The sequence below is a fragment of the Mirounga leonina genome, unplaced genomic scaffold, assembly GCF_011800145.1.
Source record: "Mirounga leonina isolate KUSES-001 unplaced genomic scaffold, KU_Mleo_1.0 Mir_177, whole genome shotgun sequence".
NCBI lineage: Eukaryota > Metazoa > Chordata > Mammalia > Carnivora > Phocidae > Mirounga > Mirounga leonina.
The window spans coordinates 217,591-285,995 of NW_023270459.1; the positions used below are offsets into that span (position 1 = coordinate 217,591).

Here is a 68,405-nt window from a genome sequence, read left to right on the forward strand (position 1 = left end):
TAAAAAAGATTTTATTTACTTATTTGAGAGAGAGAAGAGCGAGTGAGAGCATGAGCAGTGGGGAGGGAGGGGCAGAGGGAGAGGGAGAAGCAGACTCTCTGCTGAGCAGGGAGCCCAATGCGGGGCTGGATCCCAGGACCCTGAGATCCTGACCTGAGCTGAAGGCAGACGCTCAACCAGCTGAGCCACCCAGGTGTGCCACTCCTACTTAATCTTCCTACTTAATCTTCTCAACAACCTATGCGTTTCATTATTCCCAATTTATAGATGAGCGGTGAGATGATTTTGTCAAGTTCCTGACAAAACTGAATTAGTTAGGATAAGTAACACCAGTTTCTGTAACAAACTCCCAAAGTCCACTGGCTTAACTCAATAGAAGTCTACTCTTCACTTATGTAAAGTCTAGTTGGGTGTATGTAGTTGGTGGGTGGGCTTTCCAGTGATCATTCAGAAACTCAGGCTCCTTCCATCTTCCGGGTCACAGAGTCCTTGTCACTCAGCCAGCAACCGCGGGCAGACAGAAAGAGCACCGCACGTGGGAAGTTCTTGGAGAGCAGCTTTGCAACCTGCAGAGAACACGACTTCCGCTCACATCCCATTGGCCAGAATGTATCACATGGCCACGCCTCCCTACAAGGGCTGCTGGGAAATGTTGTCCTGGCGTGTGCCCGGGGAGGGGAGGGAAGCTAGGTATTGGTGTTTGTAGGTGGCCTCTGCCTCAACCACGCAGATGGTGAACCTCAGAGGGGTGCGCAGTGTGTTGACCAGGTCGGCCAGAAGAAGCAGGACGGGAGCCCACGTCCTTCCCTTCGTTGGAAGGAGTGGACGGATAGCTGCAGTAATTTGGTGGACAACACAGCAAATATTAGCAGGCTCCAGGAATGAGGGTGGAATTCCACCGGAGATTAAAGGCTTGGTGCCCAGGATGTATTTGCCCTGAGAGATGGGTCCAGATGAGGTCTGCGCTCAGGAATGTCTACTGAGAAGACGCCCCGGCTTTGGCCCCTTTCTCTATACCTTTGCCCGGTGAACTTGATGTTAATTCTTTGAGCTGAAGATCCCGCCTCCTTCCAGAAATGACACATCATAGACTCAGCTAGGGGTGATATTACAAGTGTCTGACACCTGTACAATAAAATTAGGCACCTGATAGATGGCAGGAGTAGAGTGGGGAGGCTGAGCCCAGTGTTAACCCTTTAGGTGTTGGATTCTGGGGCGGTCTGGAGCCATATGGGAGCCATATGGGGAAATCCTTGGGGTAGTGGCTATTTACCAACCAGCCTGGGAAGTACTTAGATATTTTACCAACATTGCAGGCATGTCAGCCATGTCCCCAAGATCCTAAAATGTTGAAGTTCCATAATTTAAGGACTCCATAGCTCCACGTGTCAATGAAGCAATACCCAGGAAAAGCATGGAGTTAAATTTTAGACAGCCTTGCCTTCAACTCTGCCCTTCCAGTTCCTTCACCTCTTGGAGTTCCTGTATCATGTATCAAGCCATACATAATAATGCTTGTCATGTATGAGCACAGGATTAGCACAAAGTAAATGATCACTGCATGGGAGTGGTTGCTCGGTTATTTGTGAGACAAAATGATGTTATGGTTAAAAGCTTGAGCTCTGAGGTCAGGCCCTGTTTAAGTTGTAGCCACCCAGGCGCCCCCCACCCAATTTTTTTTTTTTAAGATTTTATTTATTTATATGACAGAGAGAGACAGCAAGAACAGGAACACAAGCAGGGGGAGTGGGAGAGGGAGAAGCAGGCTTCCCGCTGAGCAGGGAGCCCGATGTGGGACTCGATCCCAGGACCCTGGGATCATGACCTGAGCTGAAGGCAGACGCTTAACGACTGAGCCACCCAGGCGCCCCCCTCAAAATTTTTTTTAAAGATTTTATTTATTTATTTGAGAGAGAGAGAGAGCATGAGTGGGGGACAGGGGCAGAGAGAGAGGGAGAAGCAGACTCCTCACCAAGCAGGGAGCCTGATGTGGGGCTTGATCCCGGGGACCCTGAGATCATGACCTGAGCCGAAGGCAGACGCTTAACCGACTGAGCCACCCAGGCCCTCCTGTTGCTAAAAAATTAATGGACAGATGTCTATGTCCTGAACATCTGATGCCACTGCCGTCTAAGGACCCTGGGGAGGTACAGCCGCTCCTTGGTAAATGCAAAGCTCCACGGGTGTTTGCTGGGCCATGCACACCAACATGCTAAGACTCCAGAGGTCTAAGGGCTCTTCCCAAAGACTCTGTGGATATCACACTAGTGGAGGCAGACCCTCCCTCCTGGAGAGGTCTCTTGGAACACCCTGGACAGGAAAGTAGCCACTTACCAAGAGGGCTCACGGTGACATCATCCAAAACTTGCCAGTAACAGCACATATGATTTAGGCAACAGGAGAAAAACAAGAAGTGGAAACTGAGATCAAAAACTATACCTTACCTGAAATTCAAATCTTTCTTAAAGATTTTATGCAGCAGGAAGGAGAGAGGGGAGCTAATTCGCTATTTTGAGTTTTCTTGTTTGTTAGAAACAGGCTTTGAATTGTTACTCACAGCTGCCAAAATGTGTCAACTGGCTGGTATTTCTAAAGACCCTAAAAATCCATAGCTTTATTTTTTTCTTTTTTTAAAATTCAAATTCAATTTAGTTAACATATAATGTATTATTAGTTTCAGGGGTAGAATTTAGTGATTCTTCAGTTGCATGTAACACCCAGTGCTCATTACCTCAAGTGCCCTCCTTAATGCCCATCACCTGGTTACCCATCCCCCCACCCACCTCCCCTCCAGCAACCCTCAGTCTGTTCCCTGGAGTTAAGAGTCTCTTATGGTTTGCCTCCCTCTCTGTTTTCATCTTATTTTATTTTTCCTTCCCTTCCCCTATGTTCATCTATTTTTTTTCTTAAACCCCACATATGAGTGAAATCATATGGTATTTGTCTTTCTCTGACTTATTTCACTCAGCATAATACCCTCTAGTTCCATCCTCATCATCGCAAATGGCAAGATTTCATTCTTTTTGATGGCTGAGTAATATTCCATTGTGTGTGCGCGTGTGTGTGTGTTATACCCACACCACATCTTCTTTATCCGTTCATCTGTCGATGGATGTCTGGGCTCCATAGTTTGGTTATTGTTGATAATGTTGCTATAAACACTGGGGTGCATGTAGCCCTTCGAATCACTATTTTTGTATCCTTTGAATAAATACCTAGTGGTGCAATTTCTGGGTCATAGGGTACTTCTATTTTTAAAAGCCATAACTTTCTTACAGATCCGTCCAGGCTGTGTGCTCATTTCCTCTGAGATACCACAGATGCTGAGTCCCCTTGGCTTTCCCCTGAATGGGGCAGAACTAAGAAATGGCATCCCTGCCACTTGGAAAAGCTGACAGGGTCATGGAGGCCTCTAGTGAGAAGGAAAGGGGAAAGGGAAGGCAAAGGCTCCCAGAACCACTGATATTGGTACCAGGGCCCTCCCTCTCTTCCCTTGGGCATTCACTGCCTGGCACCATGCCTATCCTGCCATGACAGTGATCACTGCTAAGGCTCACAGTGAATGGAAAACATTAAGGTGAGGCCCAACTCCTGGGTGCAACAAAGGGCATGGTCTAATGGGTCTCTCATTCCCATGACCATGGTGATTCCAGTGACCCCCTCCTCATTTCCAACCCTGAAGGGGCCCCACTTGACACTGAGTCCAGAGAATTATTTTTACCAGGGCTCCCCTAATTACAGGGCTGCGCTACTACATTTTGGGGGGACTACCAAAACCCTAATCTCCTAGGAAGAAACGTGCATTCCTTTTCTAGTTCCCTTGAAGATGTACCTCTTACCAAGTCTTTGAAATGTAAATACCATCAGGAAGTGCCTAAAATTCTGCCCACAATGTGCCTGAGACTGAAGGAAATAAAAAAAGAGGAAAAGAGGTCTTTTAAAATGCAAAAGAGGTCTTTTAAAATGCAAACTGCTATAAACACTTTTTTGCACAGGGGCGCCTGAGTGGCTGTCGGTTAAGCATCTGCCTTCGGCTCAGGTCATGATCTTGGGGTCCTGGGATCCTGCCCTGCATCAGGCTTTCTGCTCAGCAGGGAGTCTGCTTCTCTTTCTCCCTCTGCCTCTCCCCAGCCCCCCACCTGTGCTCGCTCTCTCTCAGATAAATAAATAAAATCTTTTTAAAAAGCTCTCTTGCCCAAAATTTAGTCCACAGCCTCCTTAAGATTGCTCATCAAAGACAAACACAAATCTTAAAAGTCTTCTGCACAAATACTAGTAAAAAGTTTTAGCCATTGAAAAGGATAGCCTTAATTTCTTGTTTGCCAGATACAATGTGGATTCAAATATAATTAACAAACTAGTGAGTTTTATATTGTACCAGATTTATGGCTGAAATTTTGTAACAAAAGCAAGCTGTGATCTCTGTGTCTGCATGTATATGTATGAATTTATGTTGTGTATATGTTTTTTTCTCTACCTCCGATGGTATTGCCAATATTATTATTATTATTATTATTATTATTATTATTATTATTTTGGACAGGGAGAGAAAGAGAGAGGGGTGGGGAGGAGCAGAGGTGAGGGAAAGAGAGACTCCAAATCGGGCTCCATGCCCAGCACAGAGCCTGATGCAAGTCTCAGGCTCAACCTTGGGATCATATCTGAGAGGAAATCAAGAGTTGGATGCTTAACCAACTGAGCCACCCAGGCTCCCCGCCAATATTAATTTGTAAAAGAGTGGTATTTAATTGGCTTAAAAATAAGCACTTATGAATTAAGTATTCCTAAAATTCAGAAATATAGAAATAATCCAAATGTTTTTAAAGTTCGTGTGCTCGGGGATAATCTTCAGTGAATAAAAGCTAGATTAAGTTTGTTGGTTTAACTAAATAGGCATGTACTTTTGCTCTGCCTGGGTTTACTATTCATATAAGTCTGTCTTATATGCTTATTGTGGGGAGTTGGCTTGAAGATTCTCTCCCTCTGTCCCTCCTCCCACTCCCACTCATGCTCACACACTCTCTCTCTAAAATAAATCTTTTTTTTTTTTTTAAGATTTTGTTTATTTATTTGACAGAGAGAGACACAGTGAGAGCAGGAACACAAGCAGGGGGAGTGGGAGAAGGAGAAGCAGGCTTCCTGCAGAGCAGGGAGCCCGATGCGGGGCTCGATCCCAGGACCCCAGGATCATTACCTGAGCCGAAAGCAGATGTTTAACAACTGAGCCACCCAGGCGCCCCTCTCTAAAATAAATCTTTAAAAAAAATAGTTCCCCCCCCCCAAAAAAATAGTTCCCCAGGGGCACATGGCTGGCTCAGTCTGTAGAGTGTGCAACTCTTAATTTCATAGTTGTGGGCTCGAGCCCCACATTGAATATAGAGATTACTTTAAAAAAATCTTAAAAAATAGTTTCCCAAATCTCTTGTATAACTTGAAACTTTGTGAAGTTTTGCTAAGTTAAATTAAGTGGTGAGACATTCATTGAATATCTAGATCACTGGGGCGCCTGGGTGGCTCAGTCGTTAAGCATCTGCCTTCGGCTCAGGTCATGATCCCAGGGTCCTGGGATCGAACCCCGCATTGGGCTCCCTGCTTGGTGGGAAGCCTGCTTCTCCCTCTCCCACTCCCCCTGCTTGTGTTCCCTCTCTCGCTGTCTCTCTCTCTGTGTCAAACAAATAAATAAAATCTTAAAAAAAAAAAATTTAAAACTACTAGAAGTAATAAGGGAAACATTTCTGTATGCAAGGAAAGTAAGATCCTTTTTTGAGTAAGAAAGGTAAGGGGGTGTGGAAATGCATTTTTGTTAAGGGAAATGAAAATAATTTTGTCCTAAAGTAAAGCTGCTTGTTTCAGAATGAGAAAAAGAAAAATAAAGGACAAAATGGTATAGAAAGTTGGGGAGAGAGAGAGAGAAAGAGAGAATTTTACCTTGTGTGGTCAAGTTGGCCAAAATCGAATTGTTACTATAAGGTGTTTAAGAAAAAAAAGCTTTAATATCAATAGTATATGTATGTAATTTTCTTTCATCTGCTGAAAGGACTAAGCTTTCCTGAAGTATTTGTCAGCTCCAGATAAAACATTGTGAAAGGTTTTCTTTACTTTTTTTTTTTATTATTATGTTATGTTAATCACCAAACAATACATCATTAGTTTTTGATGTAGTGTTCCATGATTCATTGTTTGAGTATAACACCCAGTGCTCGGGGCGCCTGGGTGGCTCAGTCGTTAAGCGTCTGCCTTCGGCTCAGGTCATGATCCCAGGGTCCTGGGATCGAGCCCTACATCGGGCTCCCTGCTCAGCGGGGAGTCTGCTTCTCCCTCTCCCCCTGCTTGTGTTCCCTCTTTCGCTGTGTCTCTCTCTGTCAAATAAATAAATAAAAATCTTAAAAATATATATATTACACCCAGTGCTCCATGCAGAACGTGCCCTCTTTAATACCCATTACTGGGCTACCCCATCCCTCCACCCCCTCCCCTCTAGAACTCTCAGTTTGGTTTTCTTTACATTTTAAGTAATCTACCTAGAAAGCAAAAAGTTTGTGTCCTATCAAAATAATTTCCTGCGGGGGCACCCACTGGCTCAGTTGGAGAAGTATGTGACTCTTGATTTCAGGGTTGTGAGTTCAAGCCCCACACTGGGTCTAAAGATTACTTAAGTAAATAAAAAACTTAAAAATAATTTCCTGTTCTTCGTGTTGTCTTAATCGGGTCTTTGATTACCTAAGAAAGCCAAGTCTTCTCAATATTAAAAGAGGTAAGTTGGAGCACCTGGGTGGCTCAGTCGTTGGGCATCTGCCTTCGGCTCAGGTCATGATCCCAGGGTCCTGGGATCAAGCCCCGCATCGGGCTCTCTGTTCAAAAGGGAGCCTGCTTCTCCCTCTCCCACTCTGCCGGCTTGTGTTCCCTCTCTCACTGTCTCTCTCTGTCAAATAAAAAAAAAAAAAAGAGGTAAGTTTTGCTCACAACAATGTATTTGCTTTTAAAATATTTTGTCACTTTGGGGGCGCTGGGGTGATGCAGTTGGTTAGGTGTCTGACTTTTTTTTTTTTAAGATCTGTGGGGGTTGAGGGTCTTGGAGCATTCTTGGAGGGGACTTAAGAGATCTGGGTCCCAAATCCTTCACTCTACTCCTTAGTTTCCTGCGTGACCAGGTACAATTTTCTCTGCATCTCTGGATCTCAGGTTTTCCATCAGTAAAATTGATGTACTGATAACAGAGCTTTTGGGCTAGATCTTGAACTATAAATGGGCTTCGTCTCATTTGTCAACTTTGTTCATTTGATAATGGGAGTCTGAGAAGGATTCTGAGTTTTTTTGCACAAGAGTGCTGGGATTGATTGGTGATGCCTGCTGTGGGCAAAGACTAAGGAAGTGGGAGTATGCTAAGGAGTGTCCTGTGTCTCTCATCCCTGGTCTAGACAGATGGCCTCTTTTGGCTCCTCGCTGATTCTGACATTCTTTGTTTTTGTATGTAGGAGAAGGGGACCCACACACAGAATTCAGCAATATATGTTATATATTACATATTATATATACACAGCTCTAGCTCTTGAAATATCATTTAGATTCATTACCACTCTGAAATTATGGTGCTGTGGACCTGCGACTAGATCTTGTTATCTGATGTGTTTATGAGGAAGAACATACTACATCACATATTTGGTTTATTTTTAAATAACCAAGTAAATTTCGGGGCAGCTGGATGGCTCAGTTCGTTAAGCATCTGCCTTTGGCTCATGTCATGATCTCAGGGTCCTGGGATCGAGCCCCATCTCTGGCTCCTTGCCCAGCGAGGAGTCTGCTTTTCCCCCTGTCGCTCCACCCGCCCCCTGGTCGTGCTCTCTCTCTCTCAAATAAATAAACAAAATCTTTAAGAAAATCAATAAAATCTGATAACTTTCAATAAAATTCACTTTTGTGGGAATCCTACGAATTAATTTTTTTTTTAAGATTTTTTTTTTTTATTTGACAGAGAGAATGAGAGAGAGAGCACATGAGAGGGGGGAGGGTCAGAGGGAGAAGCAGGCTTTCCGCAGAGCTGGGAGCCCGATGTGGGACTCGATCCTGGGACTCCAGGATCATGACCTGAGCCGAAGGCAGTCGCTTAACCGACTGAGCCACCCAGGCGCCCACGAATTAATTTTTTTAATTGTGGTAAAATACACATAAGATTTACTATTTTAACTATTTGAAATTATATAGTTCAGTGGCATTAAGTACATGCACAATATTGTACAACCACACCACGAGCTAGTTCCAGAACTTTTTTCATCACCCAAAAGGAAAACATTAGCATTAGGCAGTCACTCCCCATTCCTCTTCCTTCAGTAGCAGGCAAAGACAGATTTGCTTTCTGTGTCTATGGATTTGCCTATTCTGCACATTTCATATTAACGGAATCATAGGCAATATGTGACCTTTTATGTCTGGCTTATCTCATGAATTCGATTTTACTCAGTTAAAAACATTATCCTAAGGGGCGCCTGGCTGGCTCAGCAGTTAAGTGTCTGCCTTTGACTTAGGTCACAATCCCAGGGTCCTGGGATCGAACCCCCCGCATCGGGCTCCCTGTTCGGCAGGAAGCCTGCTTCTCCCTCTCCCCCTCCCCCTGCTGTGTTCCCTCTCTCGCTGTGTCTCTCTTTGTCAAATAAATAAATAAATAGATAGATAGATGATAGATAGATAGATAGATAGATAGATAGATAGATAGATAAACCCATTATCCTAAGACCCCCCATGGCACCATAGTGCATTGAAATGTGTAAATGGGCAAAAGAGGATTTGTAGCAAACTTCTTGTCGAATGAATTGGCTTTTAGCAGAAAAACAAATGTTCAGTGAGCACATACTATGTGCCAGGATCTAAGTGCTTTATACATATAACTGCCTGAAATCTCACAGCATCCCTGGGGGGTGGGGAATGAGCATCATTATACCATTTCACAGGTGAGGAAAGAGGCACAGAGAGGCTAAGTAACCCTCCAGCTGTCATATAGAAAGTGCTGGGGCTGGGACTTGAACCCAGGTTAATCACTGGGCCATGATGCATTGGCCTTTCTCTCAGCCTTTCAGCCTGGCTCCTAACTCTCATTGCCCCAGGTCCCACCTCACTCTCTTTGCCCCTCACTAACTTCCCTTGACCCTCACTAGTCCCTCAGCCCCTCACTAGTCCCTCAGCCCCTCACTAGCTTCCCTTGACCCTCACTAGTCCCTCAGCTCCTCACTAGTCCCTCAACCCCTGCCTAATCCCTCAGCCCATCACTAGTCTCTCAGCACCCATGTCTTTCCTGTTCTGCCTCTCAGTGAGACTTCAGGTCTCCATGAGTCTGTCTGTCTTCGGGTCCTCAGTCTCTGTGCTCCCGTGTCTCTCTGGCCATCTCGTCATCTCTCCGCCTGCCCCTTGGCCCCATCTTTCCCTTCACAGCCTCAGGTATCAGGGTTCCATCCTTTGCCTCCTGCCCAGATAGTGAGACTTGCTGCCCTCCAAGGAGAGGCTCACACTACCTTCCTCTCAGCACCCGCAGCCGCTGACCGACCACAATGAGCACTGGAGTGGAAACAGCCAGGAAAGACAACTGAGGGCACGATGCCCGAATATCACCCTGTCACTCTGAATTACTCTGTATTCATTTCTGTCTCCTTGTCGTCTGTCTCCACCACTAGCATGTTAGCTCTGTGAGAGCCAGGTATTTACCTGTCTTGTCTCTGCTGCCTCCCCGGTGCCTAGAGTAGGGCCTGGCACACACTGATGAATGTTTGTTGAATGAATGAGTAATTGTCGTGTGTCTCGCTGTCTCACCTTCGATTTCTCACTCTCTTGCCATCTTGGTCAATCATGAGTCCCTCCTTCTGGGTCTGCCTGAGCCTCTACTCCCTTTAGCCTTGGCCTCTGGGCCTCTGGGTCTCTCCTGTGGCCACTGTGCATTCACCGAGCACTTACTATGTGCCAGGCCATATGTATTGGGTCTCATCTCCATCTTCATAGTGACCCCATGGGCTAGGTACCCACACTCCAGGAGGCAACCTGAGACTCTCGAGAAGCAGACACTTGCCCAGGTGTCTTTGGCATGACAAGTACAGGTCGAAGCTGAGGTTTGAGACTGAGTCTGTCTGATTAGTGCTTTCTTCTGACACGTGAGCGCTTCCTAGAGTGTGTCCCCTCAGAGCCTAGCCCTAGATCTGGAGGTGGGGGTGGGTCTTCAAAAAAAAAAGGAGGGAAAGAAAGAAAAAAATGAAGTCAGATGTGCTGAGCAGCTGCTGGCAACCCTCCTCCCCTTTTGCTGGGTCATTAGTGCAAATTAGCATTCTAAAGGCCCTGAGAAGTCCTGCAAGAAAGGAACCAGTTTGTCTTTGTTCAATCCAGTCTCTCCCTTGATTATTTTTCCAAAGAATCCCTTTTCCCCAGAATTTACTGTCCTCTTCTGCCTCTCACCCTCTCTTTTTCCTTCTGCCTCTCACCACCTGCTATCTCTCTCTGTGTCTCTGTGTCTCTGTGTCTCTCTCAGAAAGGCAGTAGAATGAAGTAGTTGAATAGCATGTTCTGCAACGAGACGGGATTTGACACCTGATTCATACTTGTAGAGTGCTGTGCTACCTTGGGCATGGTCTTAACCTCTCTGGGTTTCACTCTCCCCATCTATAAAATGGGGATAACAGCAATACCTAACTGAGAGGGTGAGGATTAAGTGAGTTACTCTGTGTGAAGCCCTTCATGCCTTGCCATCAGTGACTCCTGGGGCTGGAATGAGGCCCCAAGCTCAGTGCTAAATCACACAGCACAGCAGGAGTGAAGACCTCTGGTCAGGAAAGTCCACAGTGGCACCTTTCCAAGGTTAGGAAAGTACGGGTTCCACCCCTGAATTCAAGGTGTCAGGATTGTCAGTCCTCTCCTCCTGGGTTAGAGCCATATGGGGTGAAGCTTTGACTTTCAGACTCAGATAAAGCATTGACCTTGCCTCACTCCCATGCATGTGGGGTGACTCAGAAGTACAAAAGTGTATGGGCTTGATAACTAAGCTTCAAAATACATTAAGCAAAAACAAATAAAACTGCAAGGGGACATAGACAAATCCCAGTTATACTCAGATTTGGTTACCTCTCTTTTAATAACTTACAGAACAAGTGGGTGGAAACTCAACCAGGATACGGTAGCAGTGAACAACACTATCAACCAATTTGACCTGAGTAACATTTATAGCACTCCTATAAATATATAGTACCCTACAATGGCAGAGTACTTCCATGTTTGGCTGTTGTAGATAATGCTGCAATAAAAGGGGTGTGTGTGTGTGTGTGTGTGTGTGTGTGTGTGTGGTGTGTTCAGGTATCTTTTGGAGTTAGTGTTTTCATTTTCTTCAGATAAATACCCAGAAGTGCAATTGTTGGATCTTATGGTAGTTCTTTTTTTTTTTGACAGAGAGGGAAAGACAGCGAGACAGGGAACACAAGCAGGGGGAGTGGGAGAGGGAGAAGCAGGCTTCCTGCTGAGCAGGGAGCCGGATGTGGGGCTCGATCCCAGGACCCCAGGATCATGACCCGAGCGGAAGGCAGACACTTAATGACTGAGCCACCCAGGCGCCCCGGTAGTTCTTTTTTTTGCTTTTTGCACCATTAGTATTGCCCCCGAGGGGAGGGATGCACCGTTAAACCAGGTGGATGTGTGGAGTGGACAGAGCAAGCTCCTGCTTGGGTTAGTTGGATAGTTCTATTTGTTAGTTGGGTAGTTCTATTTTAATTTTTGGAGGAAACTCCATACTGTTTTCCACACTGGCTGCACCAACTTACATTCTCGCCAATGGTACACAAGAATTCCTTTTTCTCCACACCTTCACCAACACTTGTTGTTTCTTGTCTTTTTTTTTTTTTAAGTAATTTCTATACCCAATGTGGGGCTCAAACTCACAACCCCAAGATCAAGAGTCACATGCTCCACCAACTGAGCCAGCCAAGCACTCCTGTTTCTTGTCTTTGTAATAACATCCATCCTAGCAGCTGTGAGGTGATATGTCACTGTAGTTTTGATCGGCATTTCCCTGATAATGAGTGATGATGAGTGGTGAATTCATGTACTTGGCCGCCTTATAATTGGCCAAGTGATTACAGCATTGGCCTACTCCTCATTTGATGGTCTTTAATTTAATCCCATCTACAAAATCCCTTCTACCATATTAGGTAGCATTCACAGGTTATGGGGGTTAGGATAAGGACATATTTGGGAGGCCACTATTCAGCTTACCCCAAACTTTAAAATAATGATACAGAGTGGAAAGAAGACAGGCAAAAAATAGTGCATACTACATGACTCCCTTCACATAAAATTGAGAAAAGTACAAGCTAATCTCTAGTGACAAAAAACAGATCAGTGGGGTGCCTGGGTGGCTCAGTTGGTTAAGCGACTGCCTTCGGCTCAGGTCATGATCCTGGAGTCCCGGGATCGAGTCCCGCATCGGGCTCCCTGCTCGGCAGGGAGTCTACTTCTCCCTCTGACTCTTATGCTCTCTGTCTCTCATTCTCTCTCTCAAATAAATAAATAAAATCTTAAAAAAAAAAACAAAAACAGATCAGTGGTTGCTCCCCGCCCCCCCATTTCCTTTTGAAGGAGAGAGACAGAGAGAAGTGGAAAGCCAGGCCCAGAGCACGACTGGTGGATGTGGCCACATTCATTCACACACTGGGCAAAATACGGGACTGAGCTTGCCAGAGGTCCGGTGCTATGATGGAGACAGACAGGAGCCCAGGGGACATCAGCCAACATGGACCCAGTCTCTGGGCTCGTGGAGCTCAGAGTGTAAAGGCAGAAACAGAGACACCGAGACAGAGAGAGATAGCAAGAGAGAGACAGTCACAAAGAGAGGGTCAGAGAAACATCCTATGGAGCTGGAGGCAGAAAGAGAAGCACCCGGCCCTGCTCAGAGCAATCAGAGAGCCAGTGGGCCTGAACACTGTACCTGCGTGGCCTCAGTCTCTCTCTCTCTGCACCTCTGAGTCTCACCAGTTCTGTGTCTCTCCCCCCCACCCCCACCGTCCTGTTGCCCCATCACTCCCATCTGTGGCGGTTGCCAAGGGAGGGTGAAGGATGGAGGGTTGGAGGTAGACACGGAGCACCTGAACGCCCCACGGACAGGGACTGGGGGATGCACAAACACGCGGGCACACACCGGCTCATGCACAGGGACACACACCACCACCACCACCCAAATGCAAACACACCCTTGTGTATGAAGCCACATAAATACATATAAGCCCATACACATGCAAAAATATATACACAATGTCATGCAGACTCATACACAGAAACACATCTGCACATTCATGCAATGCAAACACCAATTCACATATAAAATCTTACACACACACACGCTAGCTTATGCACACAAGTGGACAATGCACGCTTACCTGTGCCCGCAAGACAAATACAACGTAAGTGCCTCACACATTCCTGTGGACTTTGGAATCGTTACCACATTGTCTTGGCCAACACGTAGGGTTGCCCAAACAGAAAGTATGGGTCTGTCAGTACCACTCTTTCTTTCAAGTTCACACTCCTGGCCTTGATGAGAGGAGAGGTGGGGTGGGGATGAAGTTACATAACGTGGTCGGAAGGCAGGTTCGGGATAAAAGTCACAGCTCAAGGCTGCAGTTGGGAGGAAGGCAGCCAGACCAAGTCATGGAGCTCAGCGTCCTTCTCCTCCTTGCTCTCCTCACGGGACTCTTGCTTCTGCTGGCCAGGTGCCACCCAAAGGCCTATGGCTGCCTGCCGCCAGGCCCCCATCCTCTGCCTTTCTTGGGGAACCTTCTTCAGATGGACAGAAGTGGCTTACTCAAATCCTTCCTCAGGGTGAGATGCAGATTGGATGGGGTCTGAGGGGGGCTCCCTGCCTCTGTACTTGGAGATCACTCCCCAGAAGGCGTGGGCGTGGGGTGAGGAAGGGGCATGGAGGTGCAGCATGCTGGATGGTGCTCAGAGAATCAGGTGTCCCTGCTCGGTTGAGGTGTGTGGGCACTGTCTCTGGAGCAGGCAAGTGGGTTTGAAGAGGTGTCTGGGTGTGAGCCATGGTGTAGAATTTCATTCTTCAGCCACCCCTCGGGTGCCTGCCGGGTGCTGGAAGAACAAAAAAAAGGGGCGGTGCCACCAATCAAATAGGCCTCTCCTGCCCAAAAAAGAGGCCCAGGTCGCTGCTGGTGTCGGGAGGAAGAGGGGTGAGGAGGATGGGAGGCCAGACACAGAGTGCTTAGCAATAATGACCATGAATGAGCTGTAATAACTAACGCCGGGGTATTTACCAGGTCCCGGATCACTGCTTTCCAGCATGATTTCTTGCTTGATGATCCATTTATTTATTAATAATGTTGTCCACACCCACGAACTGACTTCCCAACAGAGGAACTGGATGACCAACAGGAACTTCCAGTTGCCCCATTCTCCTCTGTCTACCCCTCGCCCCATGGCGACCATGCTCCTGAATCTTGGCCTTGCCATCCTTTTGCTTTTATTTTTATTATTTTTTTTAAAAAAGCTTTTATTTATTTATTTGACAGAGAGAAACACAGCGAGAGAGGGGACATAAGCAGGGGGAGTGGGAGAGGGAGAAGCAGGCTTCCCGCGGAGCAGGGAGCCCGACACAGGGCTCCATCCCAGGGCCCTGGGATCATGACCTGAGCCAAAGGCAGACACTAACGACTGAGCCACCCAGGCGCCCCTTAACTTTTTTATGATTTTAAGTCAACTGTTATTGAGGTGTAGCATCACCCCTAAAAGTGCACAAACCCTAAGTGTTCAGCTCAGTGAATTCTCTCAAAGGAGCATACTCATGTAATTGACATACAGATAAGTAACAACACGTTCTGTCCCCAGAAGCCCACTTCCAGTCACCACCCTCCCACTATCCTGGCTTCATATAAATAGAATTATGACCGGGGACGCCTGGGTGGCTCAGTCTTTTGGGGTTCAGACTCTTGATGATCTCAAGGTTGTAAGATAGAACCCGCCACCCCCCCCCCCAGGTCAGGCTCCACTCTGGGCGTGGAGCTTGCTTAAGATCATCTCTCTCCCTCTCCCTCTCCCTCTGCCCCACCCTTCCTCCCCGACTCCCTCCTGCTTGCACTTCATGCTCTCTCTCTAAAGTAAATAAATAAATAGAATTATGACCTATGGACACTTTTGTGTCTGATTGCTTTCACTCAACACTATGCCTGTTGAGTTTCATTCATGTTGCTGGCTACAGAGCCCGTTCTTTTTAATTGCTACATAGTATTCCACGGCATGAATATATCACTATATATTTATCCTCCATCTGTGTTGCTGAGCTTCCAGGAATCTTCTTGTTTGTATTTTGGTGAATCTATGTGCACATTTTTGCTGGGCGTGCATCTGGTGGTGGGGCTGCTGGGTCACTGAGTATACATGTGTTTAGTTTCAGGTTTTTTTTTTTTAAAGATTTTATTTATTTATTCGACCGAGAGAGACACAGCGAGAGAGGGAACACAGGCAGGGGGAGTGGGAGAGGGAGAAGCAGGCTTCCCGCAGAGCAAGGAGCCCGATGCGGGGCTTGATCCCAGGACCCTGGGACCATGACCTGAGCGGAAGGCAGACACCTAACGACTGAGCCACCCAGGTGCCCCCAGCACCGAGCAGTTTTGCAAGTGGCCGCACTGATGTTATGATTCCTCAGATTTCATGATCATCCCAGAAGCCATTGTTTTCCCTTCATGTCTACCCAGTGGGTGGTTCAGGGTAGTTCTGTGGGGAAATAAAGTCAGGAGGCAGACAGCAGGTTGATGTCGGGTCACAAGGAGGATGACCTTTCGGTTTCAATGCTGGGGAGATCTGGCTAGACTCAGGGGTATGGGCAGGAGTAAGAGATATGTAACCATCTATACTGCTTAGGGCACCACTCATGCAGAGCCTGGCTGGGTCATGGGTTAATCCTTTAGTTGTTGGGTCCTGGGAAGGGGAAAGGCAGCCTGGGGTGGAGGGTCTTGGGGGCAGCAAGATCAATCTATACATAAGTGTCTTTATGGCTAAACAACTGGGATGGCCGCATCGGTGCATATGGACTAATAGCAACCCTCGGTGTGGATGTGCTTCACAGTTCCGAGAGAAATATGGGGATGTCTTCACGGTGTACCTGGGGCCAAGGCCTGTGGTCATGCTATGTGGGATAAAGGCCATACGGGAGGCCCTGGTGGACCAGGCTGAGACCTTCTCCGGCCAGGGGAAAATTGCTATACTAGAGGCAGTCTTCCAGGGATATGGTAAAGGCCTCAAAGGCACCTGGAGGGGAATGATGGACAAGGGGAACTGGGGAGGATGGATCCGGGAAGAGAAGATAAGGGGGTGCTGAGGGACCCAGAGTTCCCTTCCAATCTCCTCAGCAAACCATGCCTTCCCTACACCCCCAGGTGTGGTCTTTGCCAATGGGGAATGCCGGAAGACCCTTCGCCGATTCTCTCTGGCCACCATGAGGGACTTCGGGATGGGGAAGTGGAGTATGGAGGAGCGGATCCAGGAGGAGGCTCAGTGTCTGGTGGAGGAGCTACGGAAAACCCAGGGTGAGTCCTGGGGAAGGCAGGGTGCATGGGGCACCCGTGGGCAGAGAAAGAGAGGTAGAGATAGAGAATGATCCCGAGAGATCATCAGGCAGAGGAACAGACAGAGATGAGTAGGAGAGGAACACGGGGAGGCAGAAGAGATGTGGGGTGTATAGTGTCGAGAATAACTCAAAGGCATAAACTTAGATATTAGCACACTATTTACTTGGATTCAGGGAAACCAACTCATGGATTAATTGTATCTATCAAAGGCGAAAATAGGACTTATAAAAAGAAGGCAAAGAGAAAGCGGACATAAAGATGTCCGGGTCCTTCTATAAGAGATATTTTGAGACATAAATGTAGAGGCTGGGAGGGAGAGGCAGAGGCAGAGACATAGGGAGAAATAAAGGAATAGGGACAGAGGACTAAGAAGACAGACCGGAAGAAACAGAGTGACTCAGATGGAGAGACAGGGAAGGAGAAAGAGGCAGAGATGGAGGGACCAAGACAGAGAGAGACTGGAAGAGCCTGGGACAGGCAGAAAGAAACCAAGGCAGAGAAAATGAGACAGGCAGACAGACAGGTTCAGGGAAGGGTCTGCTGAGGGAACAAGACCAGATGGACAGGTGAGACCCGCAGAGAGAGGCTGATGACATGTTGCTCCTGGGCACACAGTCAGGGAGACCAGAATGTATATAGATGTCGACTAGCAAGTACAGAACAATTCTCTGGACACCAGAGAGCCCTAGAGGCGGAGAGAAGAGATGAAGGGGCAGTGACAGACAAGGGATAGGGAGAGCAGAGCTTTTTAATTTGCACATGTGATTGACTGATCATCCGCTCTGCACCCCTCTGCCCCTGGGACTTAACTCCCTGCTCCCAGGGTCAGAGCTGAGACCTGAGAGGGACTATCTGCACAGCCCCTGGGTCTGAATCATGATCCCAGGGATGAGGAGCTGGGGAACACTGGTCAAGTTACTCCACCTCTCTGCCCATCTGTAAGATGGAAATAAGAACAGAATGGCACTTTCCTCCAGGGTTGTGGTGGGAATTTAAGAAAATAATATACGAAGGGCTTAGAATAGGGCCTGGCACATCATCTGGGCTGGTGCATGTTAGCTGTTCCTGTCCCCTTTCCTTTACTGTCACTGGGCGAGGGAAGGCAGATATGCAGAGATGGGGTGGTAGACAAATGCTCCCAAGGCATCTGTTTGAGTCTGTGTCCCACGACTTGTGCCTCCTCCTCCTAGGAGCCCTCCAGGACCCCACCTTATTCTTCCACTCCATGACCACTAACATCATCTGTTCCATTGTCTTTGGAAAACGCTTTGGCTACAGAGACCCTGAATTCCTGTGGCTGTTGGACCTGTTCTACCAGTCCTTCACGCTCATCAGCTCCTTCTCCAGCCAGGTCAGGGAGAGGGTGCAGGAGGGTGGGCATGAGGTGGACATCTAGGGTAGGGGAGAGGGGCAATCTGCTTTGGGAGCCCAGCAATGCAGCTTCAGGCTGGAAGGTGGGGCAGAGACAACCGAGAGGGACAGGGACACTGAACCAGGGACACTGAGCGCTGGGGGGCGGAAGGGAGGGACGGGAGACAGGGACTGGAGAGCCTAGTATGACGAGGCAAAGATGAAGAGACGGGGGACAGAATATGGATCAGACTGTCAGGCTCTCTCCTCTTCTGTCCCTGATTTCTCCAAACCTTCACCTCTGTCTTTAGCAAAGCCCCTTGCTTGAAACAATTCAAAGGACACATGAAAATAAGGAATGACATTTCTTTGTTTTTGCCATTTCTCCTTCCTCTTTCTGTTATTTTTTTAAATGTCTCCCAGATAATAAAGTAATATGCTCCACTTTAAAAACAAAATAGTATCGTTTCTCTTTCTCAAAGAACCTGGAAATACCCCAATTGTATATTAAGTTTAAAAAATTAAACTGCAGGGCGCCTGGGTGGCTCAGTTGGTTGAGCGACTGCCTTCGGCTTAGGTCATGATTCTGGAGTCCCTGGATCGAGTCCCGCGTCGTCGGGCTCCCTGCTTGGCAGGGAGCCTGCTTCTCCCTCTGACCCTCCCCCCTCTCATGTGCTCTCTGTCTCTCTCATTCTCTCTGTCTCAGATAAATAAATAAAATCTTAAAAAAAAAAAATTAAACTGCAGGGCGCCTGGGTGGCTCAGTCGGTTAAGCGACTGCCTTCGGCTCAGGTCATGATCCCGGGGTCCTGGGATCGAGTCCCGCGTCGGGCTCCCCGCTCTGCAGGGAGCCTGCTTCTCCCTCTCCCACTCCCCTTGCTTGTGTTCCCTCTCTCACTGTGTCTCTCTGTCAAATAAATAATAAAAATAAAATCTTTAAAAAAAAAATTAAACTGCAGGACCACCTGGGTAGCTCAGTTGGTTAAGTCTCCAACTCTTGATTTCGGCTCAGGTCCTGATCTCAGGGATGTGAGATGGAACCCCACCTCAGGCTCCGCTCAGAGCATGGAGCCTACTTAAGATTCTCTTTCTCCCTCGCCTTCTGCTCCTCCCCCACTTCTCTCTCCCTGTCTTAAAAAAAAAAAGAAAGAAAGAAAGAAAGAAAGAAAAGAAAAGAAATTAAACTTAAGAGCGCTATGCCTGTCTATGGTTCTTAACCAGGAATGGATGTCAGATGCGTGCGTAGGACTGTCACAAATACAAATTCCCATGACCACCTACTGGAGAATCTGCTCCAAAAATCTGGAATGGGGCCCAGGGTGAGTATTTGAGAGAAGTGCAAAAGGTGATTTCACTTTTCTCCTCCCATAGAAAACCACAGAGAGAAAACTCTGGAAGGAGATTCACCAGAGTTAACAATGGTTATCCCTAGAAGGAGGGATTAAAAGAATTTTACATTGTACTCTCTCTGTTCCCACATTTTTTGGGAACAAAACAATTATTTTTTTACAGGAACTTAGGTATTACATTAATCTTCAGATGATCCAGTAGAAATATGTTTCAAAATAAATATAGTCCTAGGTAGTCAGTAGGTTCATCTTGTGTAAACATCATGTTCTCACTGTTGGGCACAGCAAGGGAGATGTGGCAGGTGGAAAGAGTCAGAGAGGTCTGAGCTACACAGATCAACTGGCTGAAGTAGACAAGAGAAGTGCCCAGAGGGTGCCTGGCTGTCTCAGTCAGTGGAGCCTGGGACTCCTGATCTCAGGGTTGTGAGTTCGGGCCCCACGTTGGGTGAAGAGATTACTTAAAAAAAAAAAGAAGAAGAAGAAGAAGAAGGTCAGGGTGATTAAAGACACAGAGGTAAGGAGAGGCGCAAAGGAGAGAGACGGAGAGGTGGGGCGGGGCAAGGACCAAAACAAGATGTGAGGATGAGGGAGAAAGATGTAGAAGGAGAAAAATGGGAGAATAACAGATCAAAGGAGACTTAGGATCAGTGAGGGGGAGACAGAGACAGAGGGCAACAGAGACAGAGAGAGACACAGGGAGAAGAGAGCCTCTCCCCGACCCCAAGTGTTAGGGCCCAGGAGGGCTCCCCTCCCTGGGACCCACAACTCAGCCCCAGGACGACCTCACAGCCCCTTCTCTCCCGCAGGTGTTCGAGCTTTTCCACAACTTCTTGAAGTACTTCCCTGGTACACACAGGCAAGTCTACAAAAACCTGCAGGAAATCACCCACTTCATTGACCGCGTTGTGGAGAAGCACCGTGAAACCCTGGACCCCAGCTCCCCCCAGGACTTCATTGACGCCTACCTGATCCGCATGGACAAAGTGGGGTTTGGAGAAGGGAAATGGGAGGGACGGGAAGGGAAGAAAAGATGGGGGAGTGAGAAGAAGGGAGGGGCGAGGGGAAAGAAATGGGGAAGAAGGAGGGAAGGACGCAGGATATGGAGGGAGATTGGGGAAAGGGACGGGAGATGCAAAAGGGAAATGACGGGAAGAGGACGAAGGAGAAAGTCGGGAAGAGAGAGGAAGAGAGAGAAACAGGGAACGCAGGACGCGTGGACCGAAGGACAGCAACAGGTGACAAGACTCACAGAAGCCTAAAGAGGCTGGGAGCCAGGGGCAGACAAACACAGCAGAGAGATGGGAAATGCACTGGAGCCGAGACAGAGTGCAGAGAGACGGAGAGGGATTCCTAGGTGGGCGCACAGAGGGCACAGAAATGTCAACTGGACTAGACGGTGTGAGAAACCCAGAAGCTGGGGAGGGCGCCCCGAGGGAGGGACGAGGGACGAGCGTGCAGCAAAGCCCCCTGCTTCCCCATGGATTCAGGAGAAGGCCGACCCCCGCAGCGAGTTCCACCAGCGGAACCTCATCTACACGGTGCTGTCGCTCATCTTTGCCGGCACGGAGACCACCAGCATCACGCTCCGCTATGGATTCCTGCTCCTGCTCAAATACCCCCACATCACAGGTGGGGGGCCGGGGACAGCCCATGGAGAGGGGGATCTTCTGATCGCTTTGGGGGCTGCAGGGGGGTGGTGTTGGCGTCCTTCCCGAATGAGAGAGGCGGTGTTCATCTCTTACACCAGGACCACTGCAGGTATTGAATGAGCCCCTAACTAAGCCAGTCCTGTGGGTGGATGGATGACCAATCTGTGAGTGTGTTCTCCCACTGTTTCCTCCCATCACTTAAAGGCAGACTCATCTATCCACTCACCCATCCATCCTTTTACTTACTAATTAACCTGTACACTCAGATTCTTTCATCAATGATTAATCCAACGACATAGACTTCCATTCTTTATTTGGATTCATTGATTCATCTGTTGATCTTTTGAAACAGTGATTAATCAGATGAAGTATTTGTCATTGATTCATTGGCTCATTCATTCATGCATGTATTCATCTGTCCTATGAACTAGATTTCATTCCTTAATTCTTCCATCGTTCTTTCTTTAAAAAAAAAAAAGATTTTATTTTATTTATTTGAGAGAAAGAGAGAGTGCACCAGAGCAGGGTGACGGGCAGAGGGAGAAGCAAACTCCCTGTTGAGCAGAGAACCTGATGTGGGACTTGATCCCCAGATTCCCCGGATCATGACCAGGGCCAAAGACAGATGCTTAACCCACTGAGCCACCCAGGTGCCCCTTCCATCATTCTTTCATTCCATCCTTCATCCATCTATTATTCATTTATTAATTCACTCGGTTATTCATCACTGATTTATTGTTTTATCATTCAATCCATCCATCCATTCCTTTATTTACCTATTCCTTCATTAATTTAATTACTTACTTATTCCTCTATAGATCTAGCCAGCCATCCATTTATGTGATTTGTTGGTTAATCAGGTTCATTTGTCTATGGGCCATTTATTAATCAATGATTAATGATTCATTAATTCACATGTTGAGAAATAAATACATACATGCATTCATTAGTGCTCTTCCATTCATCAATCTTTCCATTCATAAGTTGATTGATTTATGTATTCATTTATTTATCCAGTTTTTCACGGGTTAATCTGTTGATCTATTTCATTGTTATATTCCTGAAGACCTAGCACAGTGTGGTCTGTAAGAGACACACAATAATTATTAGTTCATTTTCGGGCGCCTGGGTGGCTCAGTTGGTTAAGCGACTGCCTTCGGCTCAGGTCATGATCCTGGAGTCCCTGGATCAAGTCCCGCATCGGGCTCCCTGCTCGGCAGGGAGTCTGCTTCTCCCTCTGGCCCTCCCCCCTCTCATGTGCTCTCTCTCATTCTCTCTCTCTCAAATAAATAAATAAATAAAATCTTTAAAAAAATTATTGGTTCATTTTCAACTCTTTTTTTTTAAAGATTTTATTTATTTATTTGAGAGAGAGAATGAGAGACAGCCCTCAGCCTCTGTGCTTGTGACTTTAAAACATCGTCCATATTTCTCTGATCACATCCACCAAAACCAGTGAAATCAAAATAAAGTTCCGCTCTTTCTGGACCCAATGGCTATCTGTGCTACCATGCTCTTTTTTTTTTTTCTTTTTTTGAACTAAAATTCACATAACATAAAATTAACCACTAACCATCTTAAAGTATACAATTCAATGGCATTTAGTACAATCACAGTATCATGCAACCATTGTCTCTGTCCAGGGTCCAATCATTTTCATCACCCCAAAAGGAAGTTCTGTACTTTTGAGGCCTGAATAATATTCTGCTGTATGGAAACACCACATTTGGTTTATCCCTCCATCAGGTAATTGGCATGTGGGTTGTTGGCACCTTTTGGCTCTTGTCAACAGTGCCACTGTGGATATTTGCATGCAGGGTGGCCCTGTGTTTGTTTTACTCTCCATCAGGAATGGAAGGAAGGTGTTCTTTAGTTTCTGCCTTCAGACCTGAGGCTCTGGAAGGACAGGGCCAGACCTTCCCACCCAAAGGCTCTTCACAGGCGGTATTGAAGATTCAATGAGATAGTACTGACAGAGTGGCTAGAACAGTGTTTGGCACCAAGTGAATACCACTTAAGTGTCTGACAAGTAAATACATTCTCCAGGAGGTGAAGTCACTGGCCTGAAGGCAGAGCCTGACAACACCAGAGCCCAGTGACTCCCAAGGCTGAGCTCTTGACACTGAGGTGCTGTGGAGAAGGGTGGCCTGTCCCATCAACCCCGTGCTTTGGTTTTCCTCCTGTCTCATGCTGAGGGGCCATTCAAGGCATGTCTAGAGTGAGGCTATTTCAGAGAGAAGGGTGGGAGAGGTAGCTGGTTCCTATGCCTGAGAGGATGGATGTGGGGATGGGGGTCCCAGTCAGCCAAGGTAACCCCCCTTCCCTGTTCCATCCTCTCTGCCTCAACCCCAGGCAGGTGCTTCATCCCAGTGCTCAGGAGAAGGGAGGCTGGGGTCTGGGGTGGGTGAGGGTTTACTGCATCTCAGATTATGGTCTTTGGACAGTCTGAGCTACACCTTCACTGCTGAGGGATAGGTCATGGTCGAGGTCACATGTGGACCTAACCAGTGTTCCTTCCCTTCCCTACTGGGGCCATGGGCAGTAAGATTCAGGTTCAACCGAAGCAGGTGGCCAGAAGGAAAGCTGTGGAAGCTATACTCTAACTTTAGAAGGAAAACAGGGCATTGGTCTTTCTTTCAAGGGCTCTGGTCGGTGGCTGAACTGTGTGGGACTGAGGTTGCTCAAGAGCAGTTGATGGAACAGTCCAGGGATCCTCCAGTAGGGATGAGATTGGGTTCCTGGCACTAGTCTCATGGGGAATCAGTGAGTGGAGGGTGGAGCAGAGAGAGCCAGGTAGAAACTACTTGTTTTAGGACCTTGCCTTAGAAGCCTGGCACTGTTACTTCCTATGCATTCCATAGGCCAAGGCAGCTACAAATTCCACCCAGATTCCAGAGGAGGGGAAAGAGATGACATTGGATAATCAACAAATCACGTACTTAACAAAGCAGGTGACCATCAACAAACATGCACCTATTTACAAATTACTATTTAGTGTTTGCAGGACTTTACATTGTGTAAGAAACTTTGCCTCTTGTCAGTAATTTATTATGGAGCACGTAGCAACTTATTTATCTATCCAAAATATAAAGTGTTTTGCAGTTTAAGAGCACTTTATAGTTACAAAGGAATTTGATGTGGACAGATAATTTTGCATTTAAAAATATTGTTTACCTTCAGCAAAACCCTTTGAGGTTTGCAGAGGATTCTGTAGTATACAGAATTCCTTGTCGTTTACAGAACATTTTGTAGTTTTTAAGTAGCTTGACATTTACAAAGCACTTTACCATTTGCAAAGATTCTAGATGGCACATGGGATAGAGTATTTGTAAACATTGCATGTGGTTTGTACAGCATTTTGTAACACAAAAATTTTTCTGTTTACAAAAGATCTTAGCAGAGTGGCAGAGTGCATTGTAATAAAGTGATTTTTTCCATTTTACAAAGTGCATATTTATTAATTCCTTTGTAACATTCACAGAGAAGTTGTCATTCACAAAGGGCTTTATTTCTACCTATAGAACAAGTCAAAATAGAACAGCACTTGATGAAGGCTTAAACGTTTCCAAAGCACTTGGGGGGCAGTTTACAAGCCCTCCAGCCTTCATCTGATGTTAGGATGCTAAGATGGGATTAGGCAGCAAACCAGGGAGATGTCCCTGCCCTACTGGAACTGACATCAAGTGGGGGAGAAAATAAATAAACAAAATCATGGCAGACAGTGATAAGCGCTATGAAGAGAGCTCAGAACTGGTGAAGATAGGAAACAAATAGGAAGAGGTGGGGAGCTAATTTAGAGAAAAGGTTTTCAGTCAGAGAACACTGCAAAAGACATCCCCCACCAACTGGCCATCTACAGAATGCTCTCCTGTTTACAAAGCACTTTTGAAGTTATCATCACACTTGACTCTTCAGATAGCTTTGGGAGATGGAAGATGTTATCTAGACCAACCCTACTTCTTAGACATTAGGATCTAAAGAGGGAGGTGGTTATCCAATATCTCAAAGGAGATCAGTAGTGTGGGCAAAACTTGGAATACAGGATTCCAGACTCCTCATGACTTCCCCCACTCCATCACATGCATGTTTACAAAAATCAGCTGGAATTAAAAATCAAAGGAATGTCCATATAGGACTTTTATTCATACAACACTTGATGATCTCACTAAATAGTGGGTATCTGAGACCTGACTTTTGATCCTATTGGTTAGAGTATGGAATGGACATGACTCAACCATTTGGGACCAATTTTTCCAGACTCACCAGTCCTTCTAAGGCTTTCTTGGAAGGCTGCTCCTTGTCAGTGAGGTTCCCCAAGACTTACTTCATCCAGGAGAAGCACAGGAAGAGGTTTACAAGGTGATTGGCCTGCTGACCCACAAGCACTTGACCACCTAGAAAAAAATGTCTGAACTAAAGCTGTTCCTTGTGAGATCCAGAGACCCTGTAACCTCCCCCTTGTTGAAGTGCTTTGCCATCCCAATAAGTCTTAGTTTTAGCAATAATTCACCTGCAAGATAAGACTAGCTCAGGCCAGGAAAACTTGGAATGAGGGTCTTTATCCTGAGAGACTCTTTTGTTCACTGAAGTGCAGAGTGTTTTCTCCCAGGTTTTTTTTGGGAAGGAGACTGTAACTCTCCTAAGATCACTCAACCCCAGGATATACTCTACCCTGAGCCTAGTCTTTTAAGGTTTCACTGTTGTGAGAAGTTAAATATTTTCTTTCTTAGCCTAGATGAGGAGGAGACATTAGAGGAGGATCTGGTCTTTATTCCCATCTCTTGAGGTAAGCAGATCACATCCATTCTCCACACGTGGGGACTTGGTGTTGGGACTGACTTCTCCTCCTGGACCAGGGAGAGGCACCCTTGTTCCCTATTTATTCAGTCTCCCTAAGGGAAACAAATGGACAAATCTTAAATATAAGAAAATGAGATAAAATATGATTTTAAAACTATATATCTAGTAGTTGTTCCTGGTTCTTGAGACTTTGTTATGCTAATGAGGTGACTCCTGGTGGGCCCTGAGATAGGATGGTGGCTGGTCAACCAGAATGACCAACTACATAATTAGAGAATTGGAACTTTAAGCTAGTCTGACCTCTGGGAAGGAGAAGGGGGCTGGAGACTGAGTTCAATCATGTGGCCAGTGATTTAATCAATCACTCCTGTATAACGAAACCCAGATAAAAACTGGTTTATCCTTACCTGGTTGATGTGCTGGGAAGATGCCCATATTCCACAAGGAGAGGGTGCAGAATTTCTGCATCCCTTTCCCTTATGTGTGCCTTCTTCATTTGGCTGCTCTTGAGTTGTATCCTTTGTAGTAAAACTGTAGTCCTAAGTATAGTGCTTTCCTGAGTTCTGTGAGTTGTTCTAGTGAATTAGTGAATTAATGAGAGGGTTGTAGGAAGCCGTGAATTTGTAGCCAGTTAGGCAGAAGCGTGGGTGGCCTCAGGATACCCGAAACTTGAAGGTAGCATCTGAAGTGGGGGCAGTCTTGTGGGATGGAGCCCTTAAATCTATGAAATGTGATGCTGACCCAAGGCAGTTAGTGTCAGAATGGAGCTGGATTGTATAACACCTTGTTGGTGTCAGAGAATGGATGACAAGACAGACACAGAAGCAAAGGGAGGAAAAGAATCAGGGAAAGAGGAAGGAGAGGAGGAGAGGCAACGGAAAGGAAGGGCAACACTAGAAGGAGGGGGAATAGTGGGTAATAGTGTGACAAAGATACACAGGAAGATGGTAAATGAATGAATGAACTGAACGAGTGAATGAATGAAATGACCTTTTTTTTTTTTTAAAGATTTTATTTATTCATTTGAGAGAGAATGAGATAGAGAGAGCATGAGAGGGGGGAGGGTCAGAGGGAGAAGCAGACTCCTTGCTGAGCAGGGAGCCCGATGCGGGACTCGATCCAGGGACTCCAGGATCATGACCTGAGCCGAAGGCAGTCGCTTAACCAACTGAGCCACCCAGGCGCCCATGAAATGACCTTTTATGTGCCAGGCAATGTAGCAAGTGTGTTCCTATGGTTTGATAATGTATATTATATATGCCAGGAAATCTGTTTGTTAAGACCTGAATCCAACTGAAAGTCTGGAGTCCTTCAGTCCTTCTGGGGCCCAAGCTGATGGGGAAGCAGCTACTTGAGCTGCTGCAGATGATAACAGCATAAGAAGCTACCCAACCTGGGGCGCCTGGGTGGCTCAGTTGGTTAAGTGTGTGCCTTCCGCCCGGGTCATGATCCCGGAGTCCTGGGATGGAGTCCTGCGTCGGGCTCCCTGCTCAGCGGGGATTCTGCTTCTCCCTCTGCCCCTCACCCCACTTGTGCTCTCTTTGTCAAATAAATAAATAAAATCTTAAAAAAGAAGAAGCTACCCAACCTGGGCCCACAGATTTAAAGCATCTGCTTGCATTCCATTGGTTAAAGCAAGTCACGTGATCAAGACCAACATCAGCGGGGCAGGGCTATACATTCTTCCCCAAGTGAAAGGCATTGCAAAGGTACTTGGCAAAGGATGTGGGTGTATAGTGTTATACCAGAAGAGTGAAAATTTGGGAACAATTTAGTCTCTTTCAGAGAGTAGGGCTCTTTCCTTACCCAGCCACCATATAGCCAGAGGGCAGGCACTTAATCTAATCTATATTCATCAAGTGCTCATTCCTTGGGCTTTGAGCCGATGACTGACAAGAAAAGATAGAATGTTTGGAGGTCAGCCATCAGCAGTTATGGGTTCTATGACTCATTTACAGCCTTCCAAGACCTCTTTCTTGGCTCACCCGTACTAAGAGCTTCTACCACTTCTTGCCTCTAGAGCGACTCTTCTCCAAGGGCCCACACTTTCTACCAGTTCTGCCTGTACATTACTTAGAGTATCCATTCTTCCTAAATCATCCAGTTGTGTGTTTGTTTTTTTTTTAAATCCACACATTCAAACATTCATTTCAGCTGTCAGCAACAGGAGTTCTGACACAGTCCATCCTTGTAGACCCCTTCCCCCCAGGTCTTTCTTGTTACAACAGTTTTAGGAACCCTGGAGGATTCAGTACTTAGGAGAGAGTCTAGAAGATACTTGGAAAAGTGTTCCAGAAGGGAATCCATCACAGTCTCAATATCTACCTCTGAGAAAAGATTGGTTCCTTCTGCATCAGTTTCCATGATTTACATCATGTGACCCTGTTCCTGAGGCCAAAGTTTCCACATCTGCACCAAAAGAAGGCAGCTTTCTAGAGGCTGGATGGGTGGTCAATGAGATTGACAAAAATCTGGCCAGAGGGACATTTTGAAATTACTCCCCACCCCTAGTCTCTTCCAAAGGGATGTGTTAGGCAGTCATATAATTTTTACTATATTACCTCACCTTCTTGGCCACGGTGGTTTGGACTAAGGATTATCTTCTGACATGGTAAGAGGACAAGGAAACAATCCATGGGTTAGATCAATCTAATTCTCTTTTTTGACACTGTGAACCCAAAGTCACTTTTGCTTGGATAGGGCACAATGCCAGGGAAAGCCAGAGACATATTCATGCTATAGTTTGTGGGTTCACAAATTAAAAGCCATTTAGAATGGGGCACCTGGGTGGCTCAGTCAGTTAAGTATCCGACTCTTGGTTTTGGCTCAGGTCATGATCTCAGGGTCATGAGATTGAGCCCTGTGTCAGGCTCCACTCTCAGCAGGGAGTCTGCTTGAGATTCTTCCTCCCTCTCCCTCCCCCTCTGCTCCGCCCCTCATTTGCACATGCGTGCTCTCTCTTTCTCTCTCAGATAAATAAGTAAATAAAATCTTTAAAAGCTACCTAGAAGAAGTTGATCTACAAAAAGGGGAATAAGTAGGCATGTTGAGTGAAGCAAAACAGGCTATGAGTCCCCAGAGAGAGATAGTGAGATACAGCCCTAATTCCCATAATGGGGTCCATGAAAGTAACTTCTGTATTTTTACTTGCATTTCCTTAACTGGGTTAATCAAAAGGGAGATTATTTTAGATGAGCCTTGCTTAATCACCAGCCCAATCAGACCGTTCGTCCACCAGATTCAAAGAGAAACAAGTCGGGAAGTCAGACCCATATCCAAGAGAAGGGGTATCAGACTCTTCCTCTGACTGGAGGAGTGTCATAGAGTTTAGGGGCATTTCTAAAAACCACCATGAGGTTGAAAAGGTTTGGGAGGGAAAAGGAGGTTTGTGGGCTGCTGTTCGTGGTGCTGAGTGGGTGCCTTTCTGTCCTGTGGCTCTTTCTCCCGGTCCTGAAGAAATGGGGACTTCCACAAACCTCCAAAGCATCTGATGCTGCAGAGGAAGGAATTCTATGGGAAGAGAAGGAAAGGCACCTGAACAGAGGGAGAAACAAATGTACAAAAGCTGTTGAAGTGGCAGCATGACAGAGAGCCAGGAAGAAGGAGAGATTCATGTTGACATCATTTTCCAATAATTGCTCCTATTAAGAAATAATGTATTTTGGGCGCCTGGGTGGCTCAGTTGGTTAAGCGACTGCCTTCGGCTCAGGTCATGATCTTGGAGTCCCTGGATCGAGTCCCGCATCGGGCTCCCTGCTCGGTAGGGAGTCTGCTTCTCCCTCTGACACTCCCCCCTCTCATGTACTCCCTCTCTCTCATTCTCTCTCTCAAATAAAAATAAATAAAATCTTAAAAAAAAAAAGAAATAATGTATTTTTTTCTCACTGGGGGTGAAGCTCTTGTGCCACTGAATTGGTACAATGGGTATCTTTTGTTTGGGATCTCCCAGCTTCCATTCCCCCTTCTTTAGGTAGCAGCCCCTATATTTAGCTCTGGGTATCTCCCCATCCCTACTAGATGAAATCTATTTGGGGGTTGATCAAGTTGCCCCTGCAAGTTCCCCTGGGCCACATGATCCACGTCAGATCCACCAAGTACTCCTCTCTGGATTTTGAATTTTGAGCGGTTGAGTGATTCAAACAGGAGAACCCAGACTCCTGTTTCCAAACATAGCCAGAGTTATCCTCTTCTGCTGCATCCCCCATCAATCACCACACCCCAGTCCCACTGGCCTCTCTGTTTCCTGAACCCCAGACACCCTTTTGGGCTGAGGGCTCCTGCACTTGCTGTTCCTTTGCCTGTGATTCTCTTTCCTCTTTATTTCTCAGGTGGCTTCACTTTCATCCTCCAGACCTCTACATAAATGCTCTTTTTAAGATTGAATCAACTTATTTAAAGTAGCCCTCCAATTAAATTACTTTTAATTTTCTTACTTTGTTTTATTTTCTTGGTTACACTCACTAGCCAACACCTTGTTTATATGTTAATTTTTTTATTGTCTACTTCCTCTACACTATGTCACTCTCTGCAGTATCTGCAGTGCCTGGTCCATAGTAAGAGCATATGGTTTTTCCCCCTTTGATCTATTAATGTGATGGCTTATGTTAATACATTTCCTAATATTGAAACATCTCCAGATTTTTATTATTATTTTTTCTTTTTATTATTTTTTAGAGAGGGAGAGGGGAAGGGCAGAGGGAGAGGGAGAAAGAGAATTTTAAACAGGCTTCACGCCCAGCATGGAGCCTGACATGAGGCTCAATCTCATGACCCTGAGATCATGACCTGAGCAGATTCCTCAACAATTTGGGAAGGAGAGGTAAACACTGGATTCTTGCTAATATTGGCATGTGAGGTCTCAAGTGATTAACTAGAAAACAAAGATGGTGTACTGATTATGTTTTCCCCAAAGTAAGAGGTTGAAGCCCTAACCACCAATGTGATGGTATAGGAGATAAGGCCTTTGGGAGGAAATCAGGTGGTTTTTTTTTTTAATTTTATTTATTTATTTGGCAGAGAGAGAGAGAGAGAAAGATCACAAGCAGGGGGAGCGGCAGGCAGAGGGAAAGGGAGAAGCAGGCTCCCCACTGAGCAGAGAGTGCAATGTGGGGCTCAATCCCAGGACCCCCGGATCATGACCTGAGCCGAAGGCAGATGCTTAACCGACTGAGCTACCCAGGCACCCTTGGAAATTAGGTTTAGATGAGGTCATGCGGGTGGAGCCCCCTCAGTTAAATTAGTGCACTTATAAGAAGAGGAAGTAGGACACTGGGTGGCACAGTCAGTTAAGCGTCCAACTCTTGGTTTTGGCTCAGGTCATGATCTTGGGTTGTGAGACTGAGCCCCATGTTGGGCTCTGCACTCAGTGCAGAGTCTACTCAAAGACTCTCCCTCTCCCTCTGCCTCTCCTCCCCATGTGCACACACTCTCTCTCTAAAATATATAAATGAGATATTAAAAAAAAAAGGAGAGACAGCAGGCACCTTGTATCCTCTCTGCACCATGTGAGGATAGAGGGAAAAGGCAGCCATCTGCAAGCCAGAAGTACTCACTGAGAAATGAATCTGCGAGCACCTTGATCTTGGACTTCCCACACAGTCTGTGGTTTTTTTGTTATGGCAGCCGGGGCTGACTACAATGTGTACCAGGCTCATATCCTAATCTAGTGAAATAGGCCATGCCGTTGTGGTTTGGCTGCACCCATCAGGCACATTTTGTTTGCATGGTGATGGTCAAGTTTCTACCTATATCCTAGCTACCCAGCTTACCTAGTTTCCAGTGTCTCATATCTGCTATGGCTTTACAGTTTACACAGCTCAGGTTATGAGAACAGAACCGCAAAGAAGGGATATCCTTGGCAAGCTAACCTGGGCTCACCTGAATCCACTTGGGCGACCACAGTCCAGGCCAAGGAAACTGGAAGCATCTGAAGAGTCTCAGAGGTCTTAGAAGCTCCTGAAATGGTACCAGTTCTCAGACTCTCTCTCCAGATTCCTCTTATGGTTCCCTCCGTGGTGTATGAAGTGGATGTGGCACATAACAACACGAAAAACACGTGACAGATAGCCAGCAGGTGGTAGGCATGTCCTGAATGTACTTCTTAATGCACCCACAACATTGGGTGCTCACCCAGTGGAACACACGGTTAACTTCTATCTACTTAGATACTTAGATGACCATCTTCATGCAGTTCATGGCTATTGCAAGTTGGGTTCTCTGGGAAGCAGACTCTGATATGGAGTTTTGTGTGCAAGATATTTATTTATTAGGGAGTGTTATTGGGATCAACCAACAACTGTAGAAGGGAGAGAAGGAAGCAGGAATGGGTGGAGGGAGAAGTTAAGCTCTACTGAAGATACAACACCAGCCTTGGCCAACTCCATGGGCACTCTGGAGCAAACACAGACCATTAGAATTGTCCTGCATCTCCATCTTTCACTGAAGTGGGCTGCCCTAGGAAGGGCATGATCTTGGGTGAGGTGGCCCTTTCTCTCTCTCCCTCTCTCTCCAATTTTTAAAAATATTTTATTTATTTATTTGTTTGAGAGAGAGTGCGAGGGAGAGAGAATCTGAAGCAGACTCTTCACTGAGTGCAGAGCCCCATGTGGGGCTCAGTCTCACAACTGTGTGATCATGATCTGAGCCGAAACCAAGAGTTGGACGCTTAGCTGACTGAGCTACCCAGGTGCCTCCCTCTCTAATTTTTATAGAAAGTTTGACTCAATATACATTTTCCAGCAAAAAGGCAATATATAGGAAAGATTGACATACACAGCTGCTACAGAAATAAACACAATGCTGGAAAAGGAGGAAAAATAAATGGGATTTACTGATTCTATTTTCCTGCACTTGAACCTAGACAAGCAGTTGGCATTAGCTCCAAAGTAAAGGAAAACAAGGCAGGGACTGAAATAACAACACACAAACTAATATCAACATCAGTGAAATTCACTTGCCAAACTCACCCAACATAATAATTTAAAAATTATTAGGTCCTTGAAAATAGATGTTCAAACCAAAGCTTTCCATGAATGTTTGTAGCAGCTCTATTCACAACAGCCAAGAGGTGGACACAACCCAAACAGCCATTGACAACAAACTGTGATCTATCCATACAATGGAATAGTATTCAGCCATGAAAAGGAACAAAGTTCTGATTCATGCCACAACACTGAAATGCGTCAAAAGCCTTGAAAACATGTTAAGTAAAAGAAGCCAGTCACAGAAGATCATATATGACAGTTAACCCTTGAACAACTTGGGGGTTAGGGGCACCAAACCTCTTTTGTAGTTGAAAATCCATATATAACCTTGACTTCCCCCAAACCTAACTACTGATATTTACTATTGACCAGAAGTCTTACTGATAACATAAACAATTGATTAACACATATTTGGTGTGTTATATCCAGTATATATTGTATTCTTACAGTAAAGGAAGCTAGAGAAAAGAAAATGTTATTACAAAAATCATAAGGTAGAGAAAATACATACGCAGCACTGTACTATATTTATTGAAAAAAATCCACATGTAAGTGGATATACAGTTCAAACCTGTTGTTCAAGAGTCAACTATGTATGCTTTCACTTACACGAAACGTCCAGAATAGACAAATTCACAGAGACAGAGCTTAGACTAGTGGTTACCAGCGGCTGGGGAGGGAACTGGGGAGCGCCAGCCTGATGGGTTTGGGATTTCCCCTTGCCCTGGTGCAAATATTCTGGAACAAGGCAGTGATAATGGTCGCACAGAATTGTGACTGTAGTTAATGCCACTGAATTCTACACTTTTGAGTGGTTACAATGGTAAACTTTGTGTTATGTGTATTTTGCCAAAATAAAAAAATAAACTGATATTAAAAACTTACTGGATCCTGTGGCAGTCACAGCCTCCAGCACTCCTCCCCCGCCGCCCCCGTCAGCCTCTCCCTTCTGTCTCCTCCTGGCTTCCCCCCACCCCCCACCCCCGGGTACCCAATGGCCCTATCACTTGGGGGAAGGCAGAGACCAGAGAAAGAAGTCGGGTATGGGCTTTCTAAACATCAGGGCACCGCAAAGACGGTGCTGCTCGCTCAGGGAAATCCTGGCAGCCCCGACCCACCCGCCCCAGCCTCCCCGCCCCCGCCCCCGCCTCCTCCCCATCTTCCCGCCGCCCGGGCCCTGCGGTTGCAGCCCTCCTCCTGCAGGGGGCGCACTAACACCCCCACCCTCACCCCCACCCCCGGTTACCCGCGCCGCCGTCCCCCGCCCGCCCGGAGGTCCTCCAGCCTGAGCTGCCTTCCCGTGCACCCCGCCGCTCCAGAATCCGCTCTCTTCCTGGCGGGCCCAGATCTGTGTGGGGGTGGGGAAGGGGCCAGCCTCGGCCAAGACTGACCGTTGTTTTGTTTCTAAAGGAAACCGTGTCGACAGCAGGAGCCAGAACTGAGATTATGAAATCAGAGGTCCTGCCTAGCCGGGAATGGGCGTGGGGGGCGCGGTGCAGGGGGGAGGGGGGTGGAGTGGGATGCGGAGAGACGAAGGGGGTGTGAGGGAGCAGGGAGGAGGAGCAAGGGGAGGAGGGGGAGGAGGAAAAAAGAGGGTCAGCTGCCTTCACCCTAGCGCACCTCTCCAGCCCCAACTCAGGCCTCCTCACCTCTCCCCTGGAATGTTCCAGCAGCCTGCTGTCTACTTTCAAGTTGTCTGACCCTTAGTATTTCTTGGGGAGCAGCGGGGACACAGCAAAGACTGAGATGGGCCGGGGTTCGTGTCCTCACAGAGCACACAGTCGGGTCGGAGGGACAAACCTGCCCTCAAGAGCAACAGTCCAGAGGGGTCAGGGCTGAGACCGGAGGCACAGGCAGAGGGCTTGGGCCCGCATGGTGAGATGGCAGGGTGTTTGGACAGCCAACCTCTGGCTGTTCCTCCGTGCCCTCCTGTCGCCTGTCTCACGCCCTCCTGTCACTGTCCATCTCTTCCCTCCCCTGGTTTCCTCAGAGGTGTCTCCTGAGCTGAGTGGCAGTTTCACTCCCATCCTCCCCAGCCATGCCTCTCTCAGCCGGGAAATGCGAGGCTGGGAGGGCTGAGGGCTGGGATGAGAGTCCATGAGCCTGCCGTCAGCAGGAGCGAGACCTGGAGAGAGGGCCTCCCGCCCCGGGGAAGAGCTGTCCCTCCACCAGGAACACTGTGAGGGGAGGCGATGGGCGGCAGACGTCACTGCTGTGTTCCCAGCACCCAGCACTGTAATATTCTGGTGAAATCTAAGGAAGGAAGTTTCCCTCCCAAAAGTATTTCCAGCCTGGCATGCTTTACTCTGTTAATGCACCATATTTGGGGATCTGGTTCTTAACCTTCGTTCCGTGTTTTCTTAGCTTCTGTATTTGTGCCTGAGTTCGAATCATCCAGTGCTGTGAATCCTAGCAAGTTTCTTAAGCTCTTTGTCCCCATCCAGTCCCCTCCTCCAAGGCCTGCGGGGAGATTAACTGAGTTAATACTTAGGAGGAAGGCAGATAGCGCCTCTCGTGGTCCAGGGGGAGTTTACACATGAGTCTGTTGTCAATACAAATCGACAACGATTTAGTGAGCACAGACTACATACTAATGTAGGCATAGGGGCTGTAGCAAAGAACATGAAAATCAGGGGCGCCTGGGTGGCTCAGTCGGTTGGGCAGCTGGCTCTTGATTTCAGCTCCGGTTATGATCTCAGGGTCGTGAGATCGAGTCTCACGTCGGGCTCTGTGCCCAGCGTGGAGTTGGCTTGAGAGTCTCTCTCTCTCTCTCCTTCTGCCCCCCACCCCTGCTCACAGGCGTGCGCACTCTCTCTCTCTCTCAAAAATAAATACATAAATCTAAAGGGGAAAAAAAGAACATGAAAATCAAAATCCCTCCCCTCGTGAAGGCTGTAAATACTAGCAGGTGAGGCTGACGAAAAGCGAGCAGCCTACTGAATCAATACGATGACTTCAGCTAGTGATAAACACCACGAAGAAAATTAAACAAGGAACTATGTTGGATACTGACTGATGGGGGCTGCTGGGGATTGGGTGGTCAGGGAAGGCTTCTTGGAGGAGGTGACTTCTGAAAGTCAGCTGCGGGAAGGTGTGGGGAGAAGCATTCCTGGCAGAGGGCACAGCAAGGGCAAAAGGCCTGAGGCAAGAGACTGGGATCAATGACTCTCCCCATTCAAATAACATCTCCGAGGACAGAGATTCTCACTGATTTATTCATTGTTGTTGCAATTGTTTGCTTTGGTCTCTGTGGATCCCCATCCTTTCAAACAGTGTTCAACATGTAGTAGGGTGCACAATAACCATGTTGGGAATCAATTAGAGCTGTACCTTCCGGCTGTACCTTCTAGCTGTACCTATCCAAGGTATTTGAACTCAGTGTCTCCGGTGGGCATGACAGATCCCCACGATGCATGATCATTTGGGGCTTTCAGAGGCTCCTTCCATCACTCTTTGGACTCAAGGCCAAGAACCCTTCTTCAAATTTAGAGGCCACATCTTTAGGGTCCCCAGCTCTTTCTTGGGAGTGGAGAACTTAAAATGGCAGATCGGGGCCAGATGCCTGGGTGTCGACTCCTGACTCCTAGCTGGTGACCTTGACTTAACCCTCTTCATGCCTCAGTCTCCTCCTCTGTGCAATGGAGATCATAACTGTCCTTACCGCGTGGGGTTGCTGTGGCACCTGGTGGGTGTGTGCTGGTGCTTAGACCATCCCGGGACGTAGTCAGGGTTCTGTAAGTGTTAACTGGTGCCCTTGTCACTGAGGCTTGAGGTTGGGACTCCAAGGGATCTGGTCTGTCAGGGCCCGACACGTAACACGGACTAGAAAAAGAATGTCTGACTGTGTCTTTCCCTCCTAGGCTCTGTCTCCATCTTGTATGTTTTTCTGATTCCTTCTTCCTGTTTTTCTGGGTCCTAGTTGACCCCTCCCTCCCATCCCCTCCTCCCCCCATCTCTCTGATATTTTTTCTCTCTCTTGATTTCTGTCACCTTAAGATCACTTTCTTTGTTCCTTTCTTACTGACACATGTCCTTTGCCCAGATCCCTCCCCTTCTGGCTCCTGCGGATTTGGATAGAGCTGATTATGTAATTGTTTGTTATGAATAGTGGCCCATGGGGGATGAGGAAGAGGCCAGGAAGAACATTTTCTTTCTTCTCACCCTTCTTAGCTCTCTCTTTTTTTCTCAGTCCACCAACCCGGCCTCATACATGCTCTCCCAGCTCATTCTTCCTGGATTGGGTGCAGAGATCAGATAACTGCCTCCCTTACCTAGAAACAGAATAAAAAGGTCAGAGGCTGCAGTCACGGGGCTTCCCGGAGGAGAGAGGCAGGCACTAGGGCTCTCGCCCAGCCCCTAGAAAAAGTGCCAAGCAGTGCAAACAAGGTGGTAATGGAAACTTAGGGGAACTGTTCAGTTCAGCTGAGCGGAGGACTCTGAGGACAGAAGGAAGGATGGCTGGTGTCTCCCCCAGCCCACTGATTTGGGGCTTCAGCTAGGGAGACAGTGCTTTGGATTCTGCCCCCTCCCTGGGGACTCTTGGTCACCATGGTGCTCCTGAAAATTCGGTAGGCCATGGCTCCACCCACCGGAGAAAAACAGTAAGCAGTTACCCTCCCAAACCTCCGTTTCAGCAGCAGGAACCTCTCACTCCACTCAGTCTCCCTCATTCTTACCCCTCTCTGATACCTACCAGCTGGTCCCATCCCCAAACCTTCCCCCAACATGGAGAGGACCCCCCAGGCAAGTCACTGGTGGGAAAGAGTTCCTAGAGAGGCAAACAGGCATGCTAATTCTAATTCTGCCCTTGAGAGCCCAGTAACCTGGGCGAGCCTCAGTCTGTTTGTGTGTAAAATGGGAATGATGCACAAAGACGTGAAGATCCCTGAGAGTATGACAGGAGTTTAGCACAGAAGAGGCTCAGGAATGGGCAGCCCCCACCTCTTCTCTCTGCTAGTCCAGCACCCATTGACAGTCCGTCCTGTAGTCTGCTCATGACCTGCCACCTACCGCAGCCTGCACTCAGCCTTGCTCAGCCTCCCTGCCCTAGCCATCAGCCGCACTTACAGCAAATTCTTCCCTGAGAACAGATTTCAAAGGGCTGAGAAGCCCAGGTTAGAGAGTTGGCTGTTGAATGACAGTAATGGTACCATGCTGATGGCTTTAAATACATTTAATCCGTACTAACCCCCAGGTTTGGCAAGGGAGGTACTGTTACGGGTATTCTTATTTTATGGAAGTGGAAACAGGGGGTCAAAGAAATTAGGTGTCTTGTTCCAGATCACACTCCCCAAAAAAAGGAGCAGAGGCAGAACGCAAACCTGGTTCTCACCCGACCCTAGAACGTCCATGACCTTGGACATGTTCTTGGAGGACAAACGTGGAGGATGCGGGCGTTCGTGAAGAGGGACTGAAAGGATGAAGACACCGCACTCAATGGCGAGCTCAGAGGAGACTAGAAGTTACATAAGCTCCACAGCCCTGGCGAGCTCCCACGTGGGATCCAACCCCCAGGGATTTTAATCCAAAGGTATTCGGGTTACAAGAACCTGAGTCCCAGGATCTCTGTAGCCAGGATCCATGGCCAAGTACAGTTCCTTCTTCCCAGTGACCTGGAGATCTGAGAGGTCCTCACCCTCTTCCTGTTTACCACATATCTGTCCTGGTGAGCTTTATCATCTGGAAGCATGTGAACAAAAGCAGCAAGATGCCCAAAGTATTCATCTCTGCCATGTCCAGGAACCTTTCTAGGACCCCACTCTCTATCCCAGACCTTCATAACAATGAGTGCGTCAGCTTGAATATCAATGGTGCTGTTTGCAGTTTTTCTTTTGTTTCCTTATCCTCCCCGGGGGTCGATCCCCATGGCAGATGCTGTTAATTGTTCCCTTACATCCATTTACCCCTTCTTTCTTTAGTAATAGAACCCCTTACATCTATTTACCCCTTCTTTCTTTAGTAATAGAATCTCTGATGGGCTCAAGCCCATCCAAAATAAGACTACATTTCCCAGCATCTCTTGCAGTGAGGCATGACTTTAAGACTGTGCCCAGATGAGATTTGGGCATGAGAGGGTGATGTGTGACCACTTCCAGGTTGTGCCTTCCACTCCCGTGCCCCATTGTCCTGCTGGTCCTTTCATTTATTTGAATTTATTTGTTTTTTGGAGTGAAAAATTTGAGGTCTGATCTCCTTGTCCAATTTTAGAAGAAAAGAGGAAAGGGAGGGAAGGAACAATGAGCTGGGCCCTTATGGGGAGAAGGCACAGCAGGAAAAATAAAAAATGGGCTTCTGGGAGGTTCCAGATGACCCAGGCTGGGTTCTTCTTCATCACTCATACACTGGTCTCATCCCAACACATATGCTCACTCCCTATCACTGACTGAGCCACCACCCTATGTTCTCCCCTGGAAGTGCTCCTATCCTGGGTTTCAGCCTCCAGGGCTGTGAGGGATAGAACGAGGGTAAAGAAGAATGGGACTCATAAGGGTCTGGTGCTGCCCCCACTCCACTCTCCCTACAGCATGGCTCGCCATGAAGCTGGGCACATGAAGGAAAGAGGGACCTCCTTAAAAGAAGGATCCAAGACAGCTCCTTGCATGTCCCCAGTCCTGGCCTATGAATAAGAGGAAGCAAAACCAGACCTTAAGGTGCTAGCAGGTGCGACAGGTCAACAGGGAGCATGGGAAGATCTTGAATTTTCTTTAAGACTTAAGGTTGGGGAAAAAGAGCAGATCCAGGAAGAGGCTGGCTTCCTGTCGGAGGTGTCCCAGAAGACTATGTGCATGGGGTGCATTAAGGGTGAGAAGAAGGATATGGTATTGTACTGGGTTGAATAGTACATACCCCCCAATTCATGTCCATCCAGAGCCTCAAAATGCGACCTTATTTGGAAGCAGGGTCTTTGCAGATACAATTACTTAAGATGAGGTCCTGCCGGACTAGGGTGGGCCCTAATCCAATGGCTAGCATCCTATAAGAAGAGAAAACAGAGACACAGACACAAAGAGGAGAACGGTATGTGAAGTCACACACAGACACACAGGAAGAATGCCACGTATGGAGGTGGAGATTGGGATAATGCTTCTAGAAGCCAAGGAACACCAAGGACTACCAGCAATCACCAGAAGCTAGGAAGAGTTAAGCAATAGTCATCCCCTAGCACCTTCAGAGAGAACATGACACCCACTGACACCTTGATTTTGGACTTCTGGCCTCCAGAACTGTGAGAGAATAAATGTCTGTTGTATTAAGCCATCTAGTTTGTAGTACTTTGTTACAGCAGCCCTAGGAAACTAATATGGGGATTATGGGTTCAGCCCTGAGAAGCTTAAACCACATGCTAGGGGTCCCATTGAGTCTGAGGTGGGTTGGTCTCCTTGGGAAGGTCTGGGCTGGTGTTCCTGGATATAAACTGGGACCCCTGGTTGCCTCTTTATAGGAAAGGTCATTAATCTTAACCTAGGGTCCATAACTAGGATTAGAGGGTTTCTGCGAAACCCGTGAAATGGTGTGCAAAACCCCCTTAGCAGAAATATCCATGAGGTCCAGTTTGGAAATAGTGTCACATTCAGGAAAGCATAGTCCTGCTTCAAAATTAATTAAAAGCATGTTGCAACTGTTATTTGTCTTTATATCAGGACAGTAAAAAGAGATCGCGATGAAAAGAAAAAGAAGGATGCCTGGGTGGCTCAGTCGGTTAAGCATCTGACTTCGGCTTGGGTCCTGATCTCAGGGTCCTGGGATCAAGCCCCACATCGGGTTCAGCATGGAGTCGGCTTGTCCCTCTGCCCCTCCCCCTGCTCGTGCTTTCTCTTTCAAATAAATAAATACAATCTTAAAAAAAAAAAAAAGAAAAGAATGAAGGCATCGTGACAGAAACTGGCTAAGTGTTCGCCAACCCTATTTCTTTCTCTTGGGCATACAAGATTTACATTTCCTAATAACTCTTGTAGCTAGGTTAGGACAGGAACATCAGCTTGTGTCTCATGTAAGTAAGAAATAAACCTTCTTGCATTAAGTTAATGAGATTTAGGGCTTGTTAGAGCAACTAGCTGAATAACTTGCAGATCCAGGTACATAGCCCTTGGGATCAAGACTAACATTACTGGGGCGCCTGGGTGGCTCAGTTGTTAAGCATCTGCCTTCGGCTCAGGTCACGATCCCAGGGTCCTGGGATCGAGCCCCGCATCGAGCCCCGCATCGGGCTCCCTGCTCAGCGGGAGGCCTGCTTCTCCCTCTCCCACTCCCCCTGCTTGTGTTCCCTCTCTCACTGTGTCTCTCTCTGTCAAATAAATAAATGAAAAATCTTTAAAAAAAAAAAAACCTAACATTACTTCCCACATAATGGTTAAGATATTTAAAAATGTAAGTTTTTGCTCAATTAAATTGAGTCATTATTCTGAAAAACTTTATTTCAATAGTAATTATGTCTTTTGTATGTCAATTGTTTTTTTTTTTTTTTAATTTTTTATTTATTTGACAGAGAGAGAGACAGTGAGAGAGGGAACACAGCAGGGGGAGTGGGAGAGGGAGAAATAGGCTTCCCGCGGAGCAGGGAGCCCGATGCGGGGCTCCATCCCAGGACCCTGGGATCATGACCTGAGCGGAAGGCAGACGCTTAACGACTGAGCCACCCAGGCACCCTTGTATGTCAGTTTGAAGTAATTGCCAAGGTCTTGAAATCTTAGACTTCATTAAAATTTAATGGATAGTCACAATCTTGCAACAGAGGTGACTAAGCATAATTGTAAACATATATAAATTTTATTTCTATTTTTACATGCTATGGAGATATCCTGACTTAGAGTCACTTTAATGAACATGTTCATTTTGTCACTTTTAATTTTTTTAAGCAGGCTCCATGCCCAGTATGGAACCCCAACGTGGGACTTGATCTCAAAACCCTGAGATCAAAACCCTGAGATCAAGACCTGAGCTGAGATGAAGAGTCGGATGCTTAACCAGCTGAGCCACCCAGGTGCCCCCATTCTGTCACTTTTTAAAAGGTGTAAAAGGGATGTACCAGGTTTGTAGGAAGTTGTATTGAAAGTTTTGCTGGTCTGCTGAAGTGCTGGTATGAGAGAGACAGTTCTCAACTGTCTCCTTCCCCACCACCAGTTTTCTCTGTGAAATAGACGCTAGTTACTTTGGTTAAAAATTAGAAATAGTATGAGTGGTTTGGGGCACCTGGGTGGTGCAGTCAGTTAAGCGGCTGACTCTTGGTTTGGGCTCAGGTCATGATCTCCCTGTGGTGGGATCCAACCCCATGTCGGGCTCTGTGCTAAGTATGGAGTCTGCTTCAGATTCCTCCTCCTTGCCCCTCAATCTACAACCCCCTCTTAAATAAATAAAAATCTTAAAAAAAATTTTTTTTAAATATGAGTGGTTCAGACTAGGATAAATAATGACAGAGAAATACAATTGTGTGTGTGCTTTTGTTTTTTTAGGGAATAAAGTAATTTTGTCCAAAAACAGTGGTTCTCAGGTTACTTTTTCTTTAATCTTTTATTGAGGACCCCAAAGAGCTTTGTTTATGTGGGCAAGGTTTATTTATATTTACCATAGTGGAGGTTGAGACTGAGGAAATTTTTAAATATTTATGGATCCATTTGAAGATAACAATGATGAGAGCATGGCATATTTGCATAAATAACATCTTGGTATTGTTTTGACCTGTGGACCCCCTCAGAGAGACTTGCTGTCCTCCGGTATAGTGTCAGTTTGTTTTAAAATATGAAAGAGCACACGTATTGCGCGGAGCACTGGGTGTTATGCACAAACAATGAATCATGGAACACTACATCAGAAACTAATGATGTAATGTATGGTGACTAACATAACATAATAAAATAAAATTAATAAAAAATTAATAAATAAAATAAAATAAAATGTCAAAGAGCAAAATGAAGGATAACACTTGGAAAGTGAATTTTACTTGCCTTCATTTATAATTCCACAGTCTTAAAGGATGCTATGAAGTGTGTTAAAATATTAGTAAGTTCATTCAGGTTTGATGGGCTTGTCTCTTTGGCTTATTCATTAATGACTGTCTACAATATAAAATGTTGTTCTTTACTTTCTGTGTAATCTGCCTAGACAGCAAAGATTCTGTTTCTTGCCAGAATAATTTTCTGTGCTGGGGCACCTGGGTGGCTTAGTTGGTTAAACATCCATCTCTTGATTTCTGCTCAGGTCCTGATCTTAGGATTCTGTGAGACCCTTATACATTATGCTATGCTCATTACAGGTATAGCTACCATCTGTCACCATACATCACTATTACAATTTCTGCTTTACTTTTGAATGATGTCTTTGCTGTATATAGAATTCTTGCTTGACAGTTTTTTCTTCCAACACTTAAAAGATGTCCCTCCATTTTTTTCTTGCTTGCATAATTTCTAAGAGAAGTGTGTTATGATACTTATCCTTGTTCCTCATAGGTAAGGTGCATTTTTTCTTCTGGTTGCCTGTAAAATTTTCTCTTTGTCTTTGGTTTCCTGAAGTTTGAATATAATATGCTTACATGTGGGTTTTTTGGTATGTACTCCATTAGTGTTCTTTGAGCTTCTTGGATCTGTGGTTTGGTGTTTGTCATGACTTTTGGAAAAAACCCATCCTTTCTTTCTTGTAATATTTACATTGTCCCATTATGTCTCTCTTCTTCATCTTGCTCTGGCATTCCAGTCAGGCACACACCATTTGATGGAGGGAGGGATAGAAGAAAGGGGAGGAGAAAGAAAGAGAAGAGAAAATACAAAATGAGGGAAGCAGAGAGATGAAAGAGAGAACGAAGGAAGAAAGAAGAGAGGGTCTTTGAAAGAGAGAAGAGCAGGGGGAGAAGGGGGATAGAGAGAGAAAGAGATGAGAAGAAAAGAGAGGGGGAATAGACGGAGGGGGCGGTGAAGAGAGACACTTAGGAAGGAAGAGAAGAAGAAAATGAGGGAAATAAAGGAAGGATAATTCTCCAAATGATAAAAAAATAATTCTCAAAATAGATGTATATGTGTCAAAGATTATTTAATCCATTAATGAGGGATCCAGATATAAACAAAACTGGTTCAAAAGACAAATGAAACAGTAGGATTTTTTTATAGGAAAAAAAAGAAGTTCTGAGTTAAATACAAAACTGGCTAATGTCTGATTTAATAGCATTATTATTTTTAAAAAACTTTTGGTTGAAGATCACCTTCTCTACCAAACAGAAAAGACTTAGTAGTTTTGCAGAACTGTAAAAAGTTTAAATCCTGATTAATTGTATAAACAAAGTAACATTCCATTTTTGGAATGAGATTATGTTTAAGTGGACCTGTTAGAAAATATGCCTAGCTTGACATGAAAAAGTCCCATAAATCATTTTTTCTTTATTCGTGTTTTGAATAATTTTTCTTAGCAGAAGGAAAGAAATTCAGAAGCCCCATTCACTATATTTCCAATAGAATGTCCAGTAGAAAAATGATCCCTATGCCACATGCACCATCTAGAATTTGGATCCTAAGATTCTATGAGTTTATTTTGGTTGTGACTGAGAGCAACAGGTACGTGCCTGCCATACCTTCCTACTCCTGAGGAAAACATCCAGAAGAAGGTGAGAGGTCATCCTGCCCCTCTCCCCACAGCTCTTCCCTCTTCTAAAGCTCACCCCCACTCCCAACTAGAAGAACCTGTAGATCCCTGAAAGCTGAAAATCATAGAATTCTGGAATCCTCAAACATTAGAACAACAGATTCTGAGAACCACAGAATCTTAGAAAAATGCCAGCTTGGAGAGGCTGTTTAGCTCAGTCTTGGAATGATCCCATAAAACAATTCCCATAATGGGTCTTCTTAGACAATGCATAAAGATCTCTAGATCCTTATCTTGCCTTCTTAGAAAAAAATATTCAATTCTAGGTATTCTCAGCTCTACTACAGCCAAAAGAGAAACCAGTAGACTTCTCCAGGTTTCCATGTCCTTTCACCACTCAGCTTTTCCAGGTCCTGGCTCTGTGCCCAGTGGCACTCTAAGTTTCATTTCAACTGATATTTATTAAGTGCTTGTTGTGTGCTGTAACTCACTGAATAATTCCCCAAACCCCAAAAGATCAATACAATCATTTGCCCCATTTTCCAAATGGGAAAACTGAGGCACAGATACTGTCCAAGGCGTATTCAGGGAATCTTAGGACAACAACCATCTGATGCTGCTAAAAACCTCACATTGGTTGAGCTCTTTATCCTGTGTCAAACCTCTAAAACCCTATGAGGGAGGTACTATTGTCATCTCTGAAACGCAGAGGAGGAAGTCTCCAAGAGGGAGGCTCATTTTCTTAGGGGCTTCATGTCTGTCGGTTTCCAGACATGTTAGAGTGCTGCCCCCTGTATAGCATTGTCCATACGCCCTATCCTGTAAGCTGGACATTTGGGTTAGAAGGTACCCTGCTTGTCAAGCACACAGCTCAGTGCCTGGCACAGAGATGACAATAAATAAATAATAACATCCCTGGTAGCATCAGAGCATTTCTTGGTCCCAGAGGTGAGGTGTGTGACTAGGCATAAAATGATCCAGGCTCCATTTCATGCTCGCACCCTGTGAAGCCCAAATCATTCTCTCTCCGTTTCACTTTGCTCTGGGTTTCTTTCTCTATATTTCTTTGTATTTCTTTGCCTCTGTCTCGCTCTTCATCTCCACCTCTGAGTCAATGGTTTTTCAGTGATGAGAGAGGGAGGAGAGGAGAGGGAGAGCGAGTGCTAGCTCTCTGGGTTTCTCTTGTCTCTTCTTCCTTGGCCATATGTCTCTTTCTCAGTCTCTAGCTCTGTCTCAATGAAGCTTTTTTTTTTTCCTGTATTTTTTTTTTCTTTTCTGATTGTCTCTCCCTCTCTCTGTTTCTTTGAATTTCCTTTAGTCTCTTGTGTCTTCCTTGATACCTATCTTTGACTCATTCTCTCTCTCTACTCTATTTTACTCTCACTCTTGTTCTATTTCTCTGCACCCTTTTTTCTTTTCTTTTTTTTTTTTAAGATTTTATTTATTTATTTGAGAGAAAGCATGCATGGCGGGGAGGGGGCAGGGAGCAGAGGGAGAAGGACAAGCCAACTCCACACTGAGCACGGAGCCTGACCTGGGGCTGGATCCCAGGACCCTGAGATCATGACCTGAACCAAAATCAAGAGTCAGATACTTAACCAACTGAGCCACCCAGGCACTCCTGCACCCTTCTTTTCTCTTTGTTTCTCTCTAGTCTTGGTCTCCATCTCTTGGTCTCATACAACACCTGACACAATCCACCTCTCCCTGTGTTTCTCTGCAGTTATTTTTCCTCATTAACTTGCTTGCACTCTTGAGTTCAAATGCCTCCACTCCTGGCTTCTTGCCTAGAGTGGGATGGCAAGAGGGACTGTTCTAAGGACACCTCTCCTTTCCTGTCTGAATGGGAGGACCAGACTCAACCCCACCATCACAGACAATTAAGGGACTAGTCCTGAATGGATGTAAGTGTGTGTGTGTGTTGTGGGGGAGTTCAGAATGGAAGGGAGAAGCCAGAGCTGGAAGGGTCCTAGAAGGCAGCCTAGAGCTATGTCTTTTCTTACTCCCAAAAAAGACATCCTAGCAGCCTCGAAGACCTAGAAGGTGGTGCTGTGTGAGTCGCTCAGTTTTCCCAGAATCCCCACCACTTCTTTTGGATACAAGATGCCTTAACTCAGCCATCCATGCCTTACTCCAAAACCAGCAGCTTTCCTAAGGGATTTATTTCCCAAGTCTGAGAATCTGGACACATGAGAAGGACATTTGATTTTGTTTAATAACATGTATAGTCAAGATATAACACCCTGGAATTTTGCTTCAGGACAGTAAAGATTTACAAATATTTGGTACAAAAGGAGTTGAAAAACTATTTATTTAGATTATTACAGATAGCAATCAGTATGCCATGATTCTAGAGATGGTCTTCCTCTCTGGAGACTGGGGCTCAGAGATGGTCTCTATATCTTAGACTTTGAAAATCAATGTACACACACACACCAGCAAAGTCCTGATAAACCAACACAAGTAATCTTTGATTATTACTATTTAATATCACCTTGAATAGAAACAAGAGAACTTATTGAATAAAACCCTTTCTGGCCCCCTGAGTGGCTCAGTCAATTGAGCATACAACTCTTGGTTTAGGCTGGGGTCATGATCTCAGGGTGGTGAGATCAAGCCCGACGTTGGACTCTGCACTCAGCGTGGAATCTGCTTGAGATTCTTTCCCTGCCTTCTCCCATCCCTTCTGCAACTCCCCCTGCTTGCACTCTGTCTCTCTCTCTCTAAAAATAAATAAGTAAAATCTTAAAAAAAAAAAATAAAACCCTTACAACTGAATTATTTCTTTTGCTATTCTAAATCTTCATCTTACTGTGTTTAAAAAAAAAATGATTAATTGGGGTCTGGCAAAGAGAAAGGAGTCATATTTGTTCTCTACCAAGACTTTCTAAAACAGTATGGTTACCCTATTTTTGACAGATTCCAGAAACTGAGGCCAAGAGGGTTAGGTGACTCACCAATGAAGAAGAGGTGGAGTTGAAATTTGAACCCAGATTGTCTGATTCTTGAATACAATAGTCTAGCTACAGCTAGACTGCCTCCCACATTCTACCAAGACATGTTGAACTAGGGGTCGAGCTGAGAGACTAGAAATATGAAGAAAGAGGGATGGCCCCAGTGGATTTCCCTGGGTGAATTCAATCCATCTTTATTCAGGTGGGAGATTACAAGTTATATAACCAACCCCCCAGATAAAGCAATATCCTCTCTAATGGCATCCATACCCGGAAAACTTGAATCTCAGGGTGTTCAGATTTCTGCACAGCTGATTTCTCAGAACATATTTAAGCAGGATCTGGTTCCCTGGACACAACCCTTCAACCTGACACCATGGAGCTAGGAGGGGCCTTCACCATCTTTCTGGCACTCTCCTTGTCTTGTCTACTCATCCTCATTGCCTGGAAACGGAACAACAAGGGGGGGAAGCTGCCCCCTGGGCCCACACCAATACCCTTCCTGGGGAACGTGTTGCAAGTCCGTACTGATGCCACTTTTCAGTCTTTAATGAAGGTAAGTCTGACGACTCCTCTCACAGAGCTGGAAGCAACTAATTCTATAGACATATGTATAACCTTGTAACATCTAAAACACAGACTCTTGGAAACACAGACTTCATAAAGCCTATGAATACTGAAATTCCAGAATCTTAAACGCTTGGAAACACAGACTCCTGGCACACTGGAAATTAAGACTCTCACAATCTCAGACTTTGGAGTCGCAGTACCTTACACACTTAAACACAAGAACTCATGGACTTAGAACTTTGACACTCAGTATCATGAAATCTTAGGGTTCTAGAAATTGAGCATTGCAGAAAGAGAAGCATAGATCTTGGAGTCCAACTCATCGAGGTCCACCATTTTACAGATGAAGAAACTAAGGCTTTTGGAGACTTTGGGGGGTCTTGCCCAGGATCACAGGAGCCAAGGCATTTGTGCCTTTTTCTCAATAGTCCTTCCAAGACCAAGACTCACCTTTATCTGTTATTCCTACATTTGTATCCTCTTGAAATTCCCACCCTAAAATCCTCAATTGATCTATACTTGGTGCTCCAATCAGCTCCCTCTTCTTATGTCTTCCTTTACTCCCAGCTCAAGGAGAAGTATGGCCCAGTCTTCACTGTGTACATGGGTCCCCGGCCAGTAGTTGTTTTATGTGGACATGAGGCAGTGAAGGAGGCCCTGGTAGACCGAGCAGATGAGTTCAGTGGCCGCGGAAAACTGGCTTCAATAGAGCGAAATTTCCAAGGTCATGGTAAGTAACAACAACAACAACAAAATGATTATAATATACTTCCTATGTCCCAGGTTCTTTGATAAGTACTCTGTATGAATCATTGCATTGACTCCATTGAGAGAACTATTAATGTCCTACTAATTTTGCAAATGAGGAAGCTGAGGTTGAGAAAGTTTGGGTAATATCACACAGTAAGTGGAACCATTTTGTTTTGAACCCAAACCATCTGACTCTTGAGTATCTGCTGCATTACTTCTGTTTTTAATGGATTAGTGGCACTGTGTACCCACTGAAGCCCTTTCAGCCAACCTTACTTCTTATCTCTCTATACATACATACACACCCAACCCATAGGTCTCTGCCACCTCCATTTAGGTAGATATCTTTCTAGTGTGTCTTATACATCCATCTTTAACTGCTCACACCCTTCAGTTTCAAGAAGCCTCATGCTATTCTTTCCATACTTCCATCCATCTATCTATCCCTGTCTATTCCATTCCATTTATCCACTTTTCTATTGATCCATACATCCACAAAAAACATCCATTTATTAATTAGCCTTTCTATACAAATATCTTTCTATCTAATTTATCTGTACATCTATGAATTAACTCTCCATTTACCCATCTATCCATCATTCCATTTGTTAACCCTTCTATTATTCACCCATCAATTAATCTTCCAATCCATAAATCTTTCCAACCATTTATCCATTCATCTCAAACTATCTGTTCATTAACCCTTTACTCATCCATTGAGTCTTTTGTCCATCCATCTATCAGTTATTCCAGTCAAAAAACTCTTCCTTCCATTCATTAATCCACTGAAATAATTTCATTAAATTTCCAAACATTAATTATCAATCCATGCACATCTGGTAATTTCTAAATGTTTCTTACTACAAGGTAGGTATAGTGATGTACAGGTGTGAGCTTCTATGTACATGTATGCATATATCTAGAGAATCCAAGTGGTGTATAGAAGATAAAAGTAGTTCTTCTTTCCAAGGTACTGTAAATGGCATTCTACCTACACCTCCCTCCACTTTCCTATGCATCCACCTCCCTCCACCTTCCTACGCATCCAACCTTCCTATTTATCCAGTTCTAGGTCTTTATCCTGTAAGAAACTCTCCTTGATCTCCCTGAATCATTCCTAGCTTGATTTCCTTTCCCTTCATCTCAATCCTAGACTGTTTTTGAGGGTCCTTTAGAGAGGGAACCATAGTCTCTCCATCAAGCCTGGGAGGTTGGGAGGGGCTTCCCTGAGACCAGAGTGTAGAGTTTTCATAATTTGTCCCCATCCTTGTGTAGCACAGAGTTGGACACAGGAAGGGAAGGGGAGGCAGGAGGCTGACACGGAGATTCTGGCAGGTGTAGCTCTGGCTAATGGAGAACGATGGAGGATCCTCCGACGCTTCTCCCTGACCATTCTTCGGGACTTCGGAATGGGAAAGCGGAGCATTGAAGAGCGGATCCAGGAGGAGGCTGGCTTCTTACTAGAGGAATTACGGAAAACCAAGGGTATGGGGTGGGGTGGGGGCACACGGGGCAGGGCTAAAAGGTAACTGAATGGTTATAGAGAGCTCAGTCATGAGAAGATGGGCCTTGGTGAGAGAAAGCTCTAGAATGGGAGAGGATGAAAAAGACTAAGGATTTACTGAGATTTCTAGCCTGGTTCCATGTTAAAAGTTAACATGCAAGCCCCTTAGAGACCACTTGTTCAGAAGCTTTAATCAGTGGATCTCAGGGATTTTGTGAGCCCCTGAAATCATGTGCGGACTTTTGCAATATGTAAATTAGTGCTTTTTTCTGGTGACAGGATCAAATTTAATTGCATACTTATGTATACATATAATACATACATGCAATTGTCATAAAAATCATACAACATAAAATTTTACCATCCTAACAATTCTTAAGAGTCTTTTTCAGTGTATTTGCATTGTTGTGAAACAGATCTTTAGAACTTTGTAATCTTGCAGATCTGAAACTCTATGCCCATTTGATTATATTTTTTAAGGAATCCAATCACTGCCTCCAAATAAGGTCTGGAACCAATGGGATTTAGAGGAAAAAAGACAGCAGCTAAGAAATACAAAGAGGAATAGATAAGATATAGACAGAGAGATAAATTTCTCTAAATCAGAGTTTTTCTTTTAGGCTTCATGGATGCTAACTAAACAGTCTACATAAAGGCTTTGAATATCTATGTACCCCAGAAATTATTTGCAAAATTGTGTATTTGTGAATATGAGCATTGTCTCCAGATCCAGCATCCTTGTTTTAGATGGTGCAGCTGAGGCCAAGGGTAGAATTTTCTTAATAGCTCAAATAGAATCATTGATAGAGATACATGGAATCCAGTCATCCTTTTTTTTTTTTTAATGTGTCCCATACCATGACTTCTTTCCCAAATCTGTGGCTCTACAGCACAAACACAGTTAAATACTAATACCGAAAAGTAATGATTAAACTCCACCAGCATTTCTTGAGTGCTTACTACATGGCAAGGACTGTGCTAAGCATTTCACATGGATAATTATATTGAAGCCTCAGGTTTAGTGGTTACTAAACCAATTTACATACTGGAAAATCTAGACTCAAAACACAAAAATGAAGTAACTAACACTTGCTATTAAGCAGTGGTGTCAGGACTCGTATCCATGACTGAATGATTCCCCATCCTGTGCTCTTAATCATTGTCTCCAACCTAGACAATTTCCACCATCCAGGTTCTCCCATCGAACCCACCTTCTTCCTGAGCCGCACTGTCTCCAACGTCATCAGTTCTATCGTCTTTGGAAGCCGCTTTGATTATGAGGACAAGCAGTTCCTGAAGCTGCTGCAGATGATCAATCAGAGTTTCATTGAGATGAGCACACCTTGGGCACAGGTGCCCACCAACACTTCCCTGCTCACCGCCAACCTCAGTTAACTAAGTACCTGCCTATACCTCACTTAATCCTCCCCACAACCCTGGGAGTCAAGTAACAATACACCTGGAGTCTCCAAGAAACAAATGGACTCACCCAATCCTCAGACCCAGTGCTGGATGTTGAGCCCAGCTAGCTGACTCCAGACTCAGCCTATGTTGGCCCCAGGTGCCCATTTGCTGACAAACCCCCCTTGTCTATTCCCCACAGCTATATGACATGTACTCTGGGATCATGCAATATTTGCCAGGAAGACACAATTGCATCTACTACTTGGTAGAAGAACTCAAGGACTTCATTGCCTCTAGGGTGAAGATCAACGAAGCATCTCTTGACCCACAAAACCCTCGGGACTTCATTGACTGCTTCCTCATCAAGATGTACCAGGTACCTCTTCCCCTTTCCCCAATCCTTCTCTCTCATCATCCTATTCCCTAGCACCTGCAACTTTAACCTGCAAACATGTTGGAGACAAGCACTGTTTCACATGGTTGACTTTTATTTATAGATGAGATATAGAAACTGTAAAGGCATGCATAAACTCTTACGCTTTTTTTTTTTAAGATTTTATTTATTTATTTGACAGAGAGACACAGCGAGAGAGGGAACACAAGCAGGGGGCATGGGAGAGGGACAAGCAGGCTTCCCACTGAGCAGGGAGCCCGATGTGGGGCTCGATCCCAGGACCCTGAGATCACGACCAAAGCCGAAGGCAGACACTTTACGACTGAGCCACCCAGGCGCCCACTCTTACGCTTTTAAAATAAACTTTGAATCTAGAAATTTTAGGAGCAAGGATACTTAAAACTTATACCTTTTAAATCACTTGTGATTATAACTGCCAGAGACTTACAAATACAGAAAACCAGAATGAGTCTTTACAGTCTTAGAATTTGAGAAGCTTAGACTAAGAATTTGAGAAGCTTAAGAGTTTAAGCTTTAAACTTAAAAGTCTTAAAGATGTAGAAATTTAGAAGCTTAATACTTCTATATCATAGAGTCTTAGAATTTTAGAAATTTATGATTTTTTTTGTTATACATACCTCAGCACTTGGAATTTTATAATTGCATAGCTTAATGTCCTAGAGCTTTCAAATCTCTACTTTTTTCTCTTCCCAGTCTCCCCACTGTCCACTCCAATCACACTGGCCTCCTCCTTGCTGTTCCTCTACACACCGGGCACATTTCTGCCCCAGGACCTTTGTTCTGGCTGTTTCCTCTCCCAGATAGTCACTTGGTTTAACCATCTATTGTGTTTTCACAAAGGGTGACAATAAGAAGATAAAGACAGAAGAAGGTGATTCTGTGTCCTATCCCTCTCATTTTCAGGATACAAATAATCCCCACACAGAATTCAATCTCAAGAATTTGGTCTTGACCACACTCAACCTATTCTTTGCTGGCACAGAGACTGTGAGCTCTACACTACGTTATGGATTGCTGCTAATGATGAAGTATCCTGAGGTGGAAGGTGAGTGTCCACCTGAGCTGCTTACCAGGTGACTCCCATTCCCAACGGAGAAGAAGATATAATCTTGAAACCGTAGAACCCCATGGCCTTATACTCTTCACACTTTGGAATCTCAATCTACAGAATCTCATAATCTCTGACTTAGAAGTCCATTTAATTAATCTTCTACTTGGTGCTTGTGTTAGTTTCCTAGGCTGCTGTAAAATTACCAGAAATTTAATAGCTTAAATTAGCATAAATCTATTATCCTACAGTTCTGGATTTCAGAAGTCCACACAGGATTTCACTGGGTGGAACCAAGGTAGAATCAGTTCCCTTGCCTTTTCAGCTTCAAGAGCTGTATTTTTTGCATTCCTGGGCTCATGACCCTTGCTCCATCTTCAAAGCCAGCAGCGTAGCATCTTCAAATCTCTCTGCCTCAGTTGTCACATCTCCTCTGACTCTGACCCTTCTGCTTCCCACTTATACAGACACTTGTGATTATATTTAGGGCCAACCTGGATAATCCAGGATAATCTGCCCATCTCAAGAGCCTTAACTTGATGATGTCTTCAAAACCCCTTTTGTCCTCTATGGTAGCATGCACAGGTTCCAGGGATTAGGAGGTAGTATCTTTGATGGACATTATTTAGCCAACTATAGTGCCAGAATCCAGTAGAATCCATCTCCAATAAATTGCAATCTGGTCTGGTTGGGTAACTCTAGTGATGAGGAACTCATTCCTTCCTTAAGGAAAACCCCCAATTTTGGCATCTCTCCCTTCTAATGCAGTTCAAAACAAGCCAACAAATTTTTCCCTGTATAGACAATGGGAGAAACTAACTTATTTCCACTCAGACTTTTCTAGCCCCTCCTCCATTGTCTAAGTTGTTTTACCAAATAATAATAACAACGAAATATCTAAATAATCAGATATTTAATGGACACCTGCTATGTGCCTAGGCACTGTTGTAGTTACTTGCACGCTGGATTTTATGTAAATTTTACAACTCTATAAGCTTGTTGGACCATCACATCCATTTGGAAGATGAAGAAACAGAGGCTCAGAAGGTAAAGTTATTTGCCTCAGAGTCACTCATCCAGGAAGTGCAGGGAGGGGTAACTGCACCAATAGTGTTTTTAATTTCTGTTACATAATTGCTATCACTTGCTTCAATCCTGTCCTGGTTATGTATTGTACCTTTCTCCCATCCTGTCAAAAATCTGTGTATCACAGCCCGTCTGGAACCAGGACACTGCCCTGCTCGTTAGTGCTTTCAAGATAAAGACCAAACATCCCAGAGGGCACTCAAGGCTCCAGGCTGCGTGTCTCCCTGTGGTCTGATGGGAGCACCCCACCAATGTGTCAGGTGTTAAGAATAAAGAGGCAGTGCACACACATATAGCGTGCTCCCTCAGGATCCACAGGTACTAACGGTACAAACCCATAGCTGAGCCTTGGCCTCCAGAAACACCTCCTGTGTCCTTGTTGGCTCTTTTCTGGCCCCTTCTAGCCAAGATCCATGAAGAGATTGACCAGGTGATTGGACCACACCGGATCCCAAGTGTGGACGACAGAGTCAAGATGCCCTACACAGATGCTGTGATCCATGAGATACAGAGACTGACAGATATTGTACCCATGGGTGTCCCCCATAATGTCATCCGGGACACTCATTTCCGAGGCTACCTTCTGCCCAAGGTAGAGCTGGGTCTCATTGTTATCACTTCTCCCTCCACCTCACTCCTCTCTCCTCCTGGTTCCTTGACCCCATCCTCCAACACAGATTTCTCCTAACTGTCCCCATTTTCACTCCAGGGCACTGATGTGTTCCCCCTGCTTGGCTCTGTCCTCAAAGACCCCAAATACTTCCGCTACCCAGATGCCTTCTATCCCCAACACTTCCTGGATGAGCAGGGCCACTTCAAGAAGAATGAAGCCTTTGTACCTTTTTCCTCTGGTAGGTTTCTACAGTCTGAGTCCCCCCCACTCCCACCCCAGGAACATGCTAGATGTGACCCCCCCAATCACTGGTCTGTATTTGACATTCAGGTCTGAATGGGAAGTTGAATGCTATTTCCCAGAATCCCAGAATCATGGGCTATTAGAACCATTGACTCTGATAATTAGAAAAGGTATAGCACTAAACAGGTATCAGCAAACTTTTTCTGTTAAGGACCGAATAGAAAATATTTTAGTTTTCATCAGCCATAGTGTCTCAGTCTGAACTATGCATTCTGAACTATTCAGCTGCCCCGTTATGCCGCAGAAGTGACCATGGACAGTATGAAAATGCATGAGAATGTCTGTGATGCCAAAAACCTTTATTTATGGACATAGAAATTTTGATTTCATCGAATTCACAGGTCACAAAATATTATTTTGCTTTTGATCGTTTTCACCTATTTGAAGATGTGAAAAGCATCCTTAGTTTTGTTAAAGAACAAATCTTCAGTTGAGTAAATTTGAATATATAATCGGCTTTATTAAATGATCCATGAATCAAGCAGTATTCCATCTGTAAGTAGAGGGGAGCCTCAGGAGTTGCAGAAATAGAAGGTCTGTATAGGGAGGAGAGTGGGCAAGAAGTTATTAGCAAAAGAAAAGAAAGGATTGTTATAGGCAAGGTCACCTTCCCCTAGGGGAAGGGCAGGGTTTTTTAAACTTAAATTTAATTAATTAACATATAGTATATTGTTAATTTCAGAGGTAAAGTTCAGTGATTCATCAGTTGCATATAATGCCCAGGGCTAATTACATCACATGCCCTCCTTAATGCCTTTAACCGAGAGTTAAGAGTCTCTTAAGGTTTGTTTCCCTCTCTGATTTCGTCTCATTTTATTTTTTCCTCCCTTCCCCTATGATCCTCTGTTTTGTTTCTTAAATTCCGCATATGAATGAAATCATATGATATTTGTCTTTCTCTGATTGACTTATTTTGCTTTGCATGATGCCGTCTAGCTCCATCCATGTCATTGCAAATGGCAAGTTCTTATTAGGCGGATTACCTCATCTTCCTTTAGGGGGTGGAGAGGGCCCATGTGACAGATCACTTCATTGGTGCTGATCAAAAAATTCCCAATTAACTGGTTAAGACTACATTTCTGGGGGAGGTTAGATATTGAGCTTGGTTTGATGACTGGGCCTAACATAAATTACTCCATTTGGGGCCTCTGATTTTCTTTTTTTTTTTTAAGATTTTATTTATTTGACAGAGAGAGATAGTGAGAGAGGGAACACAAGCGGGGGAGTGGGAGAGGGAGAAGCAGGCTTCCCGCTGAGCAGGGAGCCTGATGCAGGGCTCCATCCCAGGACCCTGGGATCATGACCTGAGCCGAAGGCAGACGCTTAACGACTGAGCCACCCAGGCGCCCCTCTGGTTTTCTTTTTTAACAGTTTGCAGGCAGTACAAAAATAGGCAGCAGGTGGATTTGCCTAATGAACAGTAGCTTGTGACCCATGACATAATACCTTAGAATAGTATTTTAAGTATAAGCCACACTGAATCAGTGCAGTGGTTAGGAAACAGGGCCCCACCCCACCACTTACAAAAGGTGGAGTCATAGGTGAGTTACTTCCGTTCTCTGCCTGTAAAATGGAGATCCATCTCTCCAAACCACTGGAAGGGTGACCAACAAATAGTAAACATTATTTAAGGGTGAGCTTTCTTTTCTATTTTTTTTCCCCCTCACCAACATCTGGCACCTAGCAGGCATTTGATAAACCTTTGAGAAATTTAAATGAACAGAAACTTCAAATTCGAGGATTTTTTAGAACCATTCCATCTTGGGAGCTGATGGAATCAAGCCATCAGAGAAATAGGGGCCATGTGTTGAGACCCTGTAAGTGGCAGATCCTAGCAAAGCCCACTGAGTCTTTATAGTAACCCCTACAAAGCAGGTTTTATCATGACCCCAGGGATGCTGAGGGGGGCACTGAGGGGCGATGGGGCCAGAACGCACCCCACGCCCTCATGATCCCAGTACAGATATGAGCAGCCCTCCCACCCTCCCCTGTGCCCACAGGAAAGCGCATCTGCCTGGGCGAGGCCATGGCCCGCATGGAACTCTTTCTTTACTTCACATCCATCCTTCAGAACTTCTCTCTACACCCGCTGGTGCCGCCCGCTGACATCGATATCACACCCAGGGTCTCAGGCTTTGGCAACATCCCTCCAACCTACGAGCTCTGCCTCAAGGCCCGCTGAGCGCCCCCTACTGGGCGCTGAAGGAACCGTGGGAGAACAGAGTTCTGCTCACGGATACAGGTGCACCACCTCATCTCCTCTAAGTTGGAGAGGAGCTCACAACAGCTTAAATTCTCACAACAGCTCTAAGAGAAGGCACTATTCCTACTGTCATGGGACTGCAGGTCAGGGAGGTTACCTGCAAATACAGAGATGTGTATCGGCTGCATTCCATGGAAAAGCAATGCGCTGTCCAAGATTTCAGCAACAATCTGGAGGATTTGTGTTCTCATGTTCCCCTCTACGGGTGATTCTCGTCTCCACCAAATTCTTGTTGTAGATTCTATGTCTTTATGTGATAGTGACCCAAATGTAGTTCGCCATTCTTCTCCCTGATTATCATCTTCCACACAAAATAAAAGACGCCAGGGTATCAAGGCTGTTGCGTGTAGCATGCTTCTTATGTGTTGCGTGCACCATCACTGTACGTCATAGAAAACTACTTAAAATGACCTTTTAGACATACTTGTTACTATTTATCCTTCCTAGCAATCCACCACCAGAGATTTTCCACTTGATGGTCCACCTCCATTCTCAACCATCTTGCTGGCTCCTTCCTCCAACCCCCATCAATCATCTCTCCCTCTAAACCTGCCTTCCTGATCTAGAGGGCACTTCTTTCACAACTCCCAGTTCCAAATTCTCCCCATTCCATTTTGAAGAATAGTTCAGCCACCCCAACTTCTATTATTCTATTTCCAAACTCCATCAACTTGCTCAGTGGATGAAAGCTTTCCTTCATACTTCATTTCATTCGACCAATGTTTACTGAATACCCAACATGTACCAGTACCCTCTTCAAGTACTTGGGATCCATCAGTGAACAAAGCAGATCAAAACTCCTGCCCTGGCAGAGTTTCCTTCTAGTGGGAGAGGTAGACAATGAAGGATAAACATAATAAATAAGTAAATGATATAGTATGTTAGAACAGCAGAGATTCCAGGATTGGGATTATGATCGGGACAGGGTAGATCTCACAAGGTGTTGGAGGAACAAGCTATGCAGATATCTGGGAAGGGAGTGTTTCTGGCAGGGAGATAAAAAATGGCAGAGTTGTAAAGCAGGAGGCTGTGCATGTGTGTTCTAGAACCCACAAGGAGACTGTGGCTGGGGTGGAGGAGGAAGGGTAGGGGAAATGGGAAAAAGGCAGGGCATTAAAGGGCCAGATTGTGTGGAGGCTCATGGACCTCAGTAAGGACCTGGGCTTTTAGTCTGAATGAGATGGCGGTTCCTGGTGAGCACAGGATGACATACACTGACTGACATATTTTAAAAGCAAACTCTGACTGCTGCATGAAGAATAGACTGAGGGTGGGGAAGCAGAGATACCTGCTGTACAGGCAAGGAGAAGTGAGTGGGTTTGGAATCTGCTGTGAAGATGGAGCTGGCAGGGTTTGCTGATGAAATGGATGTGGGGTGGGGGAAAAAGAGGGTCAGGGATGAGACCTCAGCCTTTGGAATCTCTCTCTTAACCTCATATGTTCCAGGTACATGAGCCCCCATAAGAGTTGGCTTTGTAATTTTAGGGAACATGAACAGACTGTGGATACTTAAGTATATAAGGCTGCTGGCTGCTGTGAGTTTATCAATAAGTTCATATTATTTTGTGAATTCTGGAGACCGGGGCTCAGAATATGAGTAGGGAAAAAAAGAGTTAACAGCCAGGGGCTGCTGCCGCCACTGTCCCCCCAGTGACCCCTGCAACCCTGGACACTGAACCATGGCTGTGGGACTCTTGACCCATTGCCGCCACTGTGGACAACTTCCTGATTGTATTTGTGATTTTGTGTTACTTCCTCATGATTCAAAGTTCCGGGCAGAACTATCCAGTCAATCGCATGTTAAAGCCTTAGGGCTCAGGGTTTGGTGAGGAAGAATAAATGGTCCCTCTAGCTGCTGTGGTGCAAAGTCTTGCTCCTGACCAAGAATCTCACATTAGGAGATTCTCCCAAAATTGGAAGGGATTTTGAGATGGGGTGGGCAAGAAACAACAAATGTCATTCCTTACACACAATATGTCCATTGGGTCTTCTGGGACTCAGAGGCTAAGTTGAAGTTAGGAGGGCAAGCATTTCATGGAGGGGTAATGCTTGTGAATGATAAGAGAGGGAAGAAACAGAATGGGTCAGAAGGGTCTTCAAACCCAGGTGTAAACGTGACACACTTGTGGAATGAAAAAAGAAGGAAAATTGGGTAAGAAGAGACCCAGATCTCCATGCAGAGCTGACAGAGTCTCATTCCATCAAAAAGTACATCGAGGGGCGCCTGGGTGGCTCAGTCGTTAAGCGTCTGCCTTCGGCTCAGGTCATGATCCCAGGGTCCTGGGATCGAGCCCCGCATCGGGCTCCCTGCTCCGTGGGAAGCCTGCTTCTCCCTCCCCCACTCCCTCTGCTTGTGTTCCCTCTGTCGCTGTGTCTCTCTCTGTCAAATAAATAAATAAAATCTTTAAAAAAAAAAAGTACATCGAGATTGAAGATTGTCTTTTAGGGGTGTCTCATGTTGGGGACAAATTGTCATGTCCTATGTCCCAACTGTCCTCAGTCTCTGAGGCTTTCTTGGAAGAGTGTGGACTCAGCTCCAAGCTGAGGTGGATCCTGACGGTGCTGCAGCTGGAGGCTGTCAGCTCACTGCTCTCTTAGCAGCTGAACATCAAGTTCTTAAAGGGGGATCTGGAGGCACATCTCCATGCCCACCACAGACAGATGTACCAAACACACATCATTATAGCCCTACCACTCTTTCCATGAGTAGTCTTTAGAGCTACCAATACATTTAGCAAGTATATAGACCAATGGTCATAACACATTCTTAGCTGTGAAAATCTTATGCAGGATTTTCCTGTGTGCAAGTCCAATACATGAAATAGGGAAAAAGATTGCTCATCTCCCTCTGAGTGAAGCACAGAAGAGCTCTAGACCCTCAAAGACCCTTCACTTTCTCTCATGAGGAGACATCCCCAGGGCCACAAGGCACCCAGCCATTCCAGACACATTCCTGCCCTCAGTCCTGCACCCTGTTGGGATCTGCTGACATTAAGGTGACCAGGAGAGAATCAGTCACTGACCACATGGCTCACAGTCCAGCACGTAAATTACTGGTATCAAGGAAAACCAGTAATTAGATGGGTTTCATCTAACAAAAACAAAAATCAGAGTTATAGAACAAAGATGATAGAGGCAGAAGGAAAAACTAGGCAATGTGGAGACTATGAACTTCATTTTTCTTTTCTTGAGTGGGCTGCTGACAAACTGGCAGCAAGGTTGGTTCTGCCCTTGGGCAGTTAGATGGATCATCAATAAAAACAAAACGAATTCTTTATTGGATTGTCCAGGAGATCTTGGGACTTTAAATCTGTAGTGTGTGAAAGGCTCTCTCTATCCATATCTGTCATGTCCTTAGCACCTTCATGTTTGGTTTTTATCATTTACTTATCAGAATTTCCCACACTTCTCCCTCGAGACACATGTATTGCCATTCTTTTTATTATTATTATTATTATGTCAGTCACCATACAGTGTTTCATTAGTTTTTGATGTAGTGTTCCATGATTCATTGTTTGCAAATAACACCCAGTGCTCATTGCAATATGTGCCCTCCTTAATACCCATCACCAGGCTAACCCATCCCCTCACCACCCACCCCTCTGAAGCCCTCAGTTTGTTTTCCAGAGTCCATGATCTCTCATGGTTCGTCACCCCCTCTGATTTTCGCCCCCTTCAGTTTTCCCTTCCTCCTCCTAATGTCCTCCATGCTATTCCTTATGTTCCACATATGACTGACACCATATGATAATTGACGTTCTCTGCTTGACTTACTTCACTTAGCATATGTATTGTCTTTCTTCTCAAAATTTGTCAATTTAATGATCAAGAAAAAGTGACACACTATGGTTTAGGTTTTTATTTCTTTGATTAGTAATGAGATAGGACTTTTGTGTGTTTATCCTAACATTTCTACTTTAAAGAGTTGTCAGTTTATATCCCTCACCCATGTACCTACTCTATATTCAGAATTTTTCTCATTGATTCTATAAACTTGTCATGTAATGAAGATGCTGACCTTTATTCTTGGTTTTGGATAAAGAGATTTCATGATGCATTTGCCCTTGAATTCATGGTTGTTGTTGTTTTTTTTAAACAATGAAATTATTACTTTTGAAGTCAAGTTCTAATTTTTTGTGATTTGTCTATCTCTAGTTTTAAAAATTTCTTCTCTGTACATACTTTTTGACCCAACAGTTACACTTTAGAAAAGGGTGCAAAGATGGAAACACAAGGATGTTCATTTCAACTGTGTTTATAAAGCCAAAAATAAGATTAATAATCCACATGTGCATTTTCTAGCAGAGTAGCATGCATTGGTTATCAATACCAAGGGAGCAGAACACTATGCACTAGTTACCAATCCCAGGAGAGGACTCCAACTACATGAAGGATGGGAAAAATCATCACCATTACAACCACCAAGAACAAAAGTCCAAACGCTTCTGCCAACTGCATCTTGGTATCAGAGTTGCTAAGGAAAATACAATACAGTCAAGTACTGGATGGAACAATGGTGAATTGACATAGAGGAGAGACAGCAACATCAGCTTTAATAGTGCCCATGCATCCCTCATGGCTAGCAGGTCTCTTCTAGCAGGTGACACAGGGCAATTCACCTCTGGCACACCTCTCTTGTGCCACATGGAAAGACCCTGTCCCCATTCTGTGGGGACAGATATAGCAGTGGGGTTGGCTGGGTGCCATATGCTTAAGCAGAACAAAGGAGTACTCATTGAACTTAAACAGGAATAGATATTCCTAGCCCACGTGATAAGCCCAGCACAGGCTGTGTAGGCTCTTTCTCTCTTGGTAAGAAGTGTTCCAGGCCCAAGAATCATTTGTATGTGGCTGAGCAGGAGGTCAAACGACTGTGCACTTTGAGACAGCCTCTTCCAACATCAATCTATAGGGGGCTGATATATCTCACACAATAAGATACTAAGCAACCAATAAAAAGTAATAATTGAAATTTAGACACATAAAATTACATTATAACTTGTAGTGAAATATTTGTGTTATGAAACTATCTTCTGGAAATATTTGGACAAACAGAAGACTCCATCTTTCTTACCAAGCCCTAAGTAAATTAATTGGTGCTTTTCCTCCAATAAGAGAAAGATCCAGAACTAGAAAAAAACATTACTAAAAAGGTTTCAACGAAGTCTCTTTGATTTTCTACTTGATAAAATATTAAGTGAAAAGCAGATGTTACCTGAGCAACTTTCTTGGTTCTCAGCAGCTGGGGTTTCTTCTCTCCACTTCAAGGATCTGAGCACTGGTGAACCCTCCCAAGAGGGGTGTGCAAAACAGACTCCTTGAAGGAGATAGGATGACCACCTCACTGCTCCCAAGGGGTAGGCTATCAAGACTCTCTTTAACCACTGAAATAAATGACTTTAATGACACCTAATTACAAACTTCCCTTTCCCATTTTGGCCAAGAGAGGAGAAGTGGAGGGGGTATTTCCTCTTCCTCTAGATCTGTACCATCCAGCAAGATTGCCACTAGCCATACGTGATAAGTGAGCACTTGGAATACAGCAATTGATGAGGGAGTGTTGCTACCCTGTTATTGCCTCCAGTCCATAGTTTCACTAGGGTTCACTTAGCTGAGAAAAACAAATACTGCATGATCTCACTCACCTGGAGAATCTAAAAAAGCCAAACTTATAAAAACACAGGTTAGAGGGGCGCCTGGGTGGCTCAGTTGGTTAAGTGACTGCCTTCGGCTCAGGTCATGATCCTGGGGTCCTGGGATCGAGCCCCGCATTGGGCTCCCTGCTCAGCCGGAAGCCTGCTTCTCCCTCTCCCACTCACCCTGCTTGTGTTCCCCCTCACGCTGTCTCTCTCTCTCTGTGTCAATTAAATAAATAAATAAAATCTTTAAAAAACAAACAAACAAACACAGGTTAGATTGGTGATTCCAGAAGCTGGGGGCTGGGGGAAATGGGGAGATATTGGTCAGAAGGTACAAACTTCCCATTATAAGACAAGTAAGTTCTGCAGATCATGTATAGCATGGTGACTATACTTAACAGTATATTATATTACATACTTGAAAACTGATAAGAAAATAAATCTTGAATGTTCTCACCACCAAAGAAAATAGTGATTATATGAGGCAATGTGTTAACTAGCCCTATCCTGGTAATCATTTTGCAATATATATATGCACCAAATCATCACATTGTACACTTTCCACTTACACAGTGCTACATGTCAATTATAAATGAAGCTGGAAAAGAAAAGAAACCCACTTCAGATGAGCCTTGAATATTATGAAGCAGCCTGTCGCAAGATGCTGGGGAACAAGGTTTCAGGCAAAGGGAACAGGTAAATGTAATTGCGTACTAACATATGTTTATGTGCATTCAGGAAGGTCTGAAAGAGAGTTTACCTGAATAGAAAGTCTTATTTCTATGAGAGGGAATTTAAGGTTGCACTGCTTACCTTTTCCTAGGTAACAAAGTATAACATTTCATTCAACAATAAGCATTTACTGAACTTAGGTTTCTGAGGGTTAGCTGGGGGATTGCCAGTCTGGGCTCAGCTTGGCTAGGTGGCTTCCCTCCACATGGCCATCATCTTCCTCATGTCCAGTGGCCCAGCCCAGCCCTGTTCTCATGGTGATACCACAAGTGCAGGAGTGAAAATTCAACTGTACAAGTGCCTTTCGTGTCTTTGATCACTCCACTTCCATGAAGCAAAGCAAGTCACTGGGCCATGCCCAAGATCAAGTTGTGAAGACATACACTCTCTATCCATGGGGATGTGGAGAAGTAACCATTTCTAAAGGATAATTTACTCTGAGTTTCACTTTTTTCTTTATCCTTTTCTGTATCATTTAAACTATTTTTTTTAAAGATTTTATTTATTTATTTGAGAGAGAGAGAATGAGAGACAGAGAGCACGAGAAGGAGGAAGGTCAGAGGGAGAAGCAGACTCCCTGCCGAGCAGGGAGCCCGATGCGGGACTCGATCCCGGGACTCCAGGATCATGACCTGAGCTGAAGGCAGTCGCTTAACCAACTGAGCCACCCAGGCGCCCTCATTTAAACTATTTTAATAACCAGAGTGTATCATTTTAACATCAGGGGAAAAAAAGTAATAAAGCCATTCAATTTAAAACAAAAGAGAATAGGGACGCCTGGGTGGCTCAGTTGGTTGAACAACCAATTCTTGATTTCGGCTCAGGTCTGGATCTCGGGATTGTGGGATTGAGCCCTGCTGGGCCTGGAGCTTGTTTGGGGTTCCCTCTCCCTCTGCCCCTCCCCACCTTGTGTGCATGCTCTCTCTCTCTAAAAAAATAAAATAAAAATTTAATACAAATTTAAAAAATAAGTAAGTAAAACAAAAGAGAACAGAGCTGTCCAACTACTTATGTGTATTTATTATTGTCTAGTTTTGAAACAGTTAAATTTTTGGTGCAACTTATTGTATGAGTTTCTTAAGGCTGCCATAATGCATCGCAAGCCTCTGTCCTAGCTTCTGCCAGCTACCTGCAACCCATGGGGTTCCCTGCAACCCTGGCTTGTTGGCCACATCACTCCAATCTCTGCCTCTGTTTTCTCATTGCTTCCTCCTCTGTGTGTCTGTTTTCAATTCTGTCTGTCTCATCCTTCTCTTTGCCTTTCTTTTTTTTTTTTAAAGATTTTTTATTTATTTATTTGAGACAGAGAGAATGAGAGACAGAGGGAGGAGGGTCAGAGGGAGAAGCAGACTCCCCGCCGAGCAGGGAGCCCGATGCGGGACTCGATCCAGGGACTCCAGGATCATGACCTGAGCCGAAGGCAGTCGCTTAACCAACTGAGCCACCCAGGCGCCCTGCCTTTCTTTTATAAAGAAACTTGTCACTGGATGTATGACCCACTCAAATAATCCACAGTGTTCTCCTCATCTCAAGATCTTTACATTAATTACACCTGCGAAGTCCTTCTTCCAAACAAGGTAACATTCACAAGGTCTGGATATTAGAACACAGACATAACTTTTTTTTTTTTTTAAGATTTTATTTTTATTTATTTGAGAGAGAGAGCAAGCACATGAGAGGGAGGAGGGTCAGAGAGAGAAGCAGACTCCCTGCCAAGCAGGGAGCCCGATGCGGGACTCGATCCCGGGACTCCAGGATCATGACCTGAGCCGAAGGCAGTCGCTTAACCAACTGAGTCACCCAGGCGCCCCCACAGACATAAACTTTTGAGGGTCACCATTCAACCTGCTGCACCTATCATACATACTAGTGACTGTATAAAATATATAAGAATGGTCTCAAGAAAAGAAAATGAACATTCACCACTTCACCATTAAAACTTCGGAAATCCGGGGGGTGGGGTGGGAGGGATGGGGTGACTGGGTGATGGACACTGGGGAGGGTGTGTGCTCTGGTAAGCGCTGTGAATTGTGCAGGACTGTTGAAAATCAGATCTGTACCTCTGAAACAAATAATGCATTATATGTTAAGAAAAAAAAAAAAGAAGAAGAAGAAGAAGGTAGCGGGAGGGGAAGAATGAAGCAGGGGAAATCGGAGGGGTAGACGAACCATGAGAGATGATGGACTCTGAAAAACAAACTGAGGGTTCTAGAGGGGAGGGGGGTGGGAGGATGGGTTGGCCTGGTGGTGGGTATTGAGGAGGGCACATTCTGCATGGAGCACTGGGTGTTGTGCACAAACAATGAATCATGGAACACTTCATCTAAAACTAATGATGTAATGTATGGGGATTAACATAAGAATAAAAAAAAAAAAAACTTTGGAAATCCACTCTGTCCCTTTCCAATCATATCCCTTGCCTCCCCTGAGAAAAAATTTCCATTCTGAATTTTCTATTTATCATTCTCTTGCCCTCTTTTAGAGTTTTTCCATATATGCAGCATTAGCAATTTAAGCTCTATGTGAACAGATTTCACTCGAACCAGCCTGTTCTTATTCCTCTTACTATTTCCAACACCTGCCTGATAGACTACAATATTGTGTAGTGGTTAAGAGATCCAGCTCCGTGCACAGACACACCTCGATTCCAGTCTTGGCTCTGCAACTTCCGAGTTGGTGACCTCAGCTTCTTCCCTTGAAAGCTGTAAATAGTAACATAACCTATCTCACAGAGCTGTTGCTAGAATTAAGCAAGGGTCATGCATGCAGATCACTTAGCATACTTCTTTGCACATGGCATTCAATGATCATTAGCTGTAATAATAAATACAGCCATTATTATGCTGGTTTGTTACAAGATGCCATTTATTTCCTTTCTGCTTCCATGTCCCTTTCCCCAAGTGGATTCCTTTTTTTTTTTTTAAAGATTTTATTTATTTATTCATGAGAGAGATAGAGAGAGAGGCAGAGGCAGAGGGAGAAGCAGGCTCCCCACGGAACAAGGAGCCCGATGCGGGACCCGATCCCAGGACCCTGGGATCATGACCTGAGCTGAAGGCAGACGCTTAACCGACTGAGCCACCCAGGCGTCCCTCCCCAAGTGGATTCCTGAGCAGAATGCCTTTGACCTAAATTCCTGGACACATTGAGAATGTAAGTTGCATAGAGTCAGATGTTGGATTGTTTGGTTGACTGCTATATCCTCAACACCTGACACAGTGCCCAGCACATAATAGGTGTTCTATTAATATCTGCTGAATAAACTGCTTGTCTAAATTTTCTGTCCATTTCCTAATCTCATTCAAAATAGGCTCTCCTCTCAAGAGTACAGCTTTCCCTAACACTCTCTCCAGTGAAGGTGACACATTTGACCACCTCCATTGAATCTCATGGTCAAAAGGTAGGTTAATACCTCTTACTTCTGAATACCACTTGATATCCTGGAGCATAGACATAATATGTGCTTTTAAACTGTCTCTGCTAAATTCCAACATTATGGGCATGCCAAGGAAAATCTTCATCAATTGCCTTTTCTCTTGAGTATGATTATATATTCCTGTATCTTCATATGCCTAGTTATTTTGGATTTGTCCTGGATATGACAAGTGATACATTGTAAAGACTCTGGATTCTGTAATGTTCTACTGAGGAATATTAATTTGTTTTGTTCTGTTTTGTTTCAGGGAGCAGTTAACTTGGATGAACTCAAATGCACAGCTCTGAAATCTCCTTTCAGTTTTTTAGACTTACCTGTCACCACATGGAGTTTCTCAGCACATAAGTACTTCAATAACAGGTCAGAAATTTGGACACTGTTTATACAGAGATTTGGGGCTCCCCCACTCTGCCTCTCACCTTTTGGAGACCCTATCACGGCTACCACCAGGCAATGTAATCACCATGCATTCTGTCCTCTGGTTCTTCAACTCAGGAAACTTACAAAGCTTCTGCTTGGGTTTCCGCCATCCTCGAGGCACTGTCCCGACCTGCCTTCAGGCCAAAAGGTTTAATAACAGGAATCTCCCTTCTGACCCCCTGCTTTGATTCACTCTCCAGTGAGGTCAGGGAATCAGGTTTTCTTTTCTTTTTTTTTTTTTATCATTTTATTCTGAGTTGATAGCTGTTATTTTCAGGATGTTTGACCCAGTAGGAGCTATTCAACCATTACCAGAGTCAGAAACTCCCCAGAGCACTTCTAGAGTATAACCCTCCACCCTCTTATGAAAACCCTTCCTTCGTCCCTGTCTTCTGTCAAACTTTCTCCCTCTCTCTCCTCCAACACCTGCCCTGCTCCTGCAAGAAGGCATGCCAGTGCGCATGAGCTGTCCCAACAACCGGAGAGAAAGAATCTTGACTTTCTTCTGCTCCTTGGCCTTCCCCTCCCTCAGCTCACCCTGATCCTTGCTGCCATCTGAAACCTGAACACAAACACTTCACTCTCTGGCCAAACCCCTCGTTCTGCTCACTCTCCACTTCACTGTGGTGACACTGCTTGGCCGGGTCTTTGGTTAATGTTCCAAAGAACGCAAACTCAGCAAAAGGTCAAATATCCCTCCTATTGAGAGACCTGTTTTATTTATTTATTTTTTTCACATTTGGAATCTGCTGTTTTAGTCTTACAGGGAAGTTTTTCAAGAACCACAGGATTATCAGGAACAGTCTTCTGATGTTTCATAAAGAGAAAAGGTGGTAGGGCTTAGCAGTTCAGCATGGTGGTTAAGGGCATGAAATCTAGAGTCAACAACACAAGGCCATGCCCAGGTTTTACCCTGATCAGCTGTGGTGCCCAAAACAACTCACTTCCACCTCTTTGGGCCTTGCTTAACTCATCTGCAA

General features: G+C 45.2%; 1 protein-coding gene across 1 annotated transcript; it reads left to right on the forward strand.

Moving 5' to 3' along the window:
- Positions 1–13,502: 13,502 nt before the first annotated feature.
- Positions 13,503–57,117, forward strand: LOC118022638 (cytochrome P450 2B11-like). Its single transcript, XM_035023298.1, has 9 exons — positions 13,503–13,836; positions 16,091–16,253; positions 16,401–16,550; positions 17,783–17,943; positions 20,098–20,274; positions 20,779–20,920; positions 54,424–54,611; positions 54,729–54,870; positions 56,936–57,117. Exons 1-9 carry the CDS (start codon positions 13,576–13,578, stop codon positions 57,115–57,117), a joined length of 1,566 nt encoding a protein of 521 aa, XP_034879189.1. The 5' UTR covers positions 13,503–13,575.
- Positions 57,118–68,405: the final 11,288 nt, after the last annotated feature.

What these genes read in the sequence shown, in the direction of transcription:
- LOC118022638 (XM_035023298.1), top strand. Translation starts at nt 13,576, where the DNA reads ATGAAGTTACATAACGTGGTCGGAAGGCAGGTTCGGGATAAAAGTCAC. An exon ending in TACTCAAATCCTTCCTCAGG is followed by an intron (nt 13,837 to 16,090) that starts GTGAGATGCAGA and finishes TGTGCTTCACAG; the next exon opens with TTCCGAGAGAAATATGGGGA. An exon ending in GGCAGTCTTCCAGGGATATG is followed by an intron (nt 16,254 to 16,400) that starts GTAAAGGCCTCA and finishes CTACACCCCCAG; the next exon opens with GTGTGGTCTTTGCCAATGGG.